We start from the raw sequence: 65,853 nt of genomic DNA, 5'->3' as shown, positions 1-65,853 counted from the left end.
CATATCTAAAACATTCTAGATAGAAAATATAAACATTTTCTTAGGCAATTTTTATAACTCATATATATATATATATATATATATATATATATATATATATATATATATATATATATATATATATATAACTCATATGAAATGTTTTTTTAAGGGAGCTAAAAGTGTTTCCTCAGTAGCTCCAAATTATTCCATTTATTGTGAAATTGCATCCAGGTAGTTGACTGATATCTGACTCTATTTTGATTGAACTCACATCACTGTAATCTATCAGCAGAAACTATTCAGAGTCTGTAATGTGATTTAACCACAATCTGATTTCTCTTAAATATTGTACACAATGTCTAGCCACTTAAATCACGCAGTGTCACTTTACATTTGCGGTAGCTCCATCATTCCCCACTGGTTTGGCCTGTGAAATGGAAATGAGCTGAAATATGTAGACTCTGGTTTTTCTTGACAATGTTGAACACACATACATCTCGTTAAGCACAGCGGAACAATCAATGGCTGACAGCTTCCATTCTGCACTTCTTCTGAGGCTTTCTTTGTTTTGATTTGGTCCAAGTTTTAGGGACAAGGCATATGTTTCTGCACTCTGCAACAATAGAATATTGTAGATGTTCCCATTCCACACTAACTACATATAACCACCTGCAAATATACCATTAATCACTGACATGTCTAGGTCATGACTTGTAGACTTTACTTTGAGTGGTTTGGCTAAACGCAGAAGGAAGACCATCTCTTTACTGTTAACGTATTACATAGATCAAAGCTGGACTGAGAAAAAAACAGGACTTGCTAATTAGATTTGGTCACCATGGAGAGTGAGGAGTCAATATGACACTACTTACTACACTAATGAGTCATTCAGAGACACCATTACACCAGTCTGATCCATCTTGCTTCCATTGGTAAAGAGACAAATATCTTTGCCTAGGGACTCTTTATTGCCTTGTCAAACTTTCAGTCTATCTAGTTACTTGGCTGTGTAGAGAAGTAATTGTATAATACTTTAAGGAACTGAAGTTATTTAATGAACTGGATAGCATTCATCAGTGTGGCTGATAGAGCTCTCATGAGATATCATGGAAAAGATATGCACATCACTGGAGCTGTAAGCCTCTTTAAACCATCTGTATCCCGCTCATCTGTATTCACCATCATACTGATGTGAGTATGCGCACACACCCAAACCATTGATTCCAAGCCAAATACCTGACTCCCTTTTCTGATAAAGTATTATAAAGTCATCTAATTTATGAAGCATTTTTTTTCTGTGCCAGAACTTCTTATCAAACAGCAGCAAGGGCCAGGTTTGTACATTTCCCTGCAAAACATTTCACAAAGCTATCTCTAAAAGTTCACGGTTGCTGAAAGCTGTGGCTAAATTAATGGACCAAATTGCTGTACTTTTATTTTTGTTCAAAAAGGCACTCAAAGAGACAAATCATTACAGTGCAGCAAACTTCATAAGACTCAGTGGCCCTTGAGTTACTTATGTGGTCAAAACATTGCTCAGTTCTTTTGAGGTGAGCTAACACTGGTGTTTAGGTTAGGCCTCCCACTGTGTCATGTGCTGTACTTACTCAGATGTCCATCAGAATGAAACTGGCAGCTCTTCAATTTCGCATGGTCAGGTGGAGCACAGTCAGAACAGTGAGTAATATGAAATGGTGCCTTCCAGTTTGATAGCATGAGAGAAGTTTAATATTGAGGTGTAAATAATAAATTAATTTCATAGGGACAGTGTCAATCAGATGATTATTTAATTTTTTTTAAACACACACTTCACATCTGTTTAAATGAAGATCCCCAGAAATATTTTAGATGGCTTCAATGATCACATCTTGCCTAATTGACTACTGCTGCCTTTAATCCAGTCACAAATACTGTCATTACGAAATGAACAATCATGAACACTATCACAATGCTGTAGAATAAGACTCGGATTAATGAGCAGGATATTGTCAGCCTATCAAGTAAGAGATTTCAGTTGTCAAACACATGGCACCCTATTTTTCCTCCAGCAAAAGACATGTGAGTGCTTATGTAATTACAAACTCTGAACTCACAGTGGTGCAAAAAGAGCTTATACAGAGCAAGGCAACGTTCAGCATGGCTAAAGGCTGGTTCATAGTTGACATGCGCCATAACTCCTGACAGTCTGCATAGCTTCTTGTTCATTGTTCTTGGATCATGTTCCTGGCAGTCACATACTTCTACACCCAAACTGAGGGTGGCGTGGTAGTGCTGCTGTAATACAATATATTCATTCATTCATTCATTATCTGTAACCACTTATCCAGTTCAGGGTCGTGGTGGGTCCAGAGCCTGGAATCACCTACCTGGGCGCAAGGCAGGAATACACCCTGGAGGAGGCACCAGTCCTTCACAGGGCAACACACAAACACACACACTCGCACATTCACTCACACCTACGGACACTTTTGAGTCACCAATCCACCTAACAACGTGTGTTTTTGGCCTGTGGGAGGAAACTGGAGCACCCGGAGGAAACCCACGCAGACACAGGGAGAACACACCAAACTCCTCACAGTCACCCTGAGCGGGAATCGAACTCACAACCTCCCTGGAGCTGTGTGACTATGACACTACCTAATACAATATATTTGTGGTTATATATAGTGGTTTTGTGTTGTTCAGGTATGCACTGGGTAGAGTGTTTATGAGTGTTTCTCCACATAAAACTCTTTATTGAACTGCTGAATAACAATTTTTTTTAAGCAGCAGTACTTTCACAGATACCAGTAAATTCAGCCAATATTATTGGCAAACCAAACCATCATTCAGCCCTAACGCTCATAAGTAAAATACTCATATTAAGAGTATATATACAAACATAAAGAATTGTTGAAACAGTGTTAAAGTTGTTTCAATCAAAGTTAACAGAAGTACACATATGCAGGTTTGTGCAAAATGACTACACAGATTTACACACCCACTTTAAACTGTGTTTAGCTCATCATGCTGAAGATGTGTCTGCTGGTGTCCAGCACTGGTTAAGGAACACGCTTTTAAGCTGAAGTCTAATTATAACTCTTTGATGATGAGTGTGGCGACCATACCGCATATCTTCCACCATCTGGTTTGATGTATGAAAGTCATACTCCCAACGTTTTTCAAGGTTGACTAATGTGCAGAGCTATTTTCATTTCACAGAGGAAGCGGGAAAGACCATGCCAGTGGCAGACAGCTTCATTTACACTGGTCACACATGCCATGATTTTAGGTTAAAAATAGGCCACATGGTTTGGATTGGACCTGCCATGACACAACCTGTCTTTTTAGCCAAATAGTTCTGAACTTGGTATATATTAATATAAAGCCTGAAGAAAATTGGCAGAGCTTGGCATACAGTCTTTAGCATTTCAGTCTGGGGTCCTGTGTGGGAGCTACAGAGTGTAATTTTGACTGCATTAATCTTACCCCTCAGATGTGTAGAGTTATTTCCTTCATTTTACAGTTGTTATCAATATATAATTACATATTGAATTGAATAGTGAGTCATACAATGAATTATATTTTGTTTTATAAATGAAAAAGTGGCAAATCTAATGATTTTTCTGTATGAATAATAAGCCTGAATATGAATAGCAAAATAATATCCATTTGCCAAATTGAAAATCATAATAAAACAAACTTTTCCTGCTGTCAAATACAAATTTGATATTGATTGAAAGGTAAGGTTTAGAATGGACACTTAAGACAGAATATATCCACTTTTGTCAATGAGCTACTAATGGGAAAGAGACATTATTGAATTACACCATGTTTTTCTGTTTGATGGTAACTGTGATTTCTAAGAAGGATATATTTGAGGGGAATAACGTTTGTGGCTGAATTTAACCTGTCTAAGATTTTATACACTGTTTGAATTACCACAGGAACTGATTTGTAACTTGAGCTGTTTAGTTCTGTAGAACTTTTGTCTGGGTTTACTTTCATGCAGTTAGCGCTCTCCTGAATTTAGATTCTGTTCCATCTACATCAAAAATACATCAATAATACCCACCCATGGAGCAGGAATATAGGAATATCCTTATCTCGGTTCATGCTTTTCAACATCTGGAGACATATTCATTGTCTAAAAACCTCCAGATGCTGTTTCTTTGCCATGAGCAGAGAGAAAGCCTAGCCTACTGGCCCAAGACCCGTTCTTTTTTAACCATTTACAGACACCTGGCATATGTAAAGCAATAGACCAGTTTCCAGGACACCAACTAGAGAGCTAGCAAATGTTGAGGAACCGTCTTCTGAATTTTATAAAAAGTGTTTTATGATTACGGTTGTGAATATATCCTTTAATGCCACATTGCTTGCTGTGACCTGGCCCCTGGTTAGTTAAAGCAGCCTCGCTGAGAACAATGTGGGAACAATGGGATCGATTTCTTTGCCCTCTTATCAACAACATTTTGTCAAACCCTTCAGCCTGTCAAGTGACCTTCTTTGAGAAAGCATCTCACACTGTGTGTGTGCATGTGTGTCAGTAAGCTTTTGCATACTGGACATTCTTGCAGCCCCTCAGGGTTCATGGAAAACTCCCTTTAGTCCAGGGCCTTCATGTTTGTGGTGCAGTGATGCGTGAGCCAGCACAAACACACCTGGATTCTCTTTCAGAAAGACAGACGGACTCACACACACACACACACACACACACAGACACACACACAGAGCAATCATACATTTAGGTCATATTGTTCTTAATTCATATTAGGTGTTAATTGTATGATCTTTACAATTCATCATCATAAAACAACCAACATAAAACAAGCAACACTAGTCATAACAGACCACTCCATGAACTACAGAAAAGGCGCAGGTGAGGATACAGCAAAATTAAATGTGACAGCAATAAAATGAATAATCGTATTGTGTATTGTATCTTATTTTAAAACAATATCATATTGTTAAAATATCGGCTGATCCGTTATATTGCCATAAATGTGAACCACCACAGCTAACTTTTTTGTAAGTTTAGCCTACATTGTTTAATTACTTAATCAATTAAATCACAAAATAAACATTAAATAACTCTGAGCCCCAAAGCTCCTTTGTGTGTTAAACTGTTTTGTTATCAGTTTAACTACTTTTTATGGAAAATATAAATGTCTTCAGGACATGAACCTGCTGGTATGGGTTCCTGCCAGTTCCTTGTCATTCAGGTATACACTCCAACGATACTGGAATGCTGATTGTTCCAAAAATGCTATGTTTGGAAATCAATGCTATTTTATAAACTTGGACTATTGTCCTTCAGGCAAGAACTGGAATCAGGTTACTTTACAGTTATCACCTATATATGATTACATTACACTGTTGCCCAACCCTGCCCTTTAAACTACAGATTCAGTACTAACTACTGAGTCAATAACATTCATTCATTCTTTCACTCATTCATTATCTATAACCGCTTATCCAGTTCAGGGTTGCGGTGGGTCCAGAGCCTACCTGGAATCATTGGGCACAAGGCGGGAATACACCCTGGAGGGGGCGCCAGTCCTTCACAGGCACCATGAGCAGGACTTGAACCCATAACCTCCAGGTCCCTGGATCTGTGTGACTGCGACACCGCCTGCCGTGCCAACCTGAGTCAATAACATTTAATATAATATATGATTTAGAAATATTTCTTGTGTAGTATATCTTGATGTAAATATAATTTTGCTGCCTCAATAAAAGCCCAGTGTAAATGATGACTGGCTTGGAATGTTAATAACAGACACAGTTTTTCTTCTGACCCATTGACCCTTTCAAAGAAATAAAGCAGGCCTCTCATGTTCCGTGGAAAAATCGAGTCTCACTGTACGAATTGATGAAGTCATTCATGGAACTGACCATTTGTAGACAGGTAACAAAGTAAATGCACAGACAGACACAGTTACTCTTATACACACACACAAAAAGAGACCACAGACAGCAAGACCCTAACTCTCAGGTCGACATATGGTTCTACTCAGGCTATCAGCAGACGTTGTAATGTGTCCTGCTTCCACAACAGAAAAGATAACATTCTTTTCAATATGAGAGGGTGGAGGCAAAATATTATTGATATCATGCCTTTTAGATTAGATGTTTATCACATACATGACACATATGGATTGAGGCACATTGCATATATGGCAGTCATAAAGGCATGTGAACTTAAAAGCCTTATCAGTCCCATGCAGATAAACTGTCTACCAGGACTGTGATATACTGCGACTGCTAAAAACTATCCTCACTCCGAACCTGAGCCTCTACAGCTCCATGAAATGATATAAATTTTGCAGTGTCTTCATACATCTTCCTAGATATTACAAAGAAGACATTTAAGAAGAGGAAAACGAAGAACTTTTAGCATGAACTATCAACATCTTGATGTATTGGAGCACACTGCATTTGATAAATGCCTCTAACAGCATCTGAATGGATGAGTGCCCAGCCTAAATAGAGATACCTATAAAGTGTGTGATCTGCATTATCCTTCATCTATGTCAGCTATCACGTAGTGCAGAGCATTCTTCTGCCCTCTTCAGCCAAGAAATACAGCTTCTCTAATCTCCCTTTGGCAAGATCTCAGTTACGGTAAGTCAATGTTTTTGCATAGCACTGCGATGGCTATCTTATCACTGATATGGACAGCTTAGCAGAAATTAAAACAACTGGATCTCATTGATGAAAAGGTGTTGAGGTTTGGCTATGCAAGCGTTTGACACACGATCAACAACATGTGAATCGTCTCAGCACCTGATTCTGGGTAAACCGAAAAGCACGATATTCAAAACGTCTAGACACATGACATATGAGAGTGGTTCAAGCCAAATTGGATTTAGTTGAAGATATTGCTCCTTCTAATCTTTTGCTCCTACTGAGCACGGCTTTGTTTCTCTGTTGGGTGGAAAGTTGTGCTTCATTCCAAGTGAACTGTAGCATGTAGGCAGAGCACAGGAGGCCCTTAAATCGCTCTGCCTGGTCAAGCATGGCATAGAATGGACAGTTTGGTACATAGAAGGCAGTGAGTCTGATTTAACCCTGGTTGAGTTGCACTGTGAGTGGGATGCTCTTACAAGACAGATTTACAGGATTTACAGAATTTTTTAAATATATAAGACTTAAAATGGGTTGTGTTACAATGGTTAATGTGGCTCAGAGTCTAGAGGATGTATTTGTTTCTTGTATACAACTACAGCATAAAGAATATTTCAGTCTATCTACCAATGTGCAATATCTCATGCAATATTTCCATGTACAAATATACAAATAATATACAAATAATATTTCCATGTCATGTTCATTAGTTGTAAATATTCTTTTGATATTTCTATTTTTATTATATTTTATAAACGTATTTATTATTTATATTTATAGTAATTAAAGTACACTGTGAATTTCCCAACTGTGGACTGGTAAAGGATTATTTTATCTTATCTCAGCATGTGATGGCTTACAGTTTGCTTACAGCTCTGCCATGTGTGTTTGTGGGCATGTTTTAGCAAGTGAAATCAAAAACTTAATGCTGAAATTTTCAGCACTGCAGCCTGGAAGGAACCCAGTCTGACATCCCTGACACAGAATGACCTGCCATGAAATGGTGTCATTTCCATTAATAGACAGAGAACTTATAGTGGGATTAATAGCACAAGCCCTGTGTCAACTGAAAAGTTTCCAGGAGAGTTACAAACTAACACTGATAATTTAAAATTGTGTGAACTGTTGCTTTAATCACGGCAAAACTGCTCTGCTCTGTTTTTAAGTGCCATGCTTTTTAGTCATTTGACTGATCAAAACCTGGCACAAATGGAGAGGTACAGCAGGTCAGCATGTGTGACCTGAACATATCAAAGTGAAATCAGTAGTGTTAATTAACTTCACCGGTGTTAAATGAACTGTAACACAGACTCTCATTCTCGCTACAGCAGGCTTTTGCACATTCTCAGCAGGAGTTGAGTCAGGAGTTCGCAGAATTTACTGCTTCTATCTGACTTCAGAGTAACTCATCTCTCTTATTACAGAACCGTCCACTTGTCCCCCCATCCAGCATAAACATGGCCACGTTGCCGAACAAGCCAAACAAACAGCTACCATGTGCACAATACCATAAACACTGCTTTATGTGTGTGCGTGTGTGTGAGAGAGACCATGCTGCTCATGAAGCCATATGACAGGCAGCTGTGTAAACTGCAGGCATGCGTCTGACTGCGCAGGCAGAAAGGAGAGAAGTACTCCATCAGGATGAACAGGGCTTTTGTTAGTCGAGCATAGGTGCGGACTTCACAGTGAAGCCCCCCATTGCTACAGCCATTCCCACTCCCTGAGACCCCTTAACAACCTGTGTGTTCCTCTCAGTTAGCCCCCTCCTGCAAACACTCGAATCTAGGCCCCTCGGCTAGCTGAGGATGTTTTCTTAGCATTAACATAAGAGAAAATATTTTCCCTCCATACAGAAGCCTGAAAGAATCCGTGCCAGACAAAGCAAATTAAAACAAATCAGAGATATTAACACTGAATCAAATGCTGTCTAAACCGGCGGGAGATGTTTGTGCACAAGAGGGTGGACCTTCCTGCAATCATCCAGATGAAATTTGGTAAAGAGCCAGAGAGAGAGTATGAGAGCTCAAGATGATTGACAGGTGATGAAAAGATGATGTTTGACAGGGCAAAGACCCAGCGCTGGCCTTTGACTTTGGTGCATTTACAACTTGCCATTCAGGTTCAAGTTAGCTTAAAGTAATACAGACCACTTTAAGGGTTCAGTTAAAGGGTTCATATCATGGAAAACTGAATTTGCCTTGCTTTAGGAAAGACGTGTATATCATGTAAATTTAAATGTTCCACAAGGCACCACTGCCCATTGAATACAGTCCACAAATGGAAACAAAGCGGCAGAAGAACAGCCCATTTGGAATTAGTTTCTGGTTAATTATTTTTAAATGTACTTACGCACATCTGCCCATTCAGTGTGCAGCAGTTTAGCCTTGCTCATTGACACTGTGCCCCATGCATTCGCATTAGCCCCAACCATTCACAAAGACTGCTTAAGCCTTGAATGCTTTTTTTGAATGAGGCACAATACGTAGCAACCAATTACAACGGAAGCCATTTACATGTTTATAGTCGCAAAGCCATAGTTACAGAACAGGCACTAATTCTAAGGGATTAAAAATGTTAAAAATGGGAATGAATGGTCATATAAAAAGAAATATGACTCTTTTAGGTATATAGCACATGCAAATGCCAAGACTTGACCACAGGAAAAAATCTGATGCAAATTTGACCCATTAAATATAACATCCCAAAACCTATCCCAAAAGTACCTAAGAAGACAATGTCATTCTTGTTCTTTTTGAAATAAAGGGAATTTAAATTTTCTCTTACACTTGCATGGAAAAGTGTAGGTTTCAAACTTCGTGGTCACAGTTTCATACCATTCCAACTAAATAGTTGTATGTGGTCAAATAAAGACATCAAAGCTTATGACCTTATAATGAATGGATCACATGGTGCAGATGGTGAATGTTATGAATTGAAACAGAATGATGCATATGGTTTCTTTAGCATTGGTTCAGCCGTCATCTCTCTCTCTCTCTCTCTCTCTCTCTGTCTGCCTGTCTTTCTTTTAGCTGTAGATTGTAGGGTAACTGAGCACAGGATCACTGTTATTAGGGGAGAGGGGTAATGAAGGGTTTGGAAATCGGACAGTGTGCAGATGGAGATTACGTTGCTTATTCAAGAGGCTCAGATACAGACATAACAATCAAATGGTCAAAGTACAAGCCCTGCAAAACCAATATATACACATTTAGTAATAGCTGGTAGGAATTGTGGTAAGAGTTCAAGAAGAAGTCATGCTGATTGTCTTCAAGTATGTGTCCAAAGGTCTGCAGTCACCTACTCATCCAGCGTTACCAGTGTCTTGACATTTAGTTTGTCCTCCCTGTCTGCAACTGGTACCCATGTAAGAACACTTGATACTGGAAGACTGCTGTTTAGATTTGATTTCATTCAGGCACTTTAACAGGCACTGGCTTAGATTAATACAACTGGATCCAAACACCATTCCACCTCATCCAAAATACATTTCATAATGACTCATCACTCCAGAATCTAGAACAGTCTAAGGGGGGATGGGAAGACCAAGTTTGAGAACTCAATATTAGTAATAATATTCAGCTTGGTTTTGGAGACTTGTAGTCTTATACCTCTTCCAGTGGTGCCAACCCTGCTTCTGTACATTTATCTTCCTGCAGAGATGCTTCCTCGCAATAATCCAACTTGCCAGCTTCAGGTACCAAAGATCTCTGGAACATCTGAATATCATTGCCATGTGGTTGGATTGTGCAGTGTAGACAATATAACTGTGTATCTGCAGTTCTGTTAGGAATTAATGCAGTTCAGCAGGGAAACCTCAGGGACATCAAAGCCTTCAAAGCAATTATTAATGATAGCCTAAAATGAAAAAAAAACACAAAGGATATTTTATGTTCATTTTTATTAAATAAATAAATAAATAAATAATCATCTGTGGAATCTAGGTAGATTCAGCAATGCTACCTTTGCCATTTGTCAGGGTTCAGGCATTGGATTTAAGGCTTTAAACTCAATTAAATTGCCAACATAATTATGGCACTAACACTACTGAAAGATAACTGGAAAAATTCAATTAGTTGTATGTCATGGTTCTTTATGAAAAGTGCCACTGTAAAATGGCTAGATACCAAATCTAAAATGTGTTAATATCTTTTACAAGCTTCAAAGACAACTCATGGATTGTATTTTACAAATGTCAGTTATCCATGTGAAGTCTAGTTGACCCACATTACGTCAGTGTGCACCAAAATCGACTCTGAGCCAAAATACCTATGGGGTTCAAGCAGACGTTTGATGCCCTGCTGTTTTGTTTGTGCATTGTGTGCTGTCTTTCCTCAGGAACAAAATAATGTGAAACTCAGCCATATATTCTGATCATTTCTATAGGTACGACGCTATTATAAGTTTGCCCTAATTGAAAATGAGAGACAATAGCGCTTGGGTTACAAAAATCTGTAGGGAAATCACAGCTGCAGAAAATGATTAATAGTTCTTCTTCTCCACATGGAAGGCAAAGTCTGGATCCTTTTGTCCCTCAGTCCAGTATAAACATCCTTCGCACTGACAGGGGCTTTTAGAAACAGAGACAGGAGACCTTATATTGGCTATGATTCTCAAACTGTTTATAAACTGTATGAGAAAATGTCTGCGCTGTAGGGTAAGGAGTCACACTCTGGATTTAGTGCATTTATGGAAAGAGGACACATGTCTTTCCTGTGCATTAGTGAGCAGGCACGCATAGGCTTGTAACAAGCGACTAAAGCAGACAGACATTTTATTTTAAATAAAGATTCGCAAATAATTCTTTTTTGGGATGTGTGGTCCCAAACTTAACTTTATTTTAAATGTAACAGTGGTATTTTTGAGGTTTGTAGAAGTTTCAGATGCATAACTCACTAATTGGCCAAAGTCTCACCAGAGTTCTGACAGTTATGAAATATTATGATGCATGTTAGTATCTGTTATTCAAATAAAATAAATATGGAGCATCTTTAAAATGCTGTTCTGTTTAAAGTAGAACACATTTCAGTTGTCCAGGAAAATTTGGCAGGTTGGAAAACTGTTAGAAATCTTGTAAGTCAATCATCACAGTTAGCAAGCATATTTTACATTTATGTGATGAATATGACTTACAGATTTACACACAAAATCACACAGATTTACATACAATTCTTTAACATGTAAAAATTTCATTATTTACCCCAATTTAGGGAAAACTGGAAAGGCAGATATGATGATAGTTTTGTAAGCAAAGCCAGCCTGCCATATAACAGCATTAGAATGCAATCATATTAGACTTTAATAAGGATTGATTATCCTCGGCATAGGAAATGTTACAGTACAGTTCTGCCAGCACAGGGCTGTGCCATCGTAACTCTCATCCTCTTGTCCAATAGGAAGACTGTATCAAGTGACATTGTAGTGGCACTTAAAGCAGGGAGAGATAATCATTTTTCAGGACAGCTTTTGAGGCCTCAGGCTAGTGGTTCATATTCTGTTTCTGTGTGTGTGTGTGTGTGTGTGTGCGTGTGTGTATGTGTCTTTGCAGAGCTGCTCCAGTAACACAGCCAGCTGCCCCAGGCACAACCTCAGCCATCAGAACTCAGACACCAGTCCCTAAAGATTGAGAACAAAGACAAACGTGGACCAGACACTGTGAGGGGAAAGAGAGCAATAGAAATAGAACAGAAACACAGAGCGGGAGAATAGAGAGAAGTACAGCTGAGTTTAATGATGCATCCTCTAATAGCTCATGGTGAGTACAGAGCCACTCTAATGAATCCAGCATTGGCCAGTACAACTACAAGTACAGTAACAGATGGGGAGATGCCTCTTAATGTGACCTCAATCCACCAGGGAGCAAAAACCTCACAGTGTTAAAAGTTGTTTTTTTTTTTTTTTTGGGAATGATCTGCCTTTGCACTGCAGTGCAATACTTGCGGTGTTTACTGTTTACTGAGCATGTGTTCAGAGTGAGGCAGCAGGCAAAAGAGCAATGCTAACAGTTCAGGGTGAGTCCTACTACTGGGATTCAGGGTTCTGGCTGTTTATTAAAGCAACAATTTAGCAAAAAGTCCTGTGCATAAAATTTCCCTTCAACCCACACGTAATCAGTCACCACATATATGGTGTCAAAAGTTCACTTTGTAAGATCTGCATAAGATATATGCATAAAAGTTCACAGACACCTGCTTAGCCAGCATTTCTTCAGTCATCAAGGGGATTATCTGTTGCGATTTTGCCACCTCATTTTTGGCAGTAGCACAGTCATTTTCTCCTGAGAGGGCTTTACACCAGATGTTGGAATAGTCTCTGTGAGGCATTAGTAAGGTCAGGTACTAATATTAGATGATTGGTTTTGGATCAAAAAGCCACACCAACACATCTGAAAGGTATTGAATGTTACTCCATCATTTTAAAGACGGCTGAATGTGGGATTTACACCCCCCATCCCACAACTGGCACTGGGCACGGTGACCTCAAACTCGTGGCAGCTGCTCTAGATCAAACAATTTCATGTATTCTTTTTTGGGTCCAATGAAAAACATATTTCTCCATTTTTGTGGATTTTCAGATTACTATATCATTTGAACACAGCAGCTGTCCTTCCCCAATGTGAGAAAATTTCATGATAAATGGACCAATAGAAACGCTCCAAAATCACTTGGAATAAATTCTTTTTAGATTGATTTCAATTGAACGTTAAAAAGATTTTTTTCTTCTCCTGAAAATTCTACTCTTTTTGGAGATGTGCAAACTGCATGTAAGTATGTCCTCAGACTGTGTTGAGTTGTTAAGTAACATCAAACATGTGACATATTATTGTCTATAACAAGGCTAAAATCTGTCACTGTTGGAAAGCACAGAAGCAGCCCCTTGTGGCTCAGTCCCAAAATGTGAGTGAGTATGTGAGAAATAGCACCTCTTGAGGTGCAATTCCTAAACTTCAGCAAGTGAATACAGTCAGTTCCATGAGGTGCTTCTCATCGAAAAATTAAATTTGACTGTTGGGTAAATCTTCAGTATTAAATGTAAAACACGGTAAAAAGGCAAATTCCTGCTTGTGTGATTTGTAAAGCTAACTGTATATTTCCTACAAATATATTTCTAAAACACACATTTTGTTTGTGGCCTAAACAATTTGTTGGGTTTTGTGTGTGCTACTTGCTAAAGTTCATTCCTGAACACTGCCCCCTGACAGTGATTGGTCCTAATACAATACAGCTTTTATATACAGTCTCTCATACAGTATATCTGTGAATTCCAGAAGGCGAAGGCTGATGATGCTGCAGGATGTCAAGGCCCCCCTTTGTATATTTTTCAGCAGCCATGGGAGTTAATTGGGTGTCTGCGTTTGACTCTGGCTGTATTTTAGAGCCTGTAAAGTAGGTGCAGCCACTGGAAAATGTCCAGTGGTTTTAGTACCAAAAGAAAGAAAGAAACAAAGAAAGAAAGAAAGTTAGCTTTCCTTCCACTGTGGTGTTAAGCCGAACAAAATCTGGATCAATAAAAACTGAACATGGTAAATGACTTTGGCTGTGGCAGAGTTTCAGAGACTTTAAAGTGGGTGCAGGCACAGAAGAAAGGCAGTGGTATTAGAGCCATAAAAATAAGTGAAAGAAAGAAAAACAAAGAAAAGGGAAGGAAAGAAAATCAATGAGTGGGAAGGAGTACAGCACACCTGAGGCACATTATGGCAGGTGACAGATGAGGCAGAAGTGGAGAGGAGAAAACAAGGAGCCATAGAGAGACAATCAAAGATCGAGACAGTAAAGCACAGAGAGGAGGAGAGAGAGAGGGAGAGAGAGAGAAGATAGGGGGAGGGGAGGGAGGAGGGAGAGAGAGCTTGGCTGGTGTCCATGTTAGCAGCAGGGGAGTGGAGCAGGCGGTGGGGAGGATCGCTGAGTGGCACGTGGAGAGGCAGTATTTCACTGCGCTGGATGAGAGACAGAGCTGTGGAGGAGGAGGAGGAGGAGAAGGAGGAGAGAAGAGGGAAGAGACAGGGCTTCTTATTAGTCAGACAAGTCAGCGGTGCACCTCCATTCTCTCCAAGATCAGCACAGCCCCTTGACTGACACATACATACACATGCACTCTCCTGCGCGTGCACACACCCACACCCAGTGTGTGAGTTGGAGGAATGCGTCTGACAGCGCGGTCATCCAGGGTTGAGCACAGCGTTGTTGTTTTTTTTTTTCTTTTTCTTTTTTTCCTTTGCTCGCTGGAAACACACTGAAAGCTTCTAACACTTCATCTTAGGGACATAAAAACACACACATGTCACAGAGCGTCTTCATCCAAGGATTTATGAGCTGTCTCCTATAATGATGCACCGATGACCGCATGCTGACTGGAAATAAGCCCGTCTATCCCCAACCAATCACTGGACCATGGAGACTACTGGCACTGGACGGTAGGGACAGAGTACAAGAGACATTACAGTGTGTGTTTCAGGATGGTGATGTGTGTGTGGACCCTTGCCTTCACACTCTGTGTGGTCCTGCTGAGTGACTCTCCAGCACAGGGAGCAAAGAGCAACTCTCCAAGACTACGGCTGTCCCACAAAGGTAAGACAACAGGTGTGCGTGAGTGATAGTGATGCAACAGTGCTGTAAACTACATTAGCTGTGCTTTAAGTGTAAAAACTGAAAACATGCCATGAAGAGAAGAAAGGCAAGTAGGTCCACTGGGCCTAATGATGTGGGTGAGTGGGCTTTAATGCAGAGCTTCCGCTCTTTCTTTATGCAGGTCAATGCATGCTGAACAGATTAAGGGGGTGCATACTTTACAGTGTATTTTCCAGAGCCCTGTTATTACACACTTCCTACTTCATCCTTCATCAAAGACTGAAAACTGAGCTTCAGAATAGAATCAGAATTTAACAAAACTTAGAAATAAAATATATAAAACTGTCTTAAAAATGATTTTATAGAAAACTTTTGTAGAAGGCAAAAATATATTGCAATTTAAAACAAGTACAGCTTTTTATTGCTTAGATATTTGGATTGTTTCGGTTGGTCGCGCCTATCATGATATTTTCATACATTCATTAAAAAGAGCAGCCTTTGACTTCTAATAAAATAGAAAGTTGAAATTTTGGTAGAGGATGTGGAGGCAGGTGGCATTTTTCAATAGTCTGATATAATAGCAATAATAAAAATGAATAAGGGGACAAGTTTTGAAATGACAACTGTGATATTCGATAGTGATTTCAAGATAACAAAAGTAGCATGCTAGGAAGATGAGCCAATGCAATATAAAAAGCAATATATTTAATGAAATTTGTCAACCTAGCAGTCAGGACATATAAAAACACTTGGCACACCCTTTAACTGATTCTACAGGCTTCTTTCAATCCAAACAGTGACTCATAGATTTCCATTCTATGAAACTTCATTATATCCATTCTTTTTAAGAATTGGTGCACTTGCTGACTCTATCACAGCATGGAGCTCTTGAGATGTGAGTGGTTTGGATGTGGCCACTTTGTCTCCAATAAAGAAGCCAGACTAAGTTTTATATTGTTGTTTTCTCTTTGTGTTCTGGTGGCTGAGCTTCTACAATGTGGCTTTTTGTTTAAACTCTGGAGGTTCAGTGAAAGAGCGTCAGCTTCTCTTTTTGTTATGCTGGTATCTGCCGCGGCTGTTTACATTGTAGCGCAGGAGAGATGAGGGCACTCTTTGTAGATAGCTACACACCCTACCAGTGGGGAAATCCTCTCTCTTTCTCTCTCTCTCTCTCTCTCTCTCTCTCTCTCTGTCTCTCTCATCGCTTTTCCATGGAAATAATGTCATATAACTATCCACGCAAGAATCTACAAGTTGGTCATGGCTGACAACATTTGTGGAATGTAGATGTTGAGCAAATAACATTATTATTTATGGCTGTGACCTGTACTCTTTACCTGGAAACTGAAATACACCCTTAAGGTCGGGAAATCGATGTCAATAAAGCAAAATAAATATTGAGAATACTGTGTTTCACCATGTGGAAAAATCACTGAGTTAAATGATTAAACTTTGTCAAGCGGTCAGGTGGTTGAGGTTGTAGCATTTTTATTAAAGATAATTCAATAATAATATCTGCACTTTTTATCATGAAATTGTGAGATTGACTCTTTGTCCCAAGAGAAATTAAGAGTAATCATGAGATCATGAGAGCCTCATTACTCAAAGAACATGAAAGTGTAGATCAGAAGATGTGGTTTGATGTATATTGAAGTTTGTGAATTTCACACAGACTTTACCCTCTTTTGCCTGATGCCTTCTTCTCTGAGGGTTTTTCAAGTTTTGCAAGTTGTACTAGAGCTGAGGCCTGATTATACTTGTGTGATTTTCCTGAGACCTGAAGCTGTTTTCTCTAGAACCTGTCTTTACTAATAGAGAGACTGTTTGAAACAGGCTTGATATTCAGAGCAGAAACATTAAGATCCAGAAAATAAAGATCCTTCCTCACATTTTGTTTTACTACTCTGACATTTCTGAGGCTGGATTGAGATGATTAGGGAAGCCAGGCAGTGGTAATAAAATCCTGGAAGGTTTTTTTACTTATACTTTTTTATTTATGCCACATCTTGCCATCTGTATGCAGCACCAACCATGTTCAACCAGTGCAGCTCAACAGCTGTGTGCCTACAAATGTTTAATTTTGGTTGTTAACTGGGCACAGATATATGTGTCATACATGAAGCATTATTGAACACATTGAAGGGTGTGAGGTTGTTCAAAATTCTGCTTGTGATAATACATTGCAATTTAAATTAGCCTTCATGGTGTTTACAGTGTAACGGGTCGTAGTTTGATGAGTCGGAAGTATAATCATGTCATACTCAGTTGTTTGATTTACAAGCAGGCACATAGTAGGCACACTGTGATTGACAAGATCAAGAGATAAATCCTTTTTTTCCACCTCTAAATATAACATTTTCACTTCTCTGCACCTATCCCAGTCACGCTCTTCACTCTTCTCACCTCAGTTTCTCTCCTTTTTATCATCCGTCTACACTCTCTCTCTCTCTCCGCCTGTCTCCAGCAGTCTATCTTCTACTCTTTATTTCACACTCTCTTTTTTCCCTCACACTCTTTCTCTCGCTCGACTCTGCATGTCTGGACTGATAAATCGTGCTTGGCCATGCAAAGAGGCAGAGAAGAGTGTTTAGCGTGCATCCTATCATTATGGAATGAAAAACATCTTGGCTTTAATAGCTACTGTTGGTGTGTTGCCAGTGTGAAGAGTCTGAGTGCTCCGGTATGTGATGAGGTATTCTGAAAGCTTGCAGGCACCTTCAGCAGGGAGGTGTGTGGTTAAAGCTTCATGGGTATCGCCCTTGAGATATTAATATGTCATAAATTATATTCTGCCTATCAAACAAGGAAGGTAATTGAAGCCCATGTTTGTCGGGATCTGTCAGCTGCTGTGTAGGTTGCTGGGTGAAAGCAAGGTGCCCCGCTTTGAGCAGTCGACCCAGTTCAACAGGAACCAGTGGCAACGTGTTTACAGGCCTAATTTAGATGATTTCGATGTTCTTGGAACATCTCCTGTCTTTTTTTAGTGCTGTGTTTTTCTCCTTTACAGCTTCCTACACCTCCGATCTGTGCATGTGGCTCTGTCTGACATTTGATTGCAGCTCTTAAGGTTCAATGTTATTGAACAGCAGCTTTCAGTGTCTTGCTCTGGGCTAATCCAAAATGATAGTTTGCTGATTCATATCCTTTTGGTCATACACTTGGAGGTTCTTCTCCCTGTATAAAAAGTCCTTTTACCCCAATAATTGTAGTCCAGGGATCCTGTATAAGCCATCCAGGGTGTTGCCTTACAGTTCTAAATTATGCCTCAGTAGGTTAAGGATAATAGCAATTTTCTTTCATTATTCAGCAAAATCTCCAGTCAAATCTCTCCTTCAGGTCACTCGAGCAGAGAAAGCCTGATTAACTCTAGAGAAAAGAGCGAAAAGAAAAGATTTTACTGGTGTTCTTCCAAAGCTACTAAAATGAGACCATAATAAGTCTGGTTTTGAGCAAAGCTCTAGCCAATCAAACTCCTTAATGCAGTGAATCCATTGCTCAATCTCCTTAATTATCAGAGCGTGGCAATGTGGAATGCAGTGGAGCTCCAAGGAGTCCAAAACAGGGAACTCCCATTTCAAACAAGCTCAAAGACCAATCACACCGGTCCTCGTCCAGCATATGTTTCAGTTTAAGGATTTATTTAAAACATTCTAATTGCCTTATGGATATGGTTCAGTAATCAGGGTAATATGAGACTTTGAAAACAAACCGGCATAAAGTGTTGATCCATTTCTGCTAGAAACTGAACATCATGCAGCTACGTAAAAACAAAATTTGTAGGTGTCCGGGTGGAGTTGCATGGGTGGATCCCCACTTAAAACACTGCGGTGAGCAGTTTTAGTCTGAAGTGGGTACAAACATAACCCAGAGGCCAGATACAGCCACAGGAGTTAATGAATAAGCTATACCATTTTCGTTTTAACAGAAAGGAAAAATGTTCTGTTGAAGAATTTTTGAGGTATGAAAATTGTCTGCCTCAAATGCTCCAGACCAGATTGTGCCAGCTGTACATTCCAGAAATGTCAGGCAGCTTGTATCTCCTCTCAGGTATTTCCTAGAATATTGTTTCATGATACAAGATTACTCTCTGCCTACTGAATTCACTTTTCAAGCATAATTTTAATTGCATCTCCTTCACTTGCTGTCACCAATATGGGGTTAAAAAACATGGGGGGACCTGATCTCTAAGAGCTGTACATTTATCCCCCAGTGAAATTAGTTTAAATCTTCTCCAAACATTGTTTAAAAACACTTCCACCTGGTCCCGCAGAGAAGGAGTGTGTTTTAGATGATGTCACGCTGTTATGGCAGAGTTAGAGTTTCGTGCATTACCTTGTGTAAATAAATCTTTCTGGGTGTACCACAGTATCATTGAACATTTACCTTTCGCAAAACATAAACACCAAGCTGCAAAAGGCTCTCTAGAGCTTTTAGCTGGTGTTCCAGCTACTTAAGAGGAGCCAGGTTCCTGTCTTGTTTTTGTAAATGTTCATATACTCCTGGCTTGCTCAGCCAGTAACATGTTTTCCACCATTTAAAATTGTCAAATGATCAAATAATGAAGATTTCTAAAATGAAACTGTAGGTGACAGATTGTTAGTTAAGTTTACAAGTGTCTAAATTCAAGTGTTTAATGCCAGTGGCACCAGAATCTGTTTAACTGTAGAGATTAACCCGTACACCAACACATTTCCAGTGTCTTCCATAAACAGTAGTGTGCAAATTCAGAGACTACTTTTCATTTACTTAATTTCCAGTCAAAATGTAGTAAAGGTTTTTGTTTTTGAAGAAGTACGTAGATATAAGAAAATCAACTTGTTATCCATTAAATATTTTGATCTGGAAAAATACACTGCTGTTTTTGTCAGAAGACCCAGCACTACTGGTGCTTTTCCACTGCATGGAACCTACACGACTCTACTCGACTCGGAACAGCTCTTTTTCTTTTCCAATGGCCAAATCCAGTCCTGGTCCCTGGAACCAGGTAGGTTTTCAGTCCCAGCTCACTTGAGGTTCCAACCGTGCAGAGTAAGTACTAAATGGTGACAAGTGAATCCTGCAGAGCGCTGATTGATCAAAGCCATGTCAATTACCATGAAATGTAGAGCTCATTCAAATCCAGCACAAATTGTTAAGTTACAGCAGCTTTCACATTTATTTTTATCGTACTCACGGTGACAGCTCGTAACTTTACCTGGAGGTGTTTTGAAGAGGTTTAAATGCTCCTTGGTCCGATGGCCAATGAAAATTTCAAGTGAAAGCCGAATATGCAACAAGTATAGCTGATCTGTGAGAACTGGGCTGCAGAGCTGGGTTTAATACAAAACTGGGGAGCCCTGCCAGTGAAAAAAGCGACAAGCTTTAAACATGCCGAGCTGAGCCGTGTCGAGTTTAGTTGTGTAGAGCCAGACCCATGTGCTGGAAAAGCACCATATGAATCTCCAAGAATGTCAAGCTCTTCAGAATCTGCATCTGAGAAAACTAAATAAATAAAAATGCATAAATCAAAAAATTAAACTCATAGTGTTTTCAGAACATTAGAGTGGTCAGCCCGGACTCCAGACCTCAACATCACTGAATGTGTTTAAGATTATTAGAAACTAACAAGATAAACTTCAGAGTTGTGGAAAAATATACCTGCAGATTTATAAAAAAAAATTGAAAATTGCTTCATAGTGTGAAAACCATAAAACAACGAACAGCTTGTCATGTTTGTATTATATGTTTTGCTTGATCTCCTGTGTAATTATCTGTTAAAAAGTAGCTGAAAATAGCTACCTTGTAAATTTTTAAAAAGAAAATTAAGCTCTTTTCTGTCTTTGCACAGTACTGCAGCTGGTACTACAAAGCAAGATTGTGTGGCAGAGCATTTGTAAAATATTCACACTTGTATTGAGGTTGATGCAGAGAACTCAGTTGTCTCAATTGGTATTGAAGGGAAAAATATTTTAAGCAACAGGCTTATGCATTATTGAGTTAAAGTTATCAGCCAAACGATGGCATATGACCCCCTAAATCTGTGCTGCACCACCTGCTGCTAAAAAACATGAAGTTTAAGCCACAAAATCCACCCTGGGGTTTTGTTTCACAAAGACTTTGGCTGTGATGGTGACACTAGACGGTAGCAGCAAGGTCTGTGATTCATTTCATTCATGTTTTAAAATTGATAGTATAGAAGCCCACAAGCCAGCTCAGGTTGCATGGAGGTTCAAGTCGTAATTGCTGCTGTGCCACCTCTGTCTGAGCTGTAATTTTAAACCTTCCTTTGAGCTGAAGAAAGAGTCCATCTATGCTCCTGATGGCTTTAAATGATTTTGCTTCAGTTAATTTTCCTAAAACCAATTGATGGGGGAGTGCCCACCCAACAAAGACTTAATATGGCATAGTCACTAACTGTGATATATGCAATTTCCACAAATATGTATGGGGCCATATAAGGTTTAGATGATAAAGGCCTTTCATTAGTTGAATCTTTAATCTGTTATCTATTAACAATGAAAGTAGGCTGTTTGTGTGGTATTTCCCGCTATAATCAGTTATACTATTTGTCATTTTAAAAGCCCATTTCCACATGTCCCTTCTCAGTTAGCACATGAAAGCAGGAGGATTTATAGCTGTCTCCTTTCTGTGGTTTATGTTATTTCTGACACTGGTCCATGTGTGCTTCTAGCAGATCTATTCATTGTCGGGCAATTAATGATGTACTAAAGATGTCAGAAAAGCTTGATCTGGCCATAGCACTGACCTCAAACACTTACTTGGAATAACAAGTGCTCTCTCTCTCTCTCTCTCTCTCTCTCTCTCCCTCTCGCTCTCTCTCTCTCTCTCTCATCCCCCTCTCCTTTCCTTAGTATTCCTCTAGAGAGCTAGGAGAGGTCTATTTACCCAATAAACCCATCACTTCCTTTCAAACATGGGAGCTGAGGGGTCGTCATGGAGACAGCTTCTCGGGAGAGAGAGACAGAAGGAGACAGAGAGAGGGAGAGAGTGAAAGAGGGAGGGCCCATGAGTTTGTAATAAACACCACAGCCAGCACAATCAGTAGGGGACAAAATGGACACACACACATGGGCTTAAGGAGCACATTCTGCTTGACAAAAAAGTGTGTTCAGCATTAGAAATGGAAAACCTTTCATGAGTGCAAGAATAATGCAAGCTTAGATAGGCCTTTATCCTTTCTTAGGCTTTTCACGTCAAACACCCACGGCAAGTATGAAAAGAGGACAATGAGCTTGATCCACAGGGGTACAGTAGCTTAGTGTGCATCTTAAAACCAATTTCTAACAGATCAAACCACTCAGGCATGAAGAGAATTCCATCCTCTCTCGCATCAGACTTGTCCTCTATCTGTCCTATACGTAGCCCCCTAGAAACGCAGTTTTGGAGAAACTAATGTTTGGGAAGTTCTAATTTTTAAGTAAAGAAATTTTGCCCAATTTTGCTATATTAAAATTCATTTTCAGTGTGAAGTACTTTGATACACTGTCAGAAAAGCTATTGTACCTATAAAGGTACATTTACCCTGTGTGTACCAATAATGTAGCTCTACTGTACCTGTATAAAGCTAGAATTTACCACCAGGCTTACATTACTGTTTCTTCATGTTATAGACATAGGCTAATGTAGCTTAAGGAGTCTTTCCCAGGACTTTTTATATTTAGGTTGTATGGTGGCATTTTCGACAGACATCCAGTCAAGAAAAGGGCTCAGATCTGTGTGCCCGGATCAGACCAAGGCCATGCTTGCAACAGTTGCTACCAAAGAGAACATCTGTGGACAGAATGTGGATCGGTCAATTCCCCCTGAGCTACCATTTCCTCCATTTCTCTCCTCATGTCAAGAATGCCCCTCCCTTTATCTCCTCCCAGGTTCATGTGGCATTCATTTGGGTGCTGACATCACAGACACACACTTTACACAACACTAGGCCATAAGGAAGATGGAGTAATTGTCTTTCACACTGGGGAGGCTCCAGTCTGCCTCCAAACACCTCCCCCCACCCCTCCAGAGGGAGCTGGAGTCAACGAATGTCCAGCTTTGAGGCTGTTTTTCTCTTCATATTGGAAGAATCATTCTAAATACTGTAAAGTGCAATGCACAGGGAGGTGATTTTAAGAAAATGTTTCAGAGGGAATATTGGATTCACAATGTTACTTTTAAGCTTAAGATGGAGATTCCTTTTCAGATTGTGGCATTTTGGTTCATGCTTTTATCCACAATGGTTTTGTACAGTGATGCCGCACTACGAGTTTTGCCCAAAGACTTTTACTGAAACATACTCTAAATTGATACAAATCAGGTCTTTAAAACCAACGTTCATATTTGAGTATACACAACAGTTTTCTGACTCTTAAAATGACATTAATTCTTGACTGACGGCATGATATGGCTTCACAGCTTTCTCGCAAATTGAGTCCTAAAGTTCCTTTTCAGCTATTCTCCACCTCATTGGTTGTAAATGGCATTAGTCCTGGGAGGACTCCTGAGTACAATTCATCTTCTTTGTGTCTGTGAGTGATTACTTCTTTTAATTATTTAAGAGCTTCCTCTTACTGAAGGGTAGTTTGTTTTATGATGTTTAAAGATTTACAATACAGTCTAAGTGTTCTGAAATCAATAACTAATTTTAATTTAAGGTTTTACTCTGTTTCTGCAGCTTCCCTGCTATGTGCCATAGTGTCACATTCTCATAACTTTCCAGTTCAGGTTATGTGTGAGAATAAATTTTTACATTAGGAAGCTAATTCTCCTTTGCCATCTCTCAACGCATTGGTCATATGTGTTGAAAACCTCTGTTTTAGATTTTTTTCCCCCATTTTAAAAGGTGTGCAGCAAGCAATAGAACTTCCATAAGCCATTTGCTTAAAGCATCACAGATTCTGAGTGTGCCTCAGAGCTTACAAAGGGACACTTAGTGTATCCCAGGTGGGGAAAATGATAGGGAATTAAACAGAGGAAATTCCCTCACCATAGCTTCAAAGCATGCCATTCTGCACATGTATGGGCACAAAGTATTACTTTAAGTGAAAACATTCATTCAGAACAAATACTGTATGTAATATTAAATATAGACCAGATGTGTATATAGTAACTTTACATTTTATATTGTTTAAACAGCATTTCGCAGTCAGAAAAAAAACTCAAATCTCTATTTATGAATGGACCAATGGAGTAGGTTCAGGATTGTTTGAAATAAATCCTCTTTACATTAACTTGTATTAAAAGTAGAGTATACTAACTCCTTTTGTAAAGTCAGCATTCTGCACATTTTAGATATTTTCTGACAGTACAGTTTGTTACTTTAAACCGTGCAGTTTAATATCCTTAGTGTCTATCTCTGCAAAATAAAGGGAAGGATGTATTGGATAAAAATATTAAAATGAAAAAAGCTTCAAGGTCAGGCACTGCTCAAAGCAGATTTATTTTTATTGACGAGGAACAGCAAGTAAGTTCCATGTTCCTTCTGTATTATTGTGTGACTTTAAGATGGGACATTAAAAACATATGCTGTGGATCAAACCCTTATTTAAAGAGAAATGTTGGATTCTGTTAGGTTTAATAGATTTGGCTTGGGATGCTTTACCACATTCAATACAAACTTCCAGTGATTTATTAGATGGTTACTCTCATCATCTTGTTTCCTGTATATATAGTCTGAAGATGCAATTTGACTCTGTATTAAAGTACATTCTCACTGGGAACAGTTATATGTGTTTAGGGATCCAGGTTGTCAGAATGGATTCTGTCTTTGGAAACTATGTGCTGTGTAAATAACATTCAGACGTAATTGTACCCAGTTCTATGCATACGTTGAAAATCTCAAAGCATGGCAAGTTGAATCCTGCACTGGTTCAGTGCGGTCTGAGACTACATAAATTCCACAGCATGTTTCATATATAGGAACTGGCCTCTCCAGTAGTCTTCACAAGAAACTTCTGTCCGGTTTGTCCTTTACATTCCCTCCCCCCTCCCCATCTCTCTTGACTGCTGATGTTTGATTGACACATGCCTTGTGTTTCTGGAGAAGTCATTCATGGCGTTTGTGTTTTCAGATCTGTCAGTCAGCTCAGTGAGCTCTCTTTCTGAACAGCAGGTAATTGGGGTTTGTCTTGTAGCCATTGGAGAACAGTAGGTGAGCTCTGCTGTCTGAATGTGGAATATCTGTCCATATGCCTGTCTTCATTAATGTGAGTGACAAGTCAATAACTGAGCCAAGTGAGGGATGCGTGTGCAGATAAGACATCCTTATCAGTGGACCGAGTGATTAAATTCTCTTTTTTCCCAGTGCAGCTCAACAGAAATATGTCTAACTTGTGAACGAAGACGTAGCACCCAGAGAAATTAAAAAGGGCCCAAATGTATTTGGGAATTTGTGTAATATATTTTTTTCTGTTTTTAAAACACATCTGCTTTTAGCTTTAATTTTTAGCTTCAAAAACACTTACCGACTTCCTGGTTTCATCAATGAAGCCCTTTGACAACAAAACATAATTATAATTTTATGGTATTGCAATGTTATGCAGTAAATTAAATATCTTTAGTAATTAATGGTTAAAATGTACAAATATTTGGGGACACACTAGTGTTACTCATGGAAAATGAACACCAAGATGTTCAGTATAATTTGAAATACAAAATGTTGTCAATTTTTTATGAAAGATGGGCCAATGAATCCCTTGTGGTGGGCTGACCATATAGATTCTGCAGCTGCCTTGTCCCCAGTGATTCAGAGTAGGTTCTGTGCTCACTGGGACCCTGATCAGGTTAAAGTATGTACAGAATGAAGAATTTGAATGAATGTTTCAAAAGTCCTTCATGCAAAGTTACCATTTTGGATATGTGAGCCTTTGTTTTAACAGCACAGACACAATAATAGTCCGGACAGGGTATAAAGTTAGAAATATTCACTTATGTTTTGCCTAAGCTCCACTGACAGTGTGCCCTATCTCACAGTTCCCACTCCCTATCTTTACCCTCTCCTCTCATATCTGCTTGTTCTTTGCTCATATCTCGCTCCACAACTGTGTGTGATATCAATGTGTGGAGTCTCTCTGCTCTGTGCCAATGTTTCCTTTAAAAGGGCCATAATGGTTTTAATCTCACTTTTTGCATCAGGCTTTTCCATGATGCACAGTCAAAACACCTCCCAGTGACATGCAGGCTCTGCTCCATCTGCAGACACTGTTCCATCACGGCACTGAGAGAAGATTGTGGAATTATGTCAGGCATTTTCCATTTAATTCTTCTGTGAATTTTCTGTGGTTTAACAAGACAATTAAGCTTTATTCCTTAGTCTTTATTGGGTTTGAACCCTGATCAGTGTAATATACTTAATTGCACATCTGCCATACTACAGACATCAGACCACCTTTGAGTATCTCAGGTTTACTTACTTTTGAACTGAAAATATAAATGTTTTTCCTACGATTCAGTTTCTATCCATCTGCCTTGGGTAGAGGTACAAAAAAAAAAAAACAAATGCATAAATCACTGTCAATCATTGTGACTCAAATACCACCTTAAACAATTCAATGTGGCAAAAGTTTAAAATTCTAATCAACTTTTCTGTTTTAATACCATCATTTTACATATTCATTTTGATAGAAATATGATATAGAATGGTGGCATGGTGGAGCAGAGGTAGTGTGGCAGTCACACAGCTCCGGGGTCCTGGGGTTGTGGGTTGGAGTCCCATTCCAGTGACTGTTTGTGAGGAGTTTTGTGTGTTCTCCCCGGTCCAAAAACACACCTTGGTAGGTGGATTGGCAACTCAAGAGTGTCCATCAGTGTTAATGTAGTTTTTTAAACACTGTTATTAACTTGAGTGTGAACAGGTGGAGTTGAACTACTAGGCTGGAATAGGTGGGGTTTATTTATTTATTTATTTATTTATCTATCTTAAACATAGAAGTGATTATTTTTAAATGTTGACTGTTAGGCCTGAGAAATTATTGATATATTTTAAAACATAAAAAGCTTGTTTTTTTATCCATTATTAAGGAGGATAACATGTTTTTGACTTAGCAGGATAATAAAAACCCTCATCTTACATAAGCATACAAACACAGAGAAGGCTTTTCAACCTTTTAAAACAGGAAAAAAAAGACATGCCACACTGGCCTTGACGGATATTGCAGTATTACTGGGTGGAAAAGTGGATTGGCTGGTGTTGGCCTGGCTGTTTTCCCCTGTCTTGCATAGAGAGTCCTGGGATGGGGAGACATGACGGCTGTAATTTGGCACAGGTCGACAGTACAAATAGCAGCAGTCATAGAGAATCATGCAGGCCATACAGAAGGCAGTGACAGGGGCAATAAAAAGCCCCAGAGGCATCCTTTCCACAAGGCTGTCTTGCCATCTGGGCTCCAGACCAGTGAGATGCCCCTGCCAGTCAGCCCACAGGAAGCACACTCCTCTGGGCTTCAGAGCAAAGGGCCTTGACCTCACGCAACCTGCAGAGAGAGAGTGAGAGAAAGACACACACACACACTCACACACACAGGTTATCATGCTGTTGCATTTGATTACTGAAAAATACTTCAGGAGTATTGGCACATGTGCTTGTAAATGTGTACCAATTTATGCATGTGGATGAATTCATTGTTTTACTCAGTGAATGAACATGCACATAAGGCAAACAGCAAATAAAAATACATCAATATTTTCATTCTCCATTATCCTACTATAAGTTAAAATCTGAACTATTAAGAACTTGAAAAAGCAGCATTATACCAGGGATTGGTACCGAAGGAGACACTGTAAAAATCTGTCCTGGCAAAAATGTAATGTATGTTACAATTTTCAATTAAGGTATATGGGATTTTTACAAGCTTAAATGTATGTGTTTAGTCTAGACAAGCAAAGAATGTTAATGCACTCCAGTGTTCACTTAGTGCTCACATACTATTTTATATTACATACAAGTACTAGTATATTTAAGTTCTGACTGAACAGAATTTTCTAGGTTGGTCCACTGACTCATCAAATGTATGTGACTAGCACAAACAGAGAGTAAAATATGCAATAGTATTAATCGATGGCAAGAAATTAGTCCCTTCACGTATGCAAACATTTAAAACAATTATTCTGTAAAAACAAAGAAGATACTCAATTAAAAAGAGAACGAATAGTTTATTTATTTCTTAATGCATTCTTACAGAGCTGGTGTATCATTACTGCCCTTAAAACCTTGTAATTAAGAGAAACAAAATAAGAGGAATTAAAAACATTGTCACAGCAATATGTTTTTTATTGCTACCGTGGACAGAAATATTGAATGTTTTTCTCTGTCACAGAAAATAAAAAAAGCTGTTTCTTGAGAAGGTTTCACAGTCTAGACACTGAGTCTGTGATCAAGTTTCCAAATGCAGGATCAGCCTTATGATAATTACTGAGGTTATTGGGTTAACAAAGTCAGGATGCTAGTTTAAAGAAAGCATGCTCTCCAGCAAGGTCTTTACATTCTCTGAGCTCTCCTGTGGAGTAATGAGTGTCAGGCACCTGGCCTAGAAAATTATCTCAGTTTCTAATCAGTCCATTTGATGAAGTGTAATTAGAGTGCTTTTATGGTATCTTGCTTTACATTTGTCTTTGTTGAGGCAATGCAGCAGGCTTTTCTTCACAGACCACAGCATTGTGCAATGCAAGAAGCTGTTTAATATAGGATGTACTGTATGGCTCTTCCTGTGAGACAGAGAGATAATAAATTCAAAGTGACAGATAAAAGAGAGAACATCATTTCCTCTCTAGGATGAAAGCACTTCCATATCTCTGATAACCAATAGCCCCACAGCGAGGGGAGTGTACACCAACCTCTTCAATCGGTCCATCTGCCACCTCTCTAAATCTGGACTCTTTCGTGCACCAAAGCCTCTTTGGGGAGATCCGGCCAGTTTTCCGGTCTTGAGAGCCACTCGTTTTTCTCCCTCACCCCACGTGGAGGACTTAGATGAGGGAAATGGGCCTTTAGTTCAAGTGAGAGACTGGTCAGCACATGTGGACATTGCTTTCATGGAAGCACTGTCTCAACTCCATTTCAGTCTATAATCCCTTAGTTATGTATTTCCTGTATTATACTATTATTTTGATGGCTGACCCACTGTCTTCAGAGCACATTTGGCTTCTTATTGACAATTATTGTCCTCACAAACCTAGAATGTGATAAGTATATCCAAATATATTCTGGAGACACTTTGGTGACAAAAACCAGGAACAACAAAAAAAAATGACAATATGGCAGATTACAAGTTACAGAAACTTTTTAACTGTCAGCAGAGAACAAAACAATACACGAGAGAATGGTCTGAAGAGCTGAGATTATTTCAGGAGATATTTATAGTGTTTTGAATGCTTATGTGTTTCTGGATATTCACTGCGTTTTTCGGAAGGCCTCCCCAGAAAATTATGATTTAAACTTATTTATCTAGGTACTGCTTATCTTGTTATTGAAAAACACCAAATATAAGAGTAAATTAATGTACCTCCCTTGATATGCTAGCTTGGAATTTAAAATGTGATTATGCAATGCAAGAGTTCATTAAAAAATCAAATGTACCAGTGTTATTTGGGGTTAGACGTTTGTTTCTTTAGTTTTGTACTGGAGGTAAATGGCTAATAAAAGAGAGAATCTCATTAACGGAGAATATTTTGGGCAACGTATCACTTCTATAACTTTTTAGCCACATTAACTAAAACACCAAAAGTCTTGGCCAATCACAACCAAACTACCGTGTTAATGCTTATGTGTATATTCCACTGTTATGCACTCTTTTTATAAGCCAAAATAGATGACAAGTTAAAAGTTCAAATAAGACTTCTTCTTTCGTATGACTGATTGGTTGAAATGTGTTGGATGTAGATGACCAAAAGAAAGAAAGTGAATATTATATAAGTGGAGTTGTACTAAGTTCCTTGAGCGTTCTACAGAAGGTCTCATTACTTGGAGCTGTGGCCTTGATGTTGATGTTAATGAATGGTGTTGGATTTCCTTTAAAATCTTGACTTGCTCTGCCCCTCCCCTGGAGCAGCAAATGCTCTGACCCTTGCCCAGGTCAGGGGCTCTCAGTGAGTTAGTATAATTTAAAGCTTCAAATGCTTGTTGCCAGAGGGGACATTGAAGGTTTTCTTTGGAGATGTGGTGGGACATTTGTAATTTGCTGTTTGTTCTGGCCGTACAGCCCCTTCATAAACAGTAACAACCCACACGCCTCTTTTCTTGGCTTTGGCTGATTAATGGAACATAACAGTGGGGGTCAGGTAGAGCTGGATGACCCTCTACAATATCTGATACTCAAGCTTTCTAATTTATCTGGCTTAAATGACTCTACTCTGCTTTACTCCAACCGCACAGATGAGGTCAAGCAAGCAGATCTAAAATGAGTAAGAGGCTCATAATGACATTAAAGGGAAGACAGTCTCTTGGGATGTGAGCCATGCATTATGCACTCAATATAAATAAGAGAACTGACAGATCAAATAAACATCAGTAGGACACACGCATCAAAGCAGAAAATTATTGATTAATTGGAATCACTGAAAAGGGGAAAAAAACAACCTGTGGTTCTTACCGCATTCCTGATGTCTGATTTAACTTAAAACACCTCAAAACAATATTAACCTTCTGTTCTTCTGTCTCTTCTAGTCTTTTTACCTGACACCTCATCAGAGAGAGAGAGAGAGAGAAAGAGAGAAATGCCGCAGGGCCAAGTTAGAGAAGATTTAGAGGTCAATGCTTAAACAGGGAGGTGGCTAGTTTTAACAGCTTGCAATGTTAAAACCACTCTCCAGTAGAACCTCCAAACATTCCCAGCACATGGATACTTTTAAAAATCAATCTATCTATCTATCTATCTATCTATCTATCTATCTATCTATCTATCTATCTATCTATCTCTTTCCTTTCTTTCTTTCTCTTGATCTTTATCTTTCATGCTCTGTCCCCTACAGGCGTTATTCACTTTTGGTCCAGCCCATTGAGGTGGTCAGTGATCCTCTGGAATAACCTGCTCAGAAGGGAGCAGCCTGTGGTCATGTGTGTGTGTGTGTGTGTGTGTGTGTGTGTGTGTGTGTGTGTGTGTGTGTGTGTGTGTGTGTTTGGCACAGTTAGGTATTTGGCTGATATTTTTCAGGAAAAAGTCAAGCAGAGCCCCTCTGAAATCACAAACAGATTTAGTTAGAGCAGAGTGGATGACCAGAGGGCCTACAAACACACACATTTGCACAGAGGAAATCAGGGGATCACAATTGGAGTGGCTTAAGCAAGAGCGCTGCAGGGACCCAAGCTCACACACGTGCTCAGGAAATTAAGGCTGGAATGGCGTAAATTGCAGACACCATACACCTGGATTATTCTGTTCTCTCTGTCTCTCTCACACAAACATTCTCCACTGAGAAAGTTTGGGTTTAATAGTGGGCTTAAGTGAGGTCAGACTCACTTTGTCAGAATCCTATTCTTGTGGTGTGACTACACTCAGCGCTGGTCATGATATGTGTTGCTCTGTAGAGAATACTCCAGCAGAACTGTTATATCCAGCTCCAAGATAAAGATAAAGCTCTTTGCCAAAGTCTGCTGATCAGTGTGTGACATCACTCATAGCGTCCTGTGTGTATTTTGTGTGTGTACAGAGTTATGGGACCTGAACAGGACGTGGGTGTTCCAAGCTGGAGAGGGGATTCTGCAGCACTACAGCATGTTGCTGGACCAAACTCAGGAGAGGCTGATAATTGGAGGGAAAGACACACTGTATTCTCTGAACCTGGACAGAGTCAGTGCACCTCACAGAGAGGTAGGAATGTGTCAGGATTTCAAGGTTTCTTTGGGGATTAGTTCAGCCTCATATTATCTTTCACACTCTGCCCAGTGTTATTCTTTCAAGTGCCAAAATCTAGAGACATTCAGCGATGTGAGAATTCACACATAGCCGTTCAGAATATTTTGGCAATATTTTAACTGTAGTTAATCATGAAGATTTTTGACACCTAAACATCTGTCGTAACAAATACAATTATTTAGCTCTCATGGACTAAAAGTTCTGCTTTTTTGCCCTATTTTGGATGGAGCTGTGGTCCTCTAATTCATGATTGAGAACTGCAGATTATTCTAAAAGTGTGGTATTTTAAAATGTACTTTCAGAATTGATCATCCTAAGTTTTAAATGGCAAGAAACATTCATTCATTATCTGTAACCCCTTATCTAGTTCAGGGTCGTGGTGGTCCGGAGCCTACCTGGAATCATTGAGTGCAAGGCAGGAATACACCCTGGAAGGGGCACCAGTCCTTCACAGGGCAACACACACACATATTCACTCATACGTTCACTCACACACTCAGACCAATAGGCACTTTTGAGTAGAAAGTCCACTTACCAACGTTTTTGGACCATGGGTGGAACCAGAGCACCCAGAGGAACCCCACTACCTGCTGTGCCACCGTGCCGTCCTGGCAAGAAACAGAGCAATAAAATTTCCTAACATTAAATAAAACATCTAAGGAGATATTTTGTCAAATGCACATATATATATATTCATGGAATGTGGCAGACACTCCTCTCCAGAGTGTCTTACAATTTTAATCATGGAATAGATGAAAGGCTGATGCAGCATTTGGATCAGCCCCTATTACTGGTGAAGCATGGTGGGCTACACAAACCCCCAATCTGTCACACAGAATCCTATACCAACTGCAAATAGTTAATATATACATAGTTAATAAACAATGTACACCATTTTGGTATGAAAATAACAAAAAATATGGGATGGCAAGCACTTTCAGTGGCAATTATTATATCATTTATTTGCATAGAAATTTAATCAGGTAACGCTCACTGCATCACTGTTTTCAGTCTATATACAAAAAGGCTTTTATAAAATCTGACCATGATTTGGCGAAGTGTAAAATCAAATAAAGATACAAAATGTTATTTTCAGCATATCGATAATAATTGCTTACCTGGTAGTGCAGTTGTTAAAGAGCTTGTAATGATACCATAACTCTTGGTAAATGAGAGTATTAAAGAGGGTAAGTGAGTGGCTAAGTAGTCTAAAACAACAAGGCAGAAAGTTTGTATTCCACCCAGACATAAACACTCTATGCTAATGAGGAAGTTTTCCTTTTAAAGTCAGCCATGGTTTATATGATTTTGAGAAAGGGTGTTTGCTTAGTTTCGGTCAGAAGACCACAGACAGTACACAGCAGTATTCACTCATCCAGTAACCTCTGGCCCAAGAAGATATATAGCTCTCTGTCTGTGTTCTAGTTTACTTCAACAGGGAATGGAAATCTGGCGAATGTTACCAGTGCTCCATAGAAAAATTCTGGATAAACTGCTCCATAGAAAAACACTGGACAAACTGACATCATTCACCAGACTTTGGAAATCACCAGTGTTAATCACAGTAAATATTCTCTCTCTCTCTCTCTCTCTCTCTCTCTCATTCAGATTCACTGGGCTAGTTCTGAGGAGCAGGTGGAGGAGTGTCTCATGCAGGGAAGGGAGAAGGTAAAATTAATTTAACATCTGGAAAGTAAAAGAAATGATCCAAATAAAGATTTTTAAACTTACTTAAGTCATGTTAAGTAATTGACCACCACCAAGTAAGCTCTTTCACAGCTTGCAAAGTAGAAGAAATCTTGCAGAAAATTATATCCATCTTTTTGTGACAATGTGTTACACAGCACAAGGTTTTTCATTTTAATATGGTTTTAATGGAAGTAGTTATAAATGTTTTCAATATCCTTGACACAATTCGAATCAAAGTGTCCATTAGAAGTCCAGAATGATGCCCACCTTCTTATGATCTCTTGCTATGAAACATGACTCTAGCCCTCTTATTTAAACAGAGTTTTTAAATTGTAGGTTCCATTGTTGCTTCTCCTGGGATGACAAATAGCAATAGAGTTTCCAATTGCAATTGGAAATAGAGTTTCCAATTTACATATTTTACTAAAGAGGTGGACCATTTTGAGCTATGTGCGCTATTAGGAAAGATACAAACAACAAGACAACTTGCTCAAGTGAGCTTGATTATACCAAAGTTGGCATCCAATCCGTACCAACAGTGAAATTGTGAAAATAATATCATATTCTCAATGCAAATAATTTGGCCAAAAAATGTTATTAGGCTGTATATATGTTTAGGGCTCTGTGAAGGTGGACATTGTGGGTGAAACAGTTTGATGAATTGTTTGCACATAGTAAAGTTTATCTTCTATTTCACAGCCAGAGTGTGCTAATTACATCAAGCTGATTCAGCAGTATAACAGCACTCACCTACTGACATGTGGCACTGGAGCCTTCAGCCCGATGTGCGCCTTCATCAGAGTCAGCCATGGAGCAGAGGTACAGTCATATCCACTTCCACATGCCTCACAGCGACAGAGAAATATGCAGAAAATGTGTGTTTTATGCCTGTGTGGATGTGAGTAAAACAATGGCTTAAGGCTTGATGTTTAAGTGTGGTGGACAGCAGGAAACAAATCTGCCCAAACCTGTTTTCAACATCTAACTGCAACATTTTTTTATACGCGTCCTATGTAGACAGGCGTAGTTGTGAGTGGAGTAACGGTCAGTGTAATGTCCCCAATCTGGCAATGAACTTAAGTCCTCTCTGGTGCTCATTAAACAAACATGTGTCACTGAATAGACTTGTTTTCTTCTGTTGGACTGTGTGCCACAGTGACTCATGAGTGAGCCTCGCGATGTTCCAGTATACTCTGTCATAAAAATACTCGCTGGAAACCCCACCTCCTGCACCACCACTTTAAACAAGTCATATGCAGTCAATGCTTAATCCACTGTATTTCCCTAAGAGCTTATAATGTGGAGCTTTTCTCAATTCCACTTAGATTCTGCTCCAGAGTAAACTAGAGTCTAAACCATCCCTGTGGCTTTAATAGTTCAGCCCAGGCTTTATTTGTACTACAGTGATCTTAATGTCATCTGTGGCCCTAGTGCCTGAACTATTGAGAGCCTGCTCTTGGAAAGAGTCTGTTGTGGTGTGTGTGTGTGTGTGTGTGTGTGTGTGTGTGTGTGTCTGTGTCTAAGTGTCTGCATATAAGGGGAAGTTCTATCATTCTCACTTCTTCCGAATCTGCAACTAAACAGTCAGACAAGCAAAAACAAACAGTCTCATCCTCCCCGGAGAGTCCCAGTCAAATTACAGAGTGGCTAATCACAGGGGATGGACGTTTATTTGAAGGAGCCGAAGAGAAAAAAAAAAAGCAAGGGAAGAGAAGTTTGTTTGGAAGATGAAGAAAAGACTGAATGGGAAAAGAGCTTTTTTTCCAGCAGTTAGAGATGTCTTACTGGTTTGAACCACTTTTCACAGTCGCTGTATTCTGTATCTCTGATTTAAAAGTGGAATTCCTGTCATGTTTACATACGCTTTACAGAATTACTAAATACTTTGTCTTGCAAACAAAAAATGCCTTGATATGCGATGGTGTTTCTTAAAGAAATGTAGAGTTATTTATTGTATAGGGGAAGTGATAGAAACCAAGGCACTTAACAATTACACATCTAAGTCACATGTGTCTCATGATAATTTGGCTGCCATGTTGATGATATTAGAAAACAGGATAAAGTAAAATTAAGATACTTTTTTGTATGCTTAATTTTTTTAACACATCTAAATTTATGCATCTGTTTTATTAAAAAGCCTGGTCTCTAATACCTTAACATACATGGTATTTGTAGCCTTTTCACTGTGGACATCTGGTTCCCATCATCACCGCAGTGAAATATACTGTGGCTGTGTTTCTTTATAATGGGTCATTTCACACCAAACCATTCTGAATGATTTTCTTAGCATCTCAATGTTTATTTTACAAAGAATCTCTATTGGATGGCTTTGTAATTTTAAGATGCAGGGCATGCAAATTTATTATATTTAAGTTCTGTTTGCATACTGCATTAGAGGTACTGTTTTTTTTTTTTTCTTTGTTCTGACATTAAGATTTGATATCACATATAAACCACTGTATACATTCTGTTTAATTTCTTTTCAATGATAACATTAAAACAAGCCAATTTCCACCAATTTTAACTATAAATAGTGTAATTCCTGTTGTACCTGCATACTTGAATTAATACTTTGATTAAAATATTACAGTCAGTATTTGATGTTCATTTTCTGCTTGTTTAAATGAGCAAGGACTGAGCAACAATTAGCATACAAATGTAACAAATATCATTTACACAGTGAGATATGTGTCTTCTAAGGTTTAAATCTGCATGGCTTGTGAATGGGGGAATCCCATGCCCACATTGATATTGTAGATTAAAAGAAGCACAGCTCTAAATGAGGATTTACCTCTGAGATATGTGAGACCTTAGCTGAGGTGTAATGGGGGTTATGTTGGGCCTGAGATCAGAGCGAAGTGTATTAGAGGAGACAGCTTTAGCTTTACTGCTGATAACCCCACTGATGAAGTGCAGGAAAACCACAAACCCTTTAGGACATGGACTAGTAAATGTCCAGGGACTAATGGCCTCCACCCGAAGATATGTACATTTAGAACATACAGACACACACACACACACACTTGCACACATGTATATGTACTTAATACATTGACACATGCTCACACACCCCTGTGAGATGACTGCACTGATGGGATGATAGAGTGCAGATGTGATGACAGGAGACTGATACAGCAGCAGACAAAGACCAGAGTCACAGAGAAATTTACACAGAGATACACTCACAGTAGAACACCCCTTGCTGAGTGTGTTCTGGTCTATCTCTAACCCTGCTATGTCACCCATGGCATATAGAACATATAACACTCACCCCCTTAAGTTTTATTTATTTATTTCTAGCTTGTGCCTCTTTGAAATAAGCAGAGAAATAGAATCCAAACCACAGATTCTATAATCACAATTAATGCATAACCTGTTTCTCTCAGATTATTTGGGTAAAATGCATTTACTAACTTGTTTATTAAAACATATTTGTTGAATGTCCTTAAGGACAGCATTGAGAAGTCTGTGTTTACTTGAAGTTAATATCTATGTCATCAATTGGGCAACATAAGTATCAGCAGCTAGGAGGAAAGAAATGTATTCGGCCAGTTTGGTCTATTCTTTTTACAAATATTTGTTCTCTAAAATAGTTTGTAATTAACAAAAAATACAATTATTAATTGAAATGATTTCTATACATATTTTCTAAAGTATTATTAAATAATGCATGTGTGTATGTAAGTATCCCCATATGTGATAATGCTGCACATCACAGCATGGTTACACTTTCTGCTCATAAACAGAAACTCATATTACTCATATTACTCACCCTACAGTCTATGCGTCACTTCTCACATACTTTTCTACTCTGCTAAATCTGCCTCCTCACACACACACACACACACCCACACACAACACAAACATAGACTGTTCCCTTGCCTTACATTGGAGTTTTTGTTTTTGCTTTGTCCTAACCCTGTCCTAACATAGGAGTGGTGTATGTTTACATCTGTTTGACTCTTCTTTCATTTTATAAATTCTATTTAAATAGTTACCTACAGTGGATATAGGCATTTAATCTAACCCTTCACCATCACCAATTTCCACTTTGTTCCACTAAGTTCACCTACTTTGTTAACGACATTAGTTCACTAAAGAGATCAGAGTTGGAAGCCATACATGCAATGAATCATAATCCTTTCATTCCTGAACACTTCTTGAACCAGTTTTGGTTCAAATGAAACAACTGAGTCAGATTTTGTGATCTGCCAAAGTCAAAACATGGTATAAAAGAAGTCTGATAAAAGAATACTGATATTGTGCTGTGTTATATGTAGATAGCAGGCACTTCAGAGTTGTCCTGCCTCCTCATTTGAGTCTCTCAAATCACAGCATTTATTTACTGAGATTAAACAGAGCAAACCAAATACAGCCAGAATGGAGAAATCATGGTGCTGATTAAATTTGGTGAAAACAGAACAGACGGGAAATTTCTGTTCCTCACGTCACATTCCAGGGCATATTTAATTCGGAGTAAACAGAGGCTTCTTCTTAGAAAGGCACTAATACAAAGCAGTTTTGACAAGATGAGAAAATTTGTTTGAGCCTTGTGGTGTTTTGACCAAAAACATGTTACAGATGTTTCATTAAGACCCCACAGAGCTAGGTTAAATTGTGGGAAAAAGAGGTGATTATATGTGCCCCTAAAGATACTATCCAATTAAACAAATATTTTGGCCGAAAGGAAAATTTGAGCATTTCTACACCTGCTGAAAATTATGGCTAGAGACACTACAATTGCCTCAGGAGTACAACTTCACAGCTTAAAGACTTGGAAAGATCCTGCCGATGCTGTATTTTGAAGGAGGGTCGAATTTCTGAAAAACTACCAGCACTTTGGGACTTTTTGGATTCTCCAGGATATGCTGTTTGTAGAGTGTTTTTTTTACTGGCTGGCTAATGTAGAATGTATCAGATAGCTATTACCACTATGGGGCTGATCATTTGTATTTCACAGCCACATAAGTGGTTATATAACTCATCGTGGTTTCTTTATCACTATGCATGTTGGATATTGTAATAAAAGAAAACAAATTGACAAAAGAGGATATAAAAGTATAAATTCTAATAAAACAAATTAATCTGAGTGTGAATATAACAGTATGATACAGAATATAACATAGCATGTTATATAACAGACACTGTGCAGTGCACTGGAGGGTAGTTTGTATACAACACAGCTCCAAGTAAATTATTGGGGTCCTGTGTTCAATCCTCGGGTCACTGTCTTTGAGTTTGGTATGTTGTCCACATATGTTTCCTCCAAGTGCTCTGGTTTTCTCCCACAATCCAAAAGCACATTTCGGTAGGTGGACTGGCTATGTGAAATTCTCCAGAGATTTGAGGGTGTGGGTGAATATGTACATGTGTGATGCCCCATGATGGACTGGCACTCTGTCCAGGACATGTTCCTCCTGCCTTGTGCCCCATAATTCTGGGCAGTATCAAGTAGTATTCACAACTACGGTGAATTACAGAAGAATTGTCACATAAACACCTCCTGTGTTTTGCAATATATTTTGCATACACGCAGTTGATGATTGTCTTCTGTGTAAGATGATAGCAGATAGTTTTTAAGTGACATCTAATTAATTTTTCCAAAAGATATGTGAAAGAACCCACACTTTAGGATAGTCCAGGTGGGGTCATAAGAGTGTGTAAGAGTTTGTGTTTATGTGTCAACATTCTCTTACCAGAGTCTCGTTTCACCATCCACCATGATTCACCTGGATGTTGTATTTCTCCCTAGTTTCCTGAAAATGAAGTGTTACGTGTGAAGTGGAGTCTTGGTGTGGGGGGAGGGGGGTTGTTTTTGTGTGATGGATTGGGAATGTAATACAGGCTGATAGTGACAGTGTGAATAGATTAGCCTGTGTGTTAGGCTGTATTATAGTGCTGGCAGACTGGCTGATGAATTGCTCTATGTGATGTCCTGTTCTGGCACAAACAGCAGAGCAGTACTCAGCAGCTGCAGCATGGGAACAGCCCAAGGCCCTACACCACAAACCACATCACTGCTCCACCAAGCCAGCATCCAACCAGATAAAGCAGAGGACACAGACACTGTCCTCTCAAAAACTCTTCCATGTTTTCCAAGCAAGATTTGACTTTTGAATATTCTACAGCATTAGTTTACTACTATGTGGGTGAGCTTTTTTAAAATACATTAAAAAACAGGGCTGAAGTACAATGTCAGGACTAACCAATTATTTCAGAATCTGTGCAATGCTTTTACAAAAGGCACAATATCAGGAAAAGGTACTTAATAGTTTCCAGTTTGTTACTTGTCATATCACTCTGTAAGGAACATTATTCTACCAAATTCTATAGAAGTTCATTAAAAAAAAAGTACTGACCTGTGCCAGTATTGTCATCAATGTTTGTATGTTGAAAAATAAATAAATGTACAATTTAATCCAAGAATAATCTAGTTTTGCGTAACTGGAGTTTATATAAAGCCATCTGTTAATGTAGTGTGTTAACTGCGATACTATTTTCAGTATGGTATTTTAGTGTATTACTTTTTTGTTTGTGTCCATGCATGTTTATGACCCTCAGTCCTGTGCATGTGTGTGTTTCAGCAGAATGGAGTATTTCACCTGGAGTCTGATCATATAGAGAGTGGCAGAGGGAAATCTCCATTCCATCCCAACAGCCCCACAATCTCCACTGTGTCCAGTAAGTAATCATCAGCACTAACATGCAAACTCTCTCTCACACATGCACAATCACATTCACTCTTTCTCTATCTCCTTTCAAAGCATGCGCGTGCGCGCGTGTGCGTGTGTGAGTGTGCATGCCCTCACTTTTTTTTTTTTTTTTTTTTTTGCTTCACAAAGAGCACTGTGTGTTTTGAGCCTCAGGCAGTCAGTATGAAAGCCATTCAGCTATTCAGGATTTTCACCTCCCCTGAATTCACTCACACAACACTTCAAGTCAGATCCATCAGCTCATTCAATCAAAGCCCAGATTAAGACAGGGATTCTGGGAGAAAGGGAGGCTGAGTTATGAAGAGTCTCTCTCCTTCATATAGTCAAGAGAGGCCTTTATCCGATCATTAATCCTGTCCATCTCAGCAGCCTCTAAGCCTTTAGTCCTGTATCATTTGTAATCCTGCAGAATTCAATGCTAATGCAACATTGTTATGTCTGAGAACTGACACAGCTTATTACTGACAAAGAGAGAAGAGAAAATCATTACTGTTATTTGTTTCTCTTGTCCTTCAGCTGCCACCTTGTGGTGCATTAAAGAATAGCACAATGGAGTGTAATTAAACTGTGCTAATATGGACAGTACATGTCAGTTGGAATGTGATCTGAATTGACAATTTTAGAGTATAAGCAAAGAGTTAACCAAACTCCAGTGGGTGATTGTAGAAAATAGAGGGGACAAGCAAATGAATAGTCCATTTCTTTTGGTGATTGCTTCTTTTTGTCCTTTTTTTTCGGTCAACAGGAGGGCAACTATTTGTAGGCCTATACACTGATTACTGGGAGAATGATGCAGCACTGTATCGCCTAGGCAACCATGGCTACACTCGAACAGAAGTGGGTGACAGACAGCAACTAAACGGTGAGGAAAAACTACACCAAATCCAGCCCTAAGATAGTAATGCATGCTTAATCACTAAACACTCACCTTTTCATCCACACACTTATTAATGCAATCACACATTGATCCACAAGTTGTTCATGCACGATCAATGCACTAAAAGTGGTCTGTCAATTTCCCATTTGGTTTGAATTACATTGGAGTTTTAAAAAGGACCCATCAACCTTTTATCAGTTCGAAGTGCCAGAAATGATTCTCTGCACTATGCCATAGAAGAATTCAGTGCATACTTCTTTAGAGAACCATGTTTGCAAATGAGATGTGTTTTTACCTTTTAACAAGCTCTTGATGTAAAGTCTCTAGGAAGGCTGCTTAAATTGGTATAGGAACTATATTATATGCTAAGGCTTTTAAAGCTTCAAAAGGTTTCACACGTACACAAATGTCCTTTTCTAACATGCGTTTTTTCAAAAGTGGTTCTTCTCAATGAGTCCTTTCTGTTAGGATTCAACGCCACACTGTGCAACATTCAGGAATATTTATTTTAAATAATATTTTATTAATAATGTAATTGCCATAAGGAGGGTTAGGGCTATGGACATATGCTCTCCTGAATTTGGTCCAGATTTTGAAGTAACACTTCCAAAAACAACTGAGACAAGACTTAACCCTGTCCATATATAAGCATGTTTGGCTAATTAGGACTGGAACTAAACTCTGCAGAAAGCTTCATCTCCAGATGAGCAGTTTTGTCATAGAAGAATATCGTATGCTATAGTGCACTGAATAAAAAAACAGTTCCCTTGTTCTCTCTCTCTCTCTCTCTCTCTCTCACACACACACACACACACACACACACACACACATATATATATATATAGATCTCAAGAGCAGGAGAGGGAACATGGTATTAAATCACATTCACTCATCAATCAGCATTAGTGCACAGGTCTGATGTTGATTGAGTTTAGGAGTGTTTTGTGCATAGACAGAGAGGCCAGCAGTGTCATGCTGAGAGCTCATTTAATGGTCGTCTCTGCCATAATATACTGAACTCCCACTATTTATACTGCCACACAGAAGCCTGGAGCTTTAGCTGAGTGCACTCTAACTTGGATGTTAATAACTTTGCCATCTGAAACAAAGGAATGCAGCAGAGGCTTCTCGTAACCTGTCTTTCTCCTACATATAAAACAGCTGCCTGATTCTTCTGCTTTGGTGTCTTTCTGTGTCTGTCTCTGTGTGTTTATATGTATACATGTGAATACCACAAATAGACAGTGTGTTTCTGGGCTTAAAGCAGTATAGTCCTTACCTGTAGGGGGGCTGTCGAGTTTAAGCCCCCTACTGTGTGGCCATTAATCATACAGAGAAGCAGAAAGGCATCCGTGACAGGCACCATCCATCTATGCCCTTCTATGTCTCACACACACCCATTCACAGCCATTCAGACCTGCTCAAACACAGTCAAACTATTTCAAAAGCAGAGCCTCTGAGGCCCACCGCTCTGTCATACACCAATGCAAAACAGAGGCCTTGCCTCCCCATGGAAACCATTACCCTGTGTATACATTTGTGAGGGTGTGCGCAATACATTTAAAACCGAGGCTAAGGCCAGTAACTATTAACAAAAAGGTGTCATCTGAGTGTTAAGTATTTTCAGGCTTGTGCTAAGATAGGTTTGAAATGTTAATAATTGTTTCCCAGTGAAAAGCGAGGTGCCTCACACTCTGTCTAAAGCATGTAATCACAGTCATAACAGAATCTTCTCTGAAATGGTCAGGAAAAGAAAAGAAGAGAAGGGGGAAATGCTGTTTAATATGTTGTAGCTTAATATATAAAGTGTTTATTCAAAATAATGCTAAATGTCTAATTGTCTATTATAAAGCCCGATTTGTACTTCAGCGTTGATTCGACACAAAACCTACGCCGTAGAATACACAAGAGCCCTACACTGTTGCAAGCATTTATACTTCTGCGTTGGTGTCTGCATCACTCTGCAATTACACCGACACACCACTAGGGCTGAATCTCAAACATCTTCCTCTACACTATGTAGCACAATGTAGTGGTGCAGTAGAATTACTTTTATAAATCTTTAAAGTGCGCTATTATAGGAGTAGGTCATTGTTTGGGACAGAGCAGGGTTTACATTAGACGCCAGGAAAGTAAACTAAAGTAATACAAAGCCGACACCATTTTTTGTGTATCGCGTCTTGATATTTTTTCCCCACGGAGACCTCCGTATTCTTCCTTTGTTCAACATTTATATTCATCCCTGAAGCCCACACCATGTCTGAGGAAATCTCTCGCTATTAATTTTCTGTGGTCTGCATCTGTGCGTGTGGAGGAGAGGAGTTCATGTTTCTGTACATCTTCGGTTTGGCATAAACATGTCCATCCGGCTTCTGACCAATCACAGTCGTTGTGGTCTGTGTCCAAGCGACGCTTAGTTACATTTTTGGCGAGGTGCACTCAGGCGTATAATAAGACGTATAAGTAGAAATTGGGCTTTACAGTAGCAGTAGGCTCTATATTTATTCATGTTTGTGGAGAGATGGATACAAGAGTTCAGAAGCATGTGCTTAGGAGTTAACATACACTATAAAGAAAAGCATAGAGAACAAGATGAATATACATGAACACTTAAACAGAAATACAAGCCTGTAAACACGGAGCTTAAATAACAAGAGGCAAAGGGATCGACCTGTGAGCTAGCTAGTTTACATGATTGCCAAGAGCTCACAGATGTGGGAGCATAGTTAATGGAGCCAGGTGGGGAAACAGAGTACAAGGCAAACACAACACCAAAACACTGATACAGAAAACAGCAATGGATTCTGAAAATATTACTCTAATTCACTCTTCCATTAATTGCTTTGTCATTTATAAAATATTATTTTGCTAAGAATTACTAGGAAGTAAATAAACTGGTGCAAAAACCTTGTTTGTTTGATTTTTTCCCCAGAGCCTAAGTTTGTAGGATCTGTGGTGATCCCTGACAATGATGACCCTGCGGATGACAAAGTATACTTCTTCTTCACCGAGAGAGTGCCAAACACAGAGGGAGGACACAAGGCCGTCTACAGCAGAGTGGCCAGAGTGTGTGCTGTAGGTATCAAATTTGAAAGATTAAATTATATGAGCATATCTGTAATTTTAAATTATGCATTCATTAGCCATAGTTACTTAAAAATAATGGTCCTTAAAGGGTTCTTTAGTAAAGAAAATGGTTCTATACAGAACCCTGAACACTTGAAGAACATTTTTCATGATTAAAGTGTTTTTTTGCATTGTGAATGGGTTCTTCAGATTGCTGGAGAATGCGCTATTGAGTGTTCTATGTAGCACCATTTAGAACAGGGTTCTATAGGGCACCAAAAATGGTTCTTCTATTCTTACGATGTCAAGCATATTACAATAGAAGAACCGTTATTTTATTGCTACTATAACAGACGGTAGTCAATCCGTACCTCTTCCTTACTGTGTGAGTCCTTTTTCACACTGTCCTTCCATGGTCAGTAACTCCACGAGACAGCCAAAGAGACTGTTTCATTTGGGTAACATTGGTGTAGTGGTTGTGTATTAGTGTGTGTTGGGCTGGTACAAGTGGATCAGACACAGCAGTGACAATATTAATGGTAGAACTACAAAGTTGATGTTAAGTGGAGCGGATAAAATGGGTCGTGAGTATAGAATTAACACTTTAATGTTTTTGCTAATGGTTTTGTATTCTTCTTGTCACATGTGAACCTACTAAGTCTGTTTTTCCTGTTTTTACCAATGTTTACATTTTACATTTTTACATTTTATATGGCCATCTAACAAATGAACCAAATAATTTCTATATTCTATCAAGTTATCATTTTGCAGAGTGCATTGACCCCCTCTAATTTATGACAAATAAAACGTGAGTGGCTGGTAAAAACTAAGTAACAAGTGGCACTCAAATCTAAGATGCCATTACCTGTCTCTGTCAAAGGCTAAATAAAAGTGTCAGTCAAATGCTAAGTCCACATTGTTTCTCAGAATGACCAGGGTGGTCAGCGGATGTTGGTGAATAAGTGGAGCTCATTTCTGAAGGCTCGTTTGATCTGCTCCGTGACAGGACCCAATGGCATTGACACACACTTTGATGAGCTGGGTAAGAGTTTCTTTTTATTGTTTCCTTTTCCATTTCTCCATCTCGTGTCTTCAGTCTGACTTCCGTCTTCCTTCCATTTGAGTGACAGTTACCAAAATTTCTGAAATCTTCCCTTAAACTGATTGTTCAGAGCATTTAACATAGTGCAGGTCTCAGGATATAGCCCATAAAATATGACATTTGGTGAGATTCATTATGCAGTGTTCAGCCTGAGGCATTTAGGAAGTTGGAAATATCAGTTGCATTTACAAGAAATGCTATTTAGTGTCAGTGTGTCTATATGGAAAGCTGGATTGTAGCCAGAGGACACGTGGCTACATGATGAGTTTGATAAAAAGGAGAGGAGCCTCATCAGCATGCATAGAGGGAGTGAGAGGAAAGGGATGACTGCTCCTGAGTGTGGAGCCCTTCTCCATTTCAAGCTTCCAGAAGCAGCCAGAGTGAAGTAGACTTTTCAAATTGTCTTTTACATTGTGTCTCCACAGGCTGTGGAAAATTGAACACATGGTAAATGTATGCCACCTGTAGTTATTCTTTATTAGATGCAAAATTCTTTCACCTAAAAGTGTGGTTTTACTGAAAGCCATCCCACACCATGTGTGGACACTCACATGTTTAATGTCACCATTATATCAAAACATACATACAGTTCAATTTAGGCCATCTAAATTGCCCCTTAATTGCACAGTGATTCTTTACATCATTGACTGGCTGTATCAGAGATGTTGCTTTAACCCTCTATTGCATGGTGTTGTTTCAGGGTAACATACTAATTTTCCCTCAGTATCACAATCACAAAAAAACATACACCAGTAAAAAAATGCCCATTTTAAAAATGAGAAAGCAAAGGAAGCCAATAGACTGCTTATATTTGGTTATATCACTTTTCCCACCGTGTTCCAGCCTTTTTTCCTCAACTGTGCTCACACATGGCAGCCGTTTGAAATTTGAGGAAAAGTGACATTTACTTGAGGATTTTCATGAATTAAAAATATTTTCACAATTTTGGGTCAGTTCTGATTTCATTATCATCCACTGTTTGTTTTCTTTGAACAAATATTTTGTAAATTGATAAAATAGCTATGTTGCTTGAAAGCAACAACATGCAACAGTGAATAGAGGATTACATGTGTTTATGGTTCCTAGCAATATGCCACACAGATGGAAGAATACTAAAAAATATAAAAATAATTGTCATTTGCCTTCTTTTTGATTATAAATAACTAAATTTATGATATTTTTTTCAGTTTGTACTCATCTGTGCATAGGCTAAGATATGTTGATGCTATAAGCTTTGTGCGCTCAGCGGGTGTGTGTGCTCCCACACACATTGGTAAATACATTCATGAATTCAGCCTTTGTTCTTCAGCACTTATGAACAATAAAAAATTGGTTTTATGTATTTCTGGATTTCTTAGCCTAAAGACTGGACTGAGAATGTATGAATACAATTGATATATATATATATATATATATATATATATATATATATATATATATATATATATATATATATATATATATATATATATATATATATATTTATTTATTTATTATTTTTTTTTTTTTGTGTGTATTGCTGCTTGTAGATAACCAAGCACCCCTCCACTAAAATGACAGCTGATACTGTGTTATTTTGTCAGTAAAAATGGTCTTTTTAAATGTAGTTGTTTAATCAATACTTTCATAAAATATGATTTGCTATAAAATAAAAACATATAAACATATTTATTTAGGAATATTCATGCATGTTGTTGCACTAAAGTAAATACTTAAATCAACCCCCTATTACCACTGTTTTTTTTACATTACTATTATAATTGTTCATTGTACTCTATGGAAGGTAACAAAATGTGTGAAAATATTTACTAAGAACTTCATAGCAGTATGATTCTTTATCTAATAAATGTATAAACAATGCATAATTGCTAGCATCACTTATTTGCTAATTATGGGCATGAATACAATAATATATTATTCCTAATATGAACTCATATAAAGTGTGTAAATAGTTAAAAAAAGAAGTTATGAGCTTTTGATATTTTATTTGAGAGTCAAATTCCTTTCTCTTACTCATCTTTGTGTCTGCCTGTTTGTATAGAGGATGTTTTTGTGCTGAAGAAGAAAGACGAGAAGAATCCTGAAATCTTTGGCTTGTTCAGCACCACCAGGTAAGAATAGAACAGTGTATAATGTGTATGTTCTCAGCATTATATGTTGGATATTTTGGATCCATAAGAAGATATATTCTCTAGTCTATGAATCCCATCATGTCCGCTATATTATTTCAGTAAAGTGACTCTAGGAAAGTGAAGAATTTTAATATTTTGGTTTATTTAAAAAACTGAAGTAAGAATTGTTCACAGTAGTGGTGATAGGAACTAGACCTCCCCACAATCAGTATCCTGGTGACTGACCTCTAAACACTAACTCATTATTGTAGAAGCTTTCATATGAAGTGAATGCATTGTCGCTTGTTTGAAATAAATTTAAATTTCATTCACTGTGGAGACACAAATAAAGCTTAGTGTTCATTCTGTTTTACCTTTTTCAATATTACATATCGTCACTGCCCAACTGAAACATGTATGTGCATATTTGTGGATTTCTAGTAGCTGTCCTTCACAATTTCATGATAAATGTTCCAATATTACTTGGAATAAAACCTTTCAAGTCAAGTCAAGACAGCTAAACGAGAATCCAGAAACGCACATTGCTAACGGGAGCTAGAGTAGCCGCTGCCACACAGGGGCACACAGGACCGCTGCCACACAGGGCGCCGCCATTTTGTTTGCTAACTTGACAAAAAATGAATGGAAGCTAATAAAGAGCCATTAGGATGTCTTCGTTTTTCCAGTGCTAATTTATGGCTATTTATTTTTTTCATTTGTTTTTGAGAGAATTAGTTGTTTGGACAGAAATGTTTTAACACTTTTCTACTGTTTTCTTTCAGTGCAGTGTTTAAAGGTTATGCAGTATGTATGTACAACATGGAGGAGATCCGTGCAGTTTTTAATGGGCCATTTGCCCACCGGGAGCGTGATGACCACCACTGGACCATTTATGAAGGCAAAGTGCCATACCCTCGTCCTGGATCTGTAAGTCACACATGAAAGCTGTATATTGCCTGCATGCTTTTGAAGGAGAATATTCCCCACAGTGAATCATGCAGTAGTGCAGGGTCAGAGCCTGGACCCACAGATCCTGAAAATTGTTTTTTTTCCTCACTGAGTTTATAGAACGTCAGGCTGTTCTCTGTTAGACCTTTTCCCCTGTGAGCCACAGTATATTCAGAGGTCTATTTTCAGAATGAGTTGTGCAACTTCAAACCTTGTTGTCATGTTATTTCAGCTCGTAAAAGAACCTATACCCACACCCAAAACACTCAGGCACCCATTAGTTTTCCTGTTATACCTCATTTTTGATCATTTAAATATACTTGGTTTATAATAATCTACTTGTTCTAAAAGCCTATTAAGAGTAATACAGTGGAAAAAGAGTACTGTGCAAAAGTTGGCACGTGGACTAATAATCTATCTATAATAATCAAACTGATGTGTTAAAATCAATTGCCACTTGATATAGTTCATACATATGTTTGGTTTTAAAGATTATGCATTTGGTAAAGATGGGTGTAGTCACGGCCTATTGGGGTCTATATGCTGTCTGAGTCGAGAGCGTGGGTTCAGACGAGGGTTACATCTGAGATCTGCTGGGACACCCTGGGATCACAAATCTGAATAAGCAAGGCCAAAATGTTTATGTAGTTTTTAAAGAGATTTTTTTCTCCCCTCTCTCTCTCTCTCTCTCTCTCTCTCTCTCTCTCTCTCTTCCAGTGTGCCAGTAAGATTAATGGGGGTCAGTTCTCCAGTTCTAAGGAGTACCCAGATGAGGTTCTGCGATTTGTGCGTTCACATCCCCTCATGTTCCAACCGGTTCAGCCAGTTCACAGACAACCAATTCTGTTGGAAACAGATGGTGGACGCAGGCTCACTGAGCTCGCTGTTGACAGAGTAGAGGCGGAGGATGGACATTATAATGTCTTGTTCATCGGAACAGGTATTTTAAAAACCCACATATCAACTAAAATCTAAAGATTTTATCCGTTCACATATTTCAACTATATGATAGTATTGACTGGCGCCCCCTCCAGGGTGTGTTCCTGCCTTGCGCCCAATGATTCGAATTAGGCTCCAGACTCACCTCGACCCTGAACTGGATAAGCGGTTACAGACAGTGAATGAATGAATGATAGTATGAATATGGAAATGGGAATTAATCAAATTTTTATCTCTCTCCAGATGATTCAGTCGTGCTAAAGGTTATCACTATTTTTAACAAGGAGTCTAACACAGTTGAAGAAGTGCTTTTGGAAGAGCTTCAAGTATTCAAGGTAAATATAACAAACTTAAATTAGTTTGAATCTTAGATTAAATTATCTGTATATTTATTAATACAGATCATATCTATCCCTCTCCACACAGGTCCCTGTGCCTATCACAGAAATCATCATCTCCACTAAAAGAGTAAGACACTGTCGCTGTTCTAGAATGCAGTTTTTTTCCTCACCATGAGATGGTGATATTGAGCAATTAAATTTTAAAATGTTGCTTTGACAAAAAGTGAGGTGACAGTGATTAAATGTGATATGGTAAATTTATAGGAAATATGTAAGTACACATTCCACAAGAGTAATGTTAAAAAAACCCATAAACATAGACATTTATTCCTTATGCCAGCAAATACTAGTTATAATGTTATGAACATTGTGAATCTGTTTGTAATCTCTTTTTATGGTCCCTTATTATTGGAGCAACTTTAATATTATTTACAGTTTTCTTGAAGAAGCTAAATGAATAAAACAAATAATATGAGAGAAAAATCATTGTGTGAAGAAGTGCCTTTTTATTTCAGGAAAATATAACATATTAATATTAATTTATTTATTATATTTAAATTTTATTTTAATATTGTGATTTCGTTGGAAATGTAAGAGACCACTTTTTGGAAAATCTAATCAACTTTTAAGACAAAATTCAGAGGTGTGAAAAATTCTCCCTTCGGGGAATTTTATTGGAAAACTGAGAGCAAGACTTCCATATAAGTTTTATATTTTCTGGTTGATAGTAATTTAGATTAAAAAATAAACAAATTATATTATATTTTAATGCTCATTTGTTAAAGCAATTAATTGAACTATATTTTGTTTGCCTTACTGCAGCAGCAGCTGTATGTTGGGTCTGAGCTGGGTGTGGCTCAGGTTCGTGTGCATCAGTGTGGTCTGTATGGCTCTGCCTGTGCAGACTGCTGTCTGGCAAGAGACCCCTACTGCGCCTGGGATGGACACACCTGCTCCAGATACTACCCTGCTGGCATTTATACCAAGAGGTATGTATTCACATATTTGAAGTTATAATTATTTCATTATTTTTGGGAGTAGGACCACACCCAAACTCCTCCCCTCAGCCCTATATATACCCTGCAAACTCACGAGTCATTTCCGCATCGGACAAACTTGCTCCCACCTCCACCCTGTCTCCACCTTTTACAGACGTGCTCTGTACTCTGTATATATATATATATATATATATATGTATATATACAGACTGTTCCTGTCCTGGAAGCTCCACTGCTGTGCTTTAGTGAAAGAAGACACAGTTTTCAATTACAATTGTTAGAGACTAAGGCAGGAATGTGCTTGTGGTGAGAGTGTGTGATGTCTCACTTCACCTCCTGCTGTCTAGCTCTCAATCAGCTGTCTCCCACTCGTCACCTTCTGCTTCACCGTCTCACAATGCCTGTGTGTGTGTGTGTGCTGATAAACGCTGGCGATAATTGTCTTCCTGAGGTTCTAGCCCTTCATCTGATCAGTCAGTGATGTGTCAGTTTATTGGATTTCTGCTGCTCACAGAGGCTCTCTGATGTCTCGCTCCAGTGTGAGGCTTGTGTGTTACGCTTGTGTTTGTGTTGGACTTTTTCTTCTCGTCAGAGTGAAGGGTTACTGTGGGTGTTTCCCTAATCAAACTCAAAGCGCTGTCTCTTCTCTCTGCATGCCTATCAGCTTGAACCCGTTACAGCTTTATGCTAACACCTCCCACTCATACTAATGCCCGACACACTCTCATTCTGCATGTACAGCCAAACGGAGAAATCGCAAATAATCAGTGCCAAGCACCAGTCAGAGCAATCATGCTCGGTATGATGACAAAATAGATTAGCTACTCTCAAATGATTTCTCTCTGAGATGAAACAGTGGGGGAGCTTCTCTCTCTCTCTCTCTCTTTTGCTGTCTCTCTCTCTCCCTCCAATCTCTCTCCATCTATCTATCTATCCATCTCTCTGTCACTCTATATATATCTGCATGTCTTTATCTCTCTCTCTGTCTCTGCCTCTATATGCCTCCATCTCTCCGTTTCTAACACTCACCTACCTGTCTGTCCTCTCTTTTCTGCTCTCTCATTTCACTCTCTTTGCTTCTCTTTGTCTGTCACTCCCAATATATATTCTACCTCACCTCTATCTCTTCTGTCCCTTCTCCATTTCGCAATCTCTGCCATTGTGTTTGTGAACCTTAATGTACAAACAAGGATTTTTATCTTCATGCAATTTAGTTATTCTATCATTATTTATGTTCATCACTCTCACTTCTGCCTTTCATTCCTTCTCCCACTGTCTTTGCCTCTCTTTGTCTGTCACTCCCTATATCTCTCTTTTCTAGCCCTTTCGCTCATCTCCCTTTCTCCCCCTTCTCTTGCTCTGCCTCTCTTATATTCCTCGTTTTTCTGTCTCTTTACCTCTGTCTCTCTTCCTTTTTCCACTGCATTGGTTCAGTTCTTTTTCTCTCCCCTTGTTCTGCTTCTTTTTCGCCTCTCTGCAATGTTGGCTTTGTTCACACTGCAGTCAATAACGGTGTTATGAAATGTGTCAGACAGGTTGGGTACTGTTAAACAGAGGGAGTTCATATCACTTCACTTTTTTCATTCTCTCTCTCTCTCTCTCTCTCTCTCTCTCTCTCTCTCTCTCTCTCTCTCTCTGTCTCTCTCTCTGTGTCTCCAGGCGCTTCAGAAGGCAAGATGTCCGTCATGGCAATGCTGTTCAGCAGTGTAACGGTCTCCAGCTGAATGGTTAGTGCTAGGAAGTTGCTCTATTGATCTGTGAGGCAGTTGGAGTTCAGAGAATTGAGACCAGATCTACCCCCAGACTCTATTAATACAAGCCATAAAATGACTAATAATGCATGTGGGGGGAGAGATTCTGCCAGACATTTATTTCATTTCTCAGTTCATAGAATTTGCCTTACACAGCAGTGCAAACTTTTGCTATGCCTTGATTAGAACTGTTACTTTGGGATTTTTCTACTGTCATTTAGTTCTGTATTTAAGTGTGTGTGTGTGTGTGTGTGTGTGTGTGTGTGTGTGTGTGTATTTCAGAGGCTCAGACTGCATTAGAGAAACTGGTATATGGTGTGGAGAAGAACAGCACTCTGTTAGAGTGCCGACCCCGGTCTCTGCAGGCTTTACTCATTTGGTACAAGTTGAAAGGACTGGATATGGAAGAGGTATGGAAAAACTGACACATGCACACAACAATCAGCTATAACTTTGCAGCCACCTCATTTTTTTTCTACACTCACTCTCCATTTTATCAGCTTCACTTTCAATAGAGAGGCACTTTATAGTCTCTAGTCCATTTGTTGCTCTGCGTATTTAGTTAGCCCACTTTTACCCTGTTATTTAATGGTTAGGACTATTACAGCCATACACACTAACACAACGCACATATCAAAATATCAGTGTCACTGCAGTGCTAAAAGTATCCATTACCCAATTAATGCCTGCTCTGAGGTGGTAAAATGTTAGTACTAATGACTGAAGAGCAACAGATGAATGGCTGTAATCATAGAAGTACAAAGTGTAAGTTCACGCTCAGAAAAAAAGGTAGGGTAGAGGTACATTATTTGTCCAAAAGCTCCAAACTGTGTAAATGTACCTTTAAAAGAACAACAGCAGTTTTAAAGTCCATTTTTCCCCTAAAGGTACATTACATTCTCTTCCTCAGAAGGGGAGAGAGCAATTTGTAATGATTAAATCTCCAGGACTTTATTTACATCTACAATTAATATACAATATGGCACAAATATGTTCCCTAAGTGAATGTACAAAAATATATCCTTGATGGTGACAGTTTTTTCTGATTACATGTACAATCAGTGCATAAACAAGAAAGTGGCTTCAATGTTGATTGCTGTTACCACACATAAAGCATTTCTGGACATAGGGATTGTGTTATTTCGAGACAAGCTGGAAAAAATCTGGAGGGTCATGAACAGGGAGAGGCTAATTGTTATTCACACTTCATCTTTAATCTTCATACTGCAGTCCACAGGTCTGATAAAGAAACATTCAAATCCTTTCTAGTTAGTAATGAGACATTCTCATGACTTTATTTCAGAAATAAAAGAATGACTAACACTTCATTTGGATTATAAGCAAAGCTGTTTCTAAGCTTCAGTTGAACAATGGCTGCACAGATAAAATGGGCAAGCTGGCTGATGGTACCCATGGTGAAAATATATGGAAAGAAATAACACAAATGTGCTTGTAGCATTTCTCCAAGGGGACACATTAAACCCCTTTTCCACAAGTTATTACAGTTCCCTGTGGTCTTAATGAAACCTCTGTGAAATGCTGTTTTCCAAATACCTCAAGGATCAAACAACACAGCGCAGTTTTCACCCTGTCTAAACGGCCCTGTTCAGAAGGACAGGTTTCAGCAGTTGTTCCTTTAAATGAGAATGAGCCACAGCTCTATTATATATGTTATAATTTGTAATGCAAATGAATACAGTTATGCATTTGCTGAATATATGCCTGATAATGATATTCATTTCTCTCCACTTTGTATTCTCTCCAACTCTTAGATAAAAGGTGATGAGCACTTTATTCAAACAACTCACGGTCTGTTGTTTTTGTCAACGAAGAAGTCAGACGCTGGTGTGTATGTGTGCCAGTCAGAAGAGCATGGCTTTGTTCAGACTATAGCGAGGGTGACTCTGGAGGTGCTGGAGGAGGAGAGGGTGGAGAGTCTGTTCAGTCGAGGAGAATATGAAGAGAGGGAGGTCCAGTTCAGATCTTCACCATGCTCGTTTCCCAGCCTGTCTTCATCCCCTACTGCCACCAAGCTCTGGTACAAAGACTTCATGCAGCTGATTGGCTACAGTAACTTTCAGCGAGTGGAGCAGTACTGCGAGAGAGTGTGGTGTGCTTCTGACAGAAAGAGGAAGAAGCTCAAAGGCCTCCCACCCAAATGGCGCCTGTCTCAAGGGGCCGAGCGCCACGGGAAAGCTCGGGCACCCAGACACACGAGGCACCACTGAGGATCATGTGGGAACACAGAAATACCCTGAACTGATTTTACAGACCACAGGGTTGCACTCATGTTTTCAGCTCATATTCAGACCTGTTTTGCCCATTATAATGTAATATGAATGATAAAATGTAGAAAGATGTGTAAAGTTATAGAAGTACCATGTACGAATTGTTTTTCCAGACACAGGCAAGTCCATTATTAAAAATAAAAGTACTAAACAAGGGTCCTTTAGAGCAGCCCCACATTTGGTTCACATAAAGAGACCCTCTTAAAATAACCTCACATAAGGTAAAGGTTCTAATGGGTTTTTTTTCACCAGAACCATTTAAGGAAGCTTTAGGAGAGAAGAGTGTACTCTTATGCTTAACTGCATTTCCAATAGGAATTTGTTTAGGGAAAAAAAATATTTTCGTCTTGGACACGACTGTGTTTGGAAACCTTGTCCTTGGTCTGGAATGTGCTAGACAGTAGAAGGTGGAATGTTTTATTTGTGTAACTTTGTGTTTGGTGGTAAAGCTAGTTCTGAAGTGTGGAACCTATTACAGTTTTGCTGAAGTTGCTTATATAGTGACTTATATAGCATTTTCTCGTGAATGAGGCTGGGTAGCATTTTGAAAAGAGATTCTAAAAACGAATCAGAATGACCACACTGATTCATTTCACACCGTGACAAACATGAGCATGCAGTGATTCTGTTTGCAACGACGCGAGCTGTCATGTGAGAAGCTGCCGAATAACTTTTCTTTGCTTGACAGCCTGAATTTGGGATTTCAGAACAATCCCTTCCTCCTTGTATAGGATGACTCATCACTTCAAAAAAGAGCAAGCACCCTTCATCCTCCAAATCCCTGCTCACAAAGAGAGGCACAGCTCTGCGCACATTCTTTATTCTTTACGTATTTATCGTTTCTATTTTATAATAAATTATTATAGTTGGTGTTTAGTAGTGGTTTAGGTAATGTGCTAGTTGGAACTGGAAATATGTTACTGTTTGTGTTAAATGTTTCAAGGTTTCTAGGTTTAGTGTAATGCCCCTCATCAAAAGCCATGCTTTCTGCATTTAGAAGAAATCCACTGACAGACAAGTATTGGACCTAACCACATTTACAACAGGAATCAGCTTCATAATTATGATGATCCATATTATAACCTCCACACTGTTGTAAATGTACTGTAATTGTTTAAAGATTGATTCCAGTGTAGAAACCTGTTTATATGTAGTCCAATAAATGCCATAAATACTTTTTTCTGTTTTTAATCATTTATGGTATGTTTGCTGATGTGCAATTAGTAGCATGTTCAATAGCGTTGATGAGTTAAGCTGAAACGAGTACCACAGTGACATCTGATATCTGGCAATGGTAAGCTACATTTACACTAGGAAATTGTCCTTATTTCACAGAAGAGCCTCTTTTACAATTTATATTGCAGTTTCACAATCTCTCCATTTAGAACCTAAAAAAGCACACCGGTTAAAATTATAAAATGGTGCTCTAATGTCCCTGTGGAAGATGGCAGCAATGGAATCTGTATCATATTAATAGCTTCTTTGATGCTATTGGATTGGTCAGTTTGAGCTGTTTTCTAAATCAAATTATTTATATAATAATTATTTATATATACCTTCTGTTGTATGGTCCACATCTGAAATGTTCTCTGTGCTGTAATGCACTTTAATCTCAGAAATAGCTTGCTGACTGAGAAACTTACACGTAAACACTACAATTTTAATTAACATATTAGCCTCGGCATTACTTAATATTGGTGGTGGTGGAGTCTTTTAAGAACATTTTCAAGTGCAAACAAGCAGTGGTTTTCCTTCACTCATATTAATAAAGGCATTAAGTTTAGGGGGATTACATTAATCCAAGTCAAAATGCAGCATGCAGTTCAACTACTTCTAATACATTTCATCATCACATTAGGACACCTAGTCATGCAGTACTCTTTTTCAATCATCAGGTGCAGTCATACAGTACAGTTGTATTTTGAAAGATAACACAGGCAAAAATATCTTACCTCATAAAACAGTTCATGAATTTCAGTAACCTGTCAATGTACATATGGAATTTTGTGTAGAATGATTAAAACCACATTTAAACTTCAACATATGTTTTCTCTGCTGTAATACTGTCCCTGTACAATTTCAGAGCTAGCACAGTGGCAAAATCCTGACAGTGCAGGGCATGGTTATGCATGTTAAAGAAGGGACATTTCTATCATTCCTCTATACAACTGCATCCAGTTCAGGGTTGGGCAATCGAGCTAAAAAAATGAGTGTATATGGCACCAGACCTGATGAAGTGAAGCAAAGCAGGTAGAAAGGCTCCAATTGTCTTTGAATGAATGAAATGTACTCTTTGGGTGCTGCCACAGACAAAAGCTGAGAGGCACTTAGTTCTGAGCTCAAGGCAGCATTTTAGAGAATGCACAAACCATTGCTGTCTTCATGGTTTGTTTGGACACTTCTACCTCCACTGGCCTAAGCCTGTGTTCCACTGCCGATACTTTCAAGTACTGCTCAGAAGCTCCTGCATACGATGTTGGGAGGTCATACCCAGGGCCAAATCTGTCTTGACCTTTTCAAGTTATGATACTGTAAATTGTGAGGTTGGACATGGACTAGCTGTCATGAGCTGGGATTGGCATGGGTTAGAGCAAATGTTGTGTGGGGCAAATGTTGATTTGACCCAGATTTGTTCAGGGACTTTAATCTTGAAATGTTTCTGACTTTTTTTTTATCTGAGTTGACTACACACACACACACACACACATATATATATATATATATATATATATATATATATATATATATATATATATATATATATATATATATATATATATATATATATCAGTGGCGGATGCTGGTCTTTCAAGGAGGGGAAGCTCAATTTCGGCCTTGGCCCATGTGAAGTGTGTCCGCCTGTGAGTGCTTTGTGACGGTGGAGGGGCTCATCAGCAACCGCTGGACAGAAACTGCGATAGAAGTCAGAAAGAGTGATAGAAGTCAGTCTCCAAACACAAGCAGCTACAAAAAAACCACCAGAAATAGAAGCTCGATTTGTCGCTAGTCGTTTTTAACAAAGAAAATGCTGCTAAGAGGACTTAAAAAGTCTGGTTCAACGAAGAACAGAATGAAAATGTAATGCTCCCTCGGATCTTTACACCAAAGGGTCGCTGATTCGCTCATATCACTGTCAATCAAAAAGGGATTCAGCCTCAGACAGATCATCCAATCATCATGCAGAAGCTGAGCGTCCGGGCCAGCCGAGGCCAGCCCACTGCCCCGTAGACCCCCAGAGACGCTGAGCGTCCGATGGGCGGGACAAAGCCCAGCATTTATCCAATCACTCGTCTTGTTTCACTGCACTTCGCTGCTTCACTATTGAACTCTGTGGACGCTCAGCGTCCTCACTGTTTAAATCACTGTGAAGGGAATGACTGAGAGGAAAGCCGCCTCTTTACCAGTGATAAGAAGCTGATTCTGAACAAACGTTGAGCGCGTTGTAGTGCATATTCATTCAATAACATGTACACACAACAGTATATATTTGATCATTTTAGGGGAAGCTGAGCTTCCCTTGCAGTCTTAGAGCAATCGCCTCTGATATATATATATATATATATATATATATATATATATAATTATTATTATTATTATTATTATTATTATCGCCGCCGCCTCAGCCTCTGCAACCCTGGACTGACCGATGTAACGAGATAACGAGCAACGTCCAGGCTTTAGCGAGCCCCTTCCGAGGATTGATCGCTAAAGCCGTGACGCTTAGGGCACTGCATTCACTGCACGCTAAAATACAAACAGAGCAGAAGACAATATTCAGCTGAACAGAACAGCAACCTTCATGAACAAGAGCGGTGCAGGCTCCCTCTAGAAACGAAATACACGGCCATTTGTGTTGTTATGGCTTGTAATATATGAAAACAAATATCATTCAATATAACAGGAAAGTGTAGAGATGTTTTGCAATGGGAGGTAAGTTTCTTATACTTATATGATAGGCTACCACCTCCTGTGGCCCTTAGGATTTTCAAATGAAGAGTGGCGAAATGGCTTACACTGCCTTCAATAGGGCTATCATGTTAATCATTCAGTCTGCAGTTTCCAAAGTCAATTGGGTCTGTAAAAACTCAGACATCTCTGTCGCTGGATATTTCAGCTACATACTATTTAGTGATTACAACAGACGTTTTTGACCTATAGGCTGTTTACTGTTCAGAGCTTTGAGATTTGGAACTTGCAATTCATATGTGAAAGCAAAGGATATTTTTACTCTTAATGTTGTAGAGCCAAACATGGCCAACAGCCAGAACACATTTACTACTAATCATTTACAACTTATATAAAATAAACGGCCCTTTCAAATTGCATTCAGCTACTGAATGAGTATTTCCTATAATTACACAGCTGATCGTTCATGTAGACAAAGAAATTAAGTGCAGTTAATATAAAATGTTTATCAGTGTGTAGGAACCTGTGCCAGCTCTTTACTGTGTAAATAGCTCTAGTCTGTGCACAGCAGATGTCCCTTTGATTTTTAAATTTCCCAAATAACTGAACAGACAAAATTAATAATGCTATACATGTTCATGCCAACAATGTTACACAATAGACAACTCCTCGTAACATTTGTGTAGTTTTTCCCCTGTTTGCAGTTGTAACCACCTCTACACTTCTGGGTGAATTTTACACAATATGTTGGGAAATAGCTTTTGGAGATTGATTGAATTCTTCTTAAATGAATTCAGGAACTGATGTTGGATGATTAGTTCTGGATAAGAAACACCACTCCAATGCATTACCTAAGGTATTCAGTGGTGCACCATCACTCCAGGAACATTTTTCACTGTTCCACAGGCCAATGGTCTCTAGCATTGACCATGGTGGCTTTATGCTCTGGTGCAGCTTCTACAGATTCATGTGGTAATTCAATTGACCATATTTTTCTACCAGAGTATACCAGCTGTGGGTTTAGCTGAGCATTCATCAGTAAGAGTGCAGTTGAGTCCATTGAGGGACTGTCATGAAACGTTTGGATATTTGGTATGTTTCAGGACTAAACACAAAATTGTGTGCTGTGTATCTAATTAAGGACAGTCTACTTATTTTGTTGGCTAGAAATGATGTGGTAACTCTGTTCTCCTCTCCAGAACTCTTCTTCCACTGTGTGTATGCTATAAACAAACCAATCTGGACTATTATTTTTACAAGGAGGAATTTTGCTGCCAGTGGATGTAATTCTGCAAGTTTAAGCATGTCTTCCCTCGGGCTGTGGAGGAGCTGAATTTATCAAGCTTGGCTGATTTTGTACTCATTGTTAGCAAATGATAGCCGTAGGTGTATTGACGCTTTCTGTAACAGAAGAATAAGTTGAATTTCCTAAGCACATTCCATTCCTGCTGCTTGCAGAGGTCAGGCTGAAGATAGCTTATGTCAGTGTCCCTGGGCCGTTCAACATTGTTTTTAGATCAATATCTGAGACTGAGACCATTACCAGCTTATCAAGGCCTGTCCCCTCCAACAGAATTTATGTTTTGTTGTCAAATTAAATGTATGAATTTATAGACCTATACAGAAGCTACTTGGTTTTGTAAACTGTTTTTACTTTCTTGATGTGCACACATTTATATTAATTGAGGTCCAGTTTGTATTGATGTTAATGTTCAGGTATTTACAAGTTTGTCAGGTCTTTATGTCCCTAACCATTTCTTCTGTTTTCTGTCTCGTATATATCAGAGTGCAAATGGGCCTCGTAATGAGCAACATAAATGCCAGTCTACAACTTCCAAACCACATTGTGAACAAAATGCTGCCATTGTAATCTGTATTTATTAATTGAGATTAATTAATTGCCAGTCTAATTACTAGTGTGTTTTCTGCTTACATGTCTACGTACAGATGTAATGCACATCTCATTTATGATTTGGAACATCATTTGTGATTTGGAACTCACAGAGAACTTGACAATAAATAAAAATTCTTACCCTTGAAATCACATTCATCCTTTGATTACTACAGTGCTGAGAATTTTAATTGGTGTACATAAATACATCCAAACTACCACTGCCACTGGCTAGGCCTTTTAATGCTGGTTTTCTAAACTACTAATAGTCATGGTAGTGCAACTGGGTTTAATTCAGTTTTTAGAAATGGAAATCAATGGCTTCAGCTCTATGCCGGGATTATTTCCTGAAAGAGTTACTGTAAAACTGCAGAATGCAGTGTAAAATGTATACCAGTTAGCCATAACATTTAAACCTGTGTTACATTTTGTGCAGATTACCTTTACGCCATCAAAATAGCTCTGTCTTTTTGATGCATAGACTCTACAAGACCTCTGTAGGTGTTCTGTGGTATCTGGCATCAAGCACATGCACTGTGTACTGGGACCTTTCTAACATACCCATCATAAACGTTTTTCAGCAATATGTCCTACAGTAGCTCTCTAAGATTAGCCTTTGTTGCCCACATGCACCAGTGAACCTTGAAGGCCCTCATTTTTGGTATGCGCTGAATACCCCCAAAAGACCTGCTGTTCTGGTGTTTTTCCTGATTAATTTTTCTAGACATCATAATTTGGCTTTTGTCAAGTCACTCCAAACTATACGCATGCCCGTTTATCCTGCTTTCAACACATCAACCTGCAGAACTGATTGTTCACTTGCTGCCTAGTACATCCCACCATTTGACAGGTGCCTTTGTAACAGGATAATCAATGTTATTCACATTGCTTGTCATGTCATTGTTTTTTATGTTGTGGCTGATCGGTGTGCTTTAATGTTTTGCAAGTTTCAGATAGAATATTTGAAATTATTTTAAAAGCCTCCTTGTATAATATATCTTGTATAATTATCTATAATATATCCTTGTATAATTACATCTAATTTGGACCACCTCAGAGGGTCTGGTCTTTGCTATGGTCACTTTAAGATTTTCCTGCTTTATGAACATTGAAGCATTCTTAAATTTCAGTTATAGTTGGTATAATGTAGCTCAGTAAATACATTTCATTGCAGTAGTTTCCTGATTGGGAATCTTCAGGGTCTGAGATTTAAATGTAACATTTGCTAGCAACTATGAAAAGGCATTTCAAAACTCACTTTTCCTTCCTGCTCTATCTCTCGTAGCCTTTTCAGATCAGATTTGTCACTTTTTGCCATTCTGTCTTCCTTAAACGGTTATTTTTAGCTGATGTTGAGGAGCATGTGGGTGACAGCGCAGAGTGATTGGTATGGGCTTCTCTTCTTTGCCCTTTCTGCATGACTTCTCATTGTTCTGAGCATGGTGTTGAACTCTGAGGTTCAGGCTAAATTGAAAGCATTATTCCCTCACTGAGAAAGATAAACTACCTGCCAAACTGTAATCTCTGCCAGGCAACGCCTCTGTTCAGATTATATTCACTAAAAAATAAATTCCTACAGCTGCAGGGTAGTTTTGGGAACAATAACCAAATATTGTAATGCTTCAATGCTGCAATGCTCATAATTACCCAAAACCTCTGCTTATAAAAGCATAGCAAATTCTGAGAGAGATTAGATATTAAAGGCATATATAATATTCAATGTTTCATCTTTGGTAACCGGTTCTTCCTGATTAGGGTCTTGCAGGCTACAGAAAGAAAATAAAAGCAAAATAAATCAATTGGAAATGCTGTGGAAAAAGAAATAAACACTGTACAACAGTGTACACTATCTTTTTGACACTTAGTTAAAAACATTTCTTAGCTTGATACTCTTTTTAGCAGGGCCATCATCACATGGAGGATAAGTCCAAATGAACTGAGAACCTGCAGGTTCACCTTTACTCTTCAGATTCTCAGAACAGGATTTTGTGTGTGTGTGTGTGTGTGTGTGTGTGTGTGTGTGTGTGTTTGTGTGGGTGGGTGGGTGGGGGGTCATGCCTTATCTTCATTTTAACAAGATATACTCATAGAGATGTCTTTCTTACTACGTAGCATGTGTATGTCCAATGCCTGTTACTCACTGCGCAAACCTTTCATCTCACTTTCAGGAAGATGCGCAAGAGGAATTGATGGCTTCAGTTAAAATAATTACTCTCATATTAACATTTAGGCAATATTCACAAATCTCACCTAAAGCTAAACATCTGTTGTGCTTAATGACGGCAGTGAATAGTTCTCTCTCTCTCCTTTATCTTGTACGCTCATTATAGATATTTTTGATATTTGGTTTTGGCCTAAGAAATAAGCAAATAATTACATCTGAAACTGCATTGCTGCACCAATTATTACATCTTTTGATGTTTGTAGAAGTGTTTAACCAGTGGTTCTCAAAGTGTTTGTGTGTGTGTGTGTGTGTGCTTGGGGGGGGGCAAACAAGCTAAGAATGTTTGAGCACTGCTAGCATAAGATGGAAGATGGACAAGTTTGTGTGAGCTAAATATGCAGCAGATGAGTTTTTCTCAAGCCACAACCTCCAAAGGGAAAACAAGAAAATATGATGAGGCATATCTCAAAGCAAGCTCATACCAGTCACTGAAGAGATTCATTCACTCATTCATTATCTGTAATTAGTTATCCAGTTCAGGTTCGCGGGGGTCTGGAGCCTACCTGGATTCACTGGGCGCAAGGCAGGAATACACCTTGAAGGGGGCGTCATTCCTTCACAGGACAACATACACACACACACACACACACACACACACACACACATATCCACTCACACCTACGGACACTTTTGAGTCACCAATCCTACCAGCATGTGTTTTTGGACCATAGGGGAGAACTCTTCACAGACAGTCACCTGGACCTCCAGTTCCCTGGAGCTGTGTGACTGCGACACTACCTGCTGCACCACTGTGCCGCCCACTGAAGAGATGTGGGGATTAAATATGTCATTTTTGTAGAGCAAGTTTTTAAAGTTTATAATTTTTTTGTTTTTTGTGCAGGGAAGCAATTAGGAGCTAATATGTTTAACAATGACAAGTACAATCACTTTATTTTTGTTTTTTTCTATAAATATATATGGAATATTGTATGAATGTGTAATCATATTCCAGTGGAGCTTGGAAGTAAAAGATGTGTAAGTATTGGGGGGTAGTTATACTTTTTTTTTTAACCTGGACTGCTTTTTGAATTAAGCAAAATACAGGGCACTCAGCACAGAAATATTTATATACTTCAGTCTTTAAAGGCACTGTAGCAAAAAAAAACCTAATCCCAAATGTATGAAGATATCATTAGCTGAGTATCCCTGAATAAAAAACGTAGCTTGTGGCGTTAAATACAGTGTTAGATGTCAAAATTAATTTAATGCTCAGCTGCATTACTTCATTATTATGCAGCATAACATTTTTGTGTTATTTTGTGGTATTTTGTTTTGCACATATTCAGACCTAAGAAATCATTTCGATTTGCTCAGCAGTAGAGAGACTGAATGTCAGTGTGTTTGTTGTTGTATAAAACAGCATTTCCTTTTGGCTTTATCTAGGCTGGCAGTGTTGTTCAGTCCTTTGAGAGGACTCCATGCAACGTGTCTGTGCTGATATCATCACCATACAGAGAGCATGGCTAAATCCCATTGCTCTTTATCAAAGTCCATCAGCTCACAAATAAGCACTTGTCTTTGACATGAGGCCAAAGCGAGAGGAGACAGAAAAGTGCAGGTAAACAAGGGCACTTTAACCTGCAGATGATATGAGGTTGAGTTGAATGAATAGGGCTTGTTTATATCATAATAAATGTAGGAATCCAGAGCACTTTCTGTAAACATAGCTGTAAAACAGAATGAGACTCCTGTCCCTGTAAACTTTCTGTATGAATGAAAACGTGGGTGTTAGAAGTTGGTATGCACTTATGGGCAAGTTGGACTTAACAGTTTCTCCAACTGCCTTGCAGTAGGTACCTTTATGTGCAAAGATTTTTCCAATCCGATTTCATACAGATTCAGACTGAGGTGTTTATTTACACTCTACCCAACAGTCTGAGTAAACCTTCATTACATTCACAAGTTATCCGAACCAGTAAAACGTAGAGTAACATTTACTATATACGTTGCCATGACAACTAGCTTCATATGAGTTCAATCAATTTTTATTCTGGAAAACAGACTAATACAAATTTTATTATATCTCTCATAGTTGTTGGTAATAAATATAAGCATTATATAAAATGATTGTGCTAAAAATGTTGACACTGTGCTGGATTAAAATTATTTACTAATCTTATTTATAAAGGATAACAAAATAACCTAATAAAGGAAAAAAAATGTAAATTGGACTGTGAATGAAAAAGTGCTAAAATGTGGCATTTTGTCTAAAATTCTGTTTAATTACCAGTGGTACACTAGTGGGCCACCAACTTTGCCCTCAGTGGGCCAACAGTGGTCCGCCGTCTCCGTTATCAGGGGCACAACATATTTTAAGAGCCCCTATGCCAGTGATAATATGTGTTACTGTTGCCTTGTACAGGCTAGGTTCTTTCGCCAAGTACCATGTCATCGCCAATCAGTTTGGCATCCAAAAAAAAAACACAGTGAAGAAGTTTACCTGTTTTGCAAAGTGATGCTACAATCGCCCATTAAACAACTTATAAAAGTCCCAAATGACGAGCAAGCCTTGGAGATGGCCTGCAGATTTGAAGCAACAGCCCAGATACCTCAGATAATGGGTCTAATTGATGGGACACATTTGGCTTTTGCCTCCCTTCTATTTTGTAAATAGAAAGGGCTGGCACTCCTACGTACTTCAAAGAGTCGTTGATGACAAAGGCTGGTAAGTAAATTTCACAGCGTGACATTTTAATACTGCATTACACATTTGTAATGTTTTATCGTTGCAGTCCATACAGTATATAAAACAGAATCTATGTTGAGCCACATTCTCAAGTTAGAAACTTGATTAAATATGTGTATACTGTGTACACAGAATTCTTAAAGCCTTTTTGTAGTTATGGTATATAATATCCATTCTAGCTTTATAGGCAGTCAAGACATTGAGGGAGAAGTTCGGCTCCTGATTGTTAGTGACCCTGCTTACCCCTTACTTCAGTGTTTCCCAGACTTTTTCTTGCCGTGATCCTCGTTTGTTGATGAGAATATTTTCGAGCACCAGAGCAAAAGTCATTCAGAG

General features: G+C 38.8%; 1 protein-coding gene across 2 annotated transcripts; it reads left to right on the top strand.

The window, feature by feature from the left end:
- The first annotated feature begins 14,540 nt into the window (after nt 1–14,540).
- Nucleotides 14,541–55,962, top strand: sema3e (sema domain, immunoglobulin domain (Ig), short basic domain, secreted, (semaphorin) 3E). Of its 2 annotated transcripts, none has more exons than XM_066684376.1 (17): nt 14,541–15,158; nt 31,782–31,942; nt 33,596–33,655; nt 34,376–34,495; nt 40,264–40,357; nt 41,135–41,251; nt 44,199–44,341; nt 45,260–45,374; nt 47,476–47,545; nt 48,328–48,472; nt 49,211–49,433; nt 49,676–49,767; nt 49,859–49,900; nt 50,596–50,762; nt 52,431–52,498; nt 52,805–52,932; nt 54,295–55,962. In XM_066684376.1, the coding sequence occupies exons 1-17, from the start codon at nt 15,047–15,049 to the stop codon at nt 54,748–54,750; spliced, it is 2,313 nt and encodes a 770-aa protein (XP_066540473.1). In that variant the 5' UTR covers nt 14,541–15,046; the 3' UTR covers nt 54,751–55,962. The 2 variants fall into 2 exon arrangements, with proteins under 2 accessions (XP_066540473.1, XP_066540472.1); XM_066684375.1 differs by having other exon boundaries at nt 40,261–40,357.
- Nucleotides 55,963–65,853: the final 9,891 nt, after the last annotated feature.

Source organism: Hoplias malabaricus, chromosome 11 (assembly GCF_029633855.1).
Source record: "Hoplias malabaricus isolate fHopMal1 chromosome 11, fHopMal1.hap1, whole genome shotgun sequence".
NCBI lineage: Eukaryota > Metazoa > Chordata > Actinopteri > Characiformes > Erythrinidae > Hoplias > Hoplias malabaricus.
Note: the sequence above shows the minus strand (reverse complement) of the source record. Positions and strands in the feature narration are given on the sequence as shown.

Excerpts from the sequence above, each read along its gene's own strand:
- sema3e (XM_066684375.1), top strand. The coding sequence starts at position 15,047 with ATGGTGATGTGTGTGTGGACCCTTGCCTTCACACTCTGTGTGGTCCTG. Across the intron at positions 33,656-34,375 it reads TCATGCAGGGAAGGGAGAAG|CCAGAGTGTGCTAATTACAT; the intron begins GTAAAATTAATT and ends TCTATTTCACAG. Across the intron at positions 34,496-40,260 it reads GAGTCAGCCATGGAGCAGAG|CAGAATGGAGTATTTCACCT; the intron begins GTACAGTCATAT and ends TGTGTGTTTCAG.